Source organism: Micromys minutus (assembly GCF_963924665.1).
Source record: "Micromys minutus genome assembly, chromosome: 7".
Lineage (NCBI taxonomy): Eukaryota > Metazoa > Chordata > Mammalia > Rodentia > Muridae > Micromys > Micromys minutus.
The window spans coordinates 7,623,323-7,695,411 of NC_137976.1; the positions used below are offsets into that span (position 1 = coordinate 7,623,323).

At 37.4% G+C, this 72,089-nt stretch overlaps 4 protein-coding genes and 1 pseudogene across 5 annotated transcripts; 2 read left to right on the top strand and 3 right to left on the bottom strand.

Moving 5' to 3' along the window:
* Positions 1-15,542: 15,542 nt before the first annotated feature.
* KRTAP15-1 (keratin associated protein 15-1) lies at positions 15,543-15,995 on the bottom strand (the record flags this gene model as incomplete). The annotated part of the gene is made up of 1 exon (XM_080919677.1): positions 15,543-15,995. The coding sequence occupies one exon, from the start codon at positions 15,993-15,995 to the stop codon at positions 15,543-15,545; it is 453 nt and encodes a 150-aa protein (XP_080775803.1).
* Positions 15,996-18,894: 2,899 nt separating this feature from the next.
* Positions 18,895-19,398, top strand: LOC308422759 (keratin-associated protein 14; the record flags this gene model as incomplete). The annotated part of the gene is made up of 1 exon (XM_080919424.1): positions 18,895-19,398. The coding sequence occupies one exon, from the start codon at positions 18,895-18,897 to the stop codon at positions 19,396-19,398; it is 504 nt and encodes a 167-aa protein (XP_080775550.1).
* A 5,052-nt stretch (positions 19,399-24,450) lies between these two features.
* On the bottom strand, positions 24,451-44,754 carry LOC308422591 (keratin-associated protein 13-1-like; annotated as a pseudogene). The gene is made up of 2 exons: positions 44,605-44,754; positions 24,451-24,958 (listed from the first exon to the last, which is right to left on the bottom strand). The product of its transcript is annotated as a keratin-associated protein 13-1-like (transcript).
* Positions 44,755-54,127: 9,373 nt separating this feature from the next.
* LOC308422592 (uncharacterized protein) lies at positions 54,128-70,045 on the bottom strand (the record flags this gene model as incomplete). The annotated part of the gene is made up of 3 exons (XM_080919220.1): positions 54,128-54,593; positions 64,532-64,589; positions 69,451-70,045. 3 exons carry the CDS (start codon positions 70,043-70,045, stop codon positions 54,128-54,130), a joined length of 1,119 nt encoding a protein of 372 aa, XP_080775346.1.
* Positions 57,861-58,448, top strand: LOC308422212 (keratin-associated protein 13-1-like; the record flags this gene model as incomplete). The annotated part of the gene is made up of 1 exon (XM_080918707.1): positions 57,861-58,448. One exon carries the CDS (start codon positions 57,861-57,863, stop codon positions 58,446-58,448), a length of 588 nt encoding a protein of 195 aa, XP_080774833.1.
* Positions 70,046-72,089: the final 2,044 nt, after the last annotated feature.

The window sequence follows — 72,089 nt, forward strand, 5'->3', positions numbered from 1 at the left end:
CAGCCAGCAGGGACACTCTGTTAGAATTCTCTTGAGGAATGCAATCTTTTCTTGTTTTTTTTTCACTCTGTTTATACTTTGCTACCGATTCTAAGCTTTATTAAAATGAACTAGGTAGGGAAAGTTAATGCAATATTAGAGGGAGATCATAGAAAAGAGAGAGAGAGATGGAGGGAGGGAGGAAGAAAGGGAAAGAGAGAGAGAGAGAGAGAGAGAGAGAGAGAGAGAGAGAGAGAGAGAGAGAGAGAGAGAGAGAGATTAAACATGAGAGGGCAAAAAAAATGCACAGCCTGGTTAGTCTATGTCATCATGGGCTGTTACTAGAATATTAGAAGAGTAGACATATCTTGTGAAAATGTTCAAACAGTGCAGCTGATTGATAATGACAAAATGAGTGTTGATGCCATCATTTTGGAAGCAAACACAAAGATTATATGGAAGGAAGAAGACTTCCTCTTTAGTTGTCAAGTTTGCCTGTGCACAGGCATTCAACAGGAAAAAAGAAGCAGAAAGACAGATCCTATTGAATAAGAGTGCAAATCACATCAACCATTTCACAAGAAGTTCATGGGACAATGAAATTTGGGGAAATTGTCCACTTGAGAGTGAACAAGGAGCAGTAAGAATGAAAAAAAAAAAAAATAGTTGGACTTGATTTTTAGGATGGCAGAAATGACTTTGAACCTAGACTTTCAGTGCAATGCAGGAGATGGTGGTCAATGTTCATGAATAAAGCTTTATTAGTTTTACAATAAACTAATAAAGTATCTACAAACAGTATCTACAAAACTGACAGGGGAGAAAGTGGAAGGAAAATGGTTGACTGTTAGGATGGCGGCCACATATTTACAGAAGCACTCTGGTTCTGTGAGGTTACTTTCCATCATTCATACAGCATACACGAGTTTGATGCTGAACCATTTTTATTTGTTATAAGGAAATGGCTGTTACTGTGAGTTTTTTCTTTCTGTCTTTCTTTCTTTTTTTTTTTTTTTTTTTTTTTTTTTTTTTGTAATTTTCACCTTTATGGCTTCCCCTTACACATTGCTTTTTGAACAAGGGGTAAGATATTCTGGGTTTGTCTATTCTACATCCAATTTTGAAGAGGTCTGGTAAGGTCAGGGATGCTGCAGATTTTTTTTTCTTAAAGAATAATACAGTTTGGTGGCATAGAAGTTGGTTTCCCAACTTACTGAGTTAAAATTAGAGATATTTCCCCTGGAGACTATGATTGAGAAATAGTTTTAGTATAACTGAAAAATGGAGAGAAATGTGATATGATTGTCTTTCAACAGCCTGATTCACAAGATACATTGTGTCATTTTTTGATAATCATCTTCAGTATCTCCAGCCAAGTGCATTTCTGCTGATAAGGCAGATGTGTGGCAGTCACTAGCTTAATTACTTTTATGAAACCAACTGCAGGTGTGTTTGCAAATTTTAAAGACAACATTGTATTGTTAAGCTTCCATTTTCCATTGTAAGTGTTTTGAATGATTTAACCAAGAAGGCTTTGGTTTTCCATATTATACAATCTTGACTTTGATTAGGACATATTAATTACTCTTTAGGGTTTTAGTAGCCAAAGGCACTATGCTGTATACCATGAGAATGATGACATCATGTAAAACTATGATCTTTGTTGTAAAGGAAAACCTGAAAATGAATGATTTCTGAAAGCCTGCAGAACTGCCCTTAAGAAACAAGTGATATTTTTAGCTCTACTGAAGCAAAATGAAACATCACAGCTGCCATGGCCTTCTATCTAAATCCAAACTTCCAAAATAGTCTCTCTCTGTCTCTCTCTCTCTCTCTCTCTCTCTCTCTCTCTCTCTCTCTCTCTCTCTCTCTCTCTCTCTCTCTCTCTCCTCCTTCCTCTCCATTTTCCCTCCCCCATCTCTCTCCCTCCCCCTCTTCCTCACTCTCCCCCTCCCCAGCCTCTTCCTCCCCCTCTCCCTCCACCTTCTTCCCCCTCCCCTTTCCCCTCCCTCCTCCCCCTTCCCTTCCCCCTCTCTCTTGATATATGTGTGTATATGCAAATATGAGAGTTTGAATGTATACATTTGTATATATGCATATTATGAGTCGGAATAGGAACACAATAAGAATTCCAACAACCTGACAATTCAAAAGCTAAGTCTGCTCTCTTCTCTGGGCTAATAATCTCAACTAGTCAAGCCTAGACCTTAGGAAATGAACATCGCGTTATTATTTTCCTACCTAGTTACTGGAAGGCTGGCGCTCGGGACTAGGTGAACCTAGCCTGGTGCCTGGCACAGTAAGTCTGCTCTGGATCACGTGTGCATCTAGAAGTTTCCTCTGCAGTGAAAGCTCCCTTCTATTCCTTAATTTATTCATTCCTTTATGAATTCAGGAAACAATCTGGAGGACAGATTTGAGCCATTTGCATGCTCACACTGACTTAGAGCAGTGAACAAAGCAGACTCTGAGGTCGATTTCTTTCATTCCCACAGTCTCTGGATTTCCTGTGCTACGTGGGGGTCAGACTGCTTGCTTGTTTACCAAATCACAGAGCAAATCTTACCCTGACTCTTCGTTTTGAATCCCAATGGTATCGATTTTCACAAGGGTTTATTTGTATTTCAATTAAAATTTGTTAGAGTATAGGGTAAAATGTCAGGTTGAAGTGCCGGAGATAAGAAGGGACCAGAGATACTGTATGGCTTTCCTAAGGTCAAAACTGTTACCGAAGTCAGGCACTCTGAGAACAAAAATCAGCACTGAGGAGCACCTTTGGCTTCTATTGATCTGCTGTGGAGACTGGAGAAACCACGGGGTTGTAAGGTTTCCTGCCTCTTTCATGACCCCGTGCTCTGTGTTCCTGACATAGTGATTGTCCAAATTATGTGGACTGACAGACTGACTGACATGCAAATTCTTTTTCCCTCTCTTACTTTATGGTTCTCTGTACATATCACCATTTCCTTAATTAGACTCATAGGGGCTTAAGGGCAAGAGCTGAGGGCTTTCAGTTATGTTGCCTTCACTCAGCAATACTTTTAGGGGTCTTAAAAAAGTTGAGTGGCAGTTAACTTAAATTATAGTGATATAATCGTATTAGGATATTTTTGACGACCTGCCTTTTAGACATGTCCTCCTCTTCATCTCACACATAGTACATATTTTACACACATAGTACATACATATTTTAGGCTAACAGCATATTATAAAATTCCTATTAAAGGATAATGTACATTTTTAAATATTAAAGTTATTTCTTTCTGATGCGTGTGCTGGATTTCCTCTCTACCAATTCCCATTAAACCCCAATAAATACAAATGTTCACATCCTGCTTCTGTTCTCAATGTAAGTAAGTTTAGTAAATTAATTTCCACATTATTTGTAGCTACCTCACTCATTGAGAGGACATGCTGGGTCAAAGTAGGGGACAATGTATTCTCCCTCAGACAAAGGAAAATTCCTCAAAACCAAACGTGCTGATGTTTGACCTGAAAGCTACACTTCTGGGAACTTCCTTCAAACCTTGTGTACAAGTTCATCTCTCTCCTTCAGCTTCCTTCTGAGAGATATTTATTACTCTCTTGTCAATGCCTTTTGAAGTTGCTACCAATTCCTCAATGGCTGCCAAGATCCTTTCCGCCAGGTAGTTGACTAGAGTGTGATTCATGTGTCCTCTCCCATCCATGACAGAGATAATATATCAGACCTTAAGCACCAGCAATAGTGAGTCTGACCTGCCGACCAAGAACCCCCGTGTTCCCACCTGAGTTCCAGCTGGGAATGTTTCATCATGTCTTTCAGAGGTACTGGCTGGACTAACTTCTTACTTAATAATCATCTCAGATCAACTGATAAATTTGAGAAGATTCCAGTAAATGTCCTGGTACATGAATAGGAAATTTATGACTAAATGTACCAACTCATAGTTTTCCATTACAAAAGACATCATCCAATGTTTGGGGGAAAATTGTAAATTCATGCCTTTTACAAGAAAATCAAAATTAAATATTCCATGAGCCACAAAGCATTCCAAGAAAGGAAATAGTAATGCTGACATTATTGTTAAAATAACTTGAATGTGAATACCTTTTTGAGTAATAGCCTTCTTAGATTACTATGTAAACAGATATGTGGGTTATTTGACACAATACTGAGTCAAACTTGCATTAATAGCTTCTTCTGAATTACACTGAATTTTGTCAAGTAGAAATTCTGATTTTATTGTTAATTATCTTTTAGGACAAAGTTTGCAGTTTCATTTGATAAAGTATCCAGAAATCTAATCTTTCTCATATGCCTATCAAGGGACCACATCACTGACTCGAGTTTCATTAAAAACTATGATATACTCATATTAGATTTTTTTTTTAAACGTAATGGAAACTGTCAGGCAAAAAATAAAAAAAAAATTAAAAGACATGGAATTAGTTAACTTGATAAATCTTATTAAACCATGTTTTCAAAATGTGTGATGACTCATACTGTTAAGATAGGAGGGCATGGCAGGAGATGTATATGAGTCTCTGAAAATATATAAGAGATATTGAAATATTAGTTTTTGAGAGCTCGAGGAGAGAGGAAGACAAGGGAGATGGGGAGAAAACGTCCGGGAGAGATTAAGAGGTAAAATGTGTTTTTCAATATGAGACAAGATCACACAGATTTGAAATCAATGCTTAGATCCTCAGCTGGATGCCTGTATCATAGATGAAGGGGACAGTCACTGTACTGGCTGATTTTGTGTCAACTTGACATAAGCAGGAGGTGTCACAGAGAAAGGTGCCTCAGTTGAGGAAATGCCTCCATGAATGAGATTCAGCTGTAAGGCATTTTCTCAACTAGTGATCAAGTAGAGAGGGCCCAGCCCATTGTGGGTGGTGCCATCCCTGGACTGGTAGACCTGGGTTCTATAAGAAAGCAAGCTGAGCAAGCCAGGGGAAGCAAGCCAGTAAGTAACATCCCTCCATGGCCTCTGCATCAGCGCCTGCTTCTTGACCTGCTTGAATTCTGGTCCTGAATTTCTGTGGTGATGAACAGCAATGTGGAAATTGTAAGCTGAATAAACCCTTTCCTTCCCAACTTGCTTCTTGGTCATGTTTTGTACAGAATAGAAACTGTGACTAAGACAAATTGGTAGCAGCATGGTGGAGTATTTCTGTCACAATCTGACCATGGTTTGGGGAGGACTATAGAAGGACTTTGGAACTTTGAGCTAGAAGAGCCATTTCAATGTTAATAGCTCTGTGGGATGTTCTGTAGGAGCTTGGAAAATAATGTTGAGAAGAGTGCAAAAGATGGAGGTCTTCCTTGTGAAATGTCAGAGGGAAGATTAAAGACTCATATCAGGGCTGTTGCTGTTTGGGTTATGAAGACTGTGATTTTGGTTAGGTGGAGCTGAAGAATAAGCTGTGATTAACAAGATATTAAAGCAAAATCTTTGCATTACTGGGACTATTGATGCTGGTCAGCTGGAGCTAAGAAATTAGTGGTGATTTAGAAGAGGCCAGCATCACTGAGATGAAATCTTCTGTGAAGTGTTTCATGAGAACACAAAGAGGCTGTGTTCCAGAGATAACCAATGTTGTACCTCATTCTGTGGCTGAACTTGGTAATGTGTAAGAGTCACCCAGGTGGTACTGGTTTTGAAGAAATGAAGGGGTCATGAAGAGCAGCTAAGGCTTAGCGCTGTGAGAGGCCATAGAAGGCCATTGGTGAAGGTGCAGCCTCAGTTGCGATTAATGCCCCAGGACTGAAGGGGTCATGCAGGATTTGAGGCTTGGCAACATAAAGAGAGGCTATTGGTGAAGCTTCATTGCAGCAGAAGACAACAGGTTTTTGAAAATGCCAGTACCACGAGATGATCATCAAGAACAGCATCAGCAGTAGAAAACAGGCAGCTGGAGCCTAGAAGACAAGGTGTGTGCTACAAAAGGCAGAGCTGGAAAAGTGACCCAAGCCCTTGGAGGGATTTGTAAGTGGATCCCAGACATTGGATGGTTATAGTTTGATTTTGCTCTTGATTGATATTTTTCCTTTGTGAAGAAAGAAGTGGAGTCCACCGTTAAGATAATTTGAATTATAAAAAAGACTGATTTTTAAAAGAGATTAAATAATTTAAAGGAATCGAAATTTTAATATGTAAGAAATTGTTAAGACTGTTGGACTCTTAAGGTTATTTAGACCTTGGAGATGAATAAGAAAGTAAGGGTTGAGGCTTAATAGTGATGTGTTTGTATGTCAGGTTGACAAGGGGTCAATTATACTAGCTGGTTTTGTGTCAACTTGACACAAGCTGGAATTATCACAGAGCAAGGAGTCTCCCTTGAGGAAATGCCTCCATGAGATGCAGCTGTAAGGCATTTTCTCAACTAGTGATCAAGGGGCGGGGGGCAGCCCATTGTGGGCGGTGCCATTCCTGGGCTGTTGGACCTGGGTTCTATAGGAAAGCAGGCTGAGCAAGCCATGGGAAGCAAGCCAGTAAGTGACATCCCTCCATGGCCTCTGCATCAGCCCCTGCTTCCTGACCTACTTGGGTTCCAGTCCTGACTTTCTTTGGTCATGAACAGCAATGTGGAAGTGTAAGCTGAACAAACCCTTTCCTCCCCAACTTGCTTCTTGGTCCTGATGCTTGTGCAAGAAAAGAAACCCTGACTGAGACCATCAACTAGTGGAGCCAGTAGATGTGCATTTGCATAGACTCTAGAGCACACAGGGACTGGGATGTAAGGAAATGCCTGGCCTGCGTTAAGTGGCCATTTTTAAGCTTATAACTCTTGGGAGTTCCTTTACTGAAGAGCTAAGAGACTTAACTGTTTCCAAAAATGCTTAAACAAAGGTGAGAATTCACTATCCTATATTATTTTATTGAATTTCAAAGAAAATGAAAGTAGGTGGCAAATCACTAGAATGAGGGAAGATAAATGATTTTCCAAAAAAAGAATGTATGGAGACCCTGAAAAATATTCTTGAGTCAGCATTTTATAGCATTTTATATTCCACAGAGGCTAGAAAACTCCTAGACTCCCACTAAGTACATATCCCCTTCTTACCTAGGGTTTCTGGTCTAGAACACGTACTCTGGAGGTGACTATAAGTCAAATTTAAAAGAACCCACATTAGTAATACTTATTACATAACATAGTTGTATTTGTAACAAAACATTCACAAACATAACCTAAATATTTACTCAGTACAATTTACAATGTTGGATATTTATGATTTGTGGGATGGTGGGAAAACTGAATAAATTAAAATTTGCCCTTATATGAATCTTTTTTTAAATTAGAAAATGCTTCCAATAGGTTGGAAAAAAATTTGGGTTAATTAATGAGAGCTCTATAGCAGTTGGCTATTGTGTCTTCAACCACCAACCAAAGAGTACACATGGATGGGTCCATACATCCTGCTACATATGTAGCGGAGGACTGTCCTATGTGGCATCGGTGGGAGGGGAGGTACTTGGTTCTGTGGAGGTTTGATGCCCCAGAGAAAGGGGATGCTAGGGTGGTGAGGTGAGAGTTAGTGGGTAGGTGTTTACCCTCTTAAAGTCAAATGGGAGGAAGATGTGATGGGGTATTCATTGGGAGGGATTGGAAAGAGGGATTCCATCCGAAATGTAAACAAAATGATTAATACGTTTAAAAAAAAAGAAATTCATATTACTATTTCAATGTGCATAATATTCTAAAAACATGTAAAATAAAAATCAAAAATATTTTTAATCTTTAGATTGTCCACCTTTGTGTGGTTTTCTATAGCTTTGTAAAATCCAGTTCTACAGTTCAATATTGAAATGGTCATTTCTTACTTAGCAGATAGGAGAATGTCATGCCCAAATGGGTTTAGTGAGGATGCGCTATGTCTCACGCATACACCTGTGGCATTAACAGTGTTAACTTCATAATGTTTTCACATGTGTTTCATATGTGTCCTCCCATCTGTATGGGTATGTGGTGTATGAATTGTGTGCTGTGTGTGTCCCAGTGAGTATTGTCTTGTACATTCTCAGAGGACAGGGAAAATGGGGGCTTGGCCACACTCTTTAAGACAGGGTCTTTTCCAGAACCTTGTGCTTGGATGGCTGCTGGCAAATTTCCATTGTCCCCCTTTCCCCACTCAACAGGGCTGTGGATACAGAAAAGCTCATGGCACTTCCCGCTTGCTCAGTAAGCACTCTGACCTTGGGCCAACTCTCCAGATCCTGGTTCACCTCCTTGTACTATTGTCTGTTCATCCATTTGTGCCTCACTGGATTCAGACAATATTCATAAAGTTTATCATGTGTGTCGCTGTGTTAAGTTCAGCATACACTCTTCTTTTAACCGCTGTAGCTAGAGTAGCCCTTAGTGTCACAGAAACTAATAACAAGAAGTAGTTTAGTCAAGCATTTTTGAAGATGTAATTTTTAATACCTTCTTGGTTCCAGATGCTTAGACTTTATAAGTAAGATCTGGAACAAAGAACCAGTCAACTAAAAAGTTTATAACGCATTTCTGTAAAAATGTGGTTTCAGTTTTGAAAATGATCTGAAGTTAACATATAAATGATTCAAAATTTCACAAATTTCATTTTAACCCATGGGAAGAGCTCTAAATGTTAGTATCTTATTTTGCCTTGGTGAACAAAGCCCAGAAATGTAATTTGGTATGAATGATAAAACATTCTTCAAATAGTTTTTTTTTATCAATTTATGAATAAAAATCATAGAAACTGTGAATAAGGAGTATACCTGGTTCTGGAATAAAATATTACTCTCCTCTGATAAGACTGTTACTCCAGTGTTCATGGCCTTCTCTCTCCAACAAGAAGTAGCTCACAGGAAATATGATCTGGATGCCATAGGCTGGAACCACAGCATTTTGACAGTTAAGTGTTTGACAGAGGACCTGGCTTCAGTTCCCAGTACCCAAATAGTGGTTCAAAACTCTATAACTTCACACTTAGGGACTCTAACTTCATCTGACCATCTTCTGATCTCTGTCTGCACATGTCTGTACACACAGAGAAACATGCATACACATACATAAAAATAAATCTTTTTAAAAACATCCAAAGAAAGGAAAATCTGTAAATAATACTAAGTAAATTATTGTACTTTTATTGAAAGACTGAGCTGCTGCCTGCCTGGTGGCTTTACCTCTATGCTCTAGTTCCTCACCCCTTTGGGGAGGAGGGTCAGAAGATAATCTGAAGGCAACAGAAAGAGAAACTGGGATAGAAACCAAGCCACAATATCCCTCAACATATAATCTATCTTGCCTAAAAGATGTGTTGGAACAATTCTGGCACAAAATTTGTAGGCGTGTCTAATCCATCTCCTGAATGACCAGGAGGTAGAACTTGGGTAGCCCAGAGTCATAGATTAGAACCAAACACAACTAGAAAATAAAATCAATGAAATAGTTTGCTATCCTCATAGGTTAGTGTTTGTCCAGTTATCTTCAGAAAGGCTTCCCCTGGCAGAAAAATGTGATCAGGTTCAGAGACCCACAGCCAGACATTATGAAGATTGAGTCCAAACTGATCTACAACTTGCCCCACCCATTGAGGCTCAGAAAACCTTCTGGAGTATGGCAAAATTGAAGGAGTCAGAGGGGATGGAAGACATCAGGTCAGAGAGGATGGAGGACACCAGTAGTAAATGATCCACTGAATGAGCTAATAAATGGACAACATAAACCTTGTTTGTCTCCATTTAAGAACCTGGTCAGGTGTTTCAAAAAAACCATAAAGGGCCACCTGCAGGAATAGACTATAAGCCACAGAAACTAGGCCATAAGACACCAGCTCTAGAGACAGACTAAAAATTCCAGAAGATCATAAAACCCCCTCTTAAAGAACAGCCTGGGGATAATCAAAAACATGAAGAAATCTCTCAGGCCAGGCCATCTCTGCTGGGCAGCCCTGTCCCATCCTATAGTTAAATGTTCATGACATAGGAATGCAGACCAATGACCACCTGTGACCCCCTAGCACCCAACAATGAAATTCTAGATCACCTAATTTCTCTAGAGAGTTCCCCTGGCTCCCCCTGGCTCCCTATAAGATGCTTTACCTGCTCTTTGGACTCCTTTTCTCCAGAATGGCACTTACCCAGCCTCCATATGAGAAGTTGTGTCTGGTCATATTGTATTTTGTTTTGTTGTGTCTCATTGTTTTCTCGTGGGGGCCGGCTCTTTTCTGAAAAGGAAATTAGGGAGGAGCATATCTAGGAAAGAAGGGAGATGGGGGATGGGAGGCTGGGAGGAGTGGAGGATGGGAAACTGTTATCCAGATGTATTGTATGAGTGAAAAACCTATTTTCAATAAAATAATAAATTAATTAATAAAAAAGAAAAAAAATAACACCATGATACTTCATCAGTCCAGGACAATTTCTGAAGAAACTTTAACAATCTTTAAAACACACACACACACACACACACACACACACACACACACACACACTCTAATAAATTTTTAGCTAGAATTACTACAAATGACATGCAGCACTAAAAATTTTATCGTAATACAATCCTGACTGAAAAAAATCAATTAAAATTTTATTAAAAATTACCCACTATATCCCCACCTCAGTAAATGCTACATTTGGGTCAGAAATTGCTACTTGAAAGCTTCTAATAATCTTCTTATCACACAGTGTTGTATTAAATTACTTATAGAACACAGAAATGGAATTTATAGTTCCAGAGTAAGTTCCCTTTCTTATGTATGCTGTGAGGTGATATCATCACAAAACCCCATCAAATGTTGTTTCACACAGTGAACATTCATCTTGTCTTTCATTTGATTTTTCTCCATCTACAATTATTCTTTAGATCCTAAATCGAGTTTTACCAGTTTTGAAGAAATTTCTTCCAGTCTGATTGCTTTTCCTATGATATATCAATATTTATGATTAGTTCAAGTTCTCCATTTGTATATAACATGTTTAATCTATTGATTATCTATCTATTTGTCTATGTAGCTATCTATCATCCATCTATCTACCTATCTGTAGATCTAGATATTTGATATCAGGAATGAGCTCACATAGCTGCAAAAATCTGAGAAGTACATTAATCCTCTCTCTTGAAATGCAGAAGAGCATGTGGCACAATTTCAGTCTAAGCAGAGTCTAAAAGGGCGAACAACAGGGGCTACTAAATTACTATGCACAGTACAAGACTGAAGAAGACAACGCAACTGATCGGGCAAGTAGGCAGGAACAAAAGAGAATCAGATTTATCCTCCTTCCACCGTTTTAATGTTTTTATACCCCAAAATACTGTAAATTCTTCAGCTCATTATCTTTGAGTCTACAGACACATGTGGTGATCTCATGCAGAGGAACCACATATTTAACCACATATGTGGGCATTGCCTATCCAGACAAGTGGACATATGAAACTACTGCCATCATTCTAGTAAAAATTATAGTTAATTTGTGTGAACTCTATCAGTGTGTCAGCTGCATCATCTTATTTCCAATTTTAAACTGCACTTTGGCAAGAAGTGAAGATGTTTATCGAAGTGAGCTTCAGTGGACTTTAATGAAATTTAAATATTTTAATCAAATTTGAATATTTTAAAATTCAATAAGTTTTCAATGAGATACTAAAAATCTTACAAGCCCATGGTAACAGGCATCATGCAGAGAAATAAAAATGTAGTTCATGGTCAGCTCTGTCCTTGTCAATCCTATTCTCAAAACACTTCAATTTTTGGTTGTGCACAGTACAGCAGGTGAGGCAGACATGATACAGGAAGATCGTGTAAGATCCCGGAGACAATAAACAGTCTGTGAACTGGTACCTACTTTCACATAGTTTTGATTCTTAAACATACAACAAGAACACTACAATAAGTAGAGTGATATTATATTAAATTTATAATATTCTATCCACATACTCAATGGGGCTTGAGTTCAGTGTGCACAGCTAAACACAAACTCCAAAAGTTCATTTCTAGGGCATAGATTTAAAGCAGTGGTACTTCAAGTATAGAAAATATTTTCTAGGGCAGTGTTTCTCACCCTCCTGAATGCCATGGCCCTCTAATACAGTTCTTCATATTGCGGTGACCCCAAACCTTAAAATTATTTTGTTGCTACTTCACAACTCTAATTTTTCTAGCGTTATAAATCATAATGTAAATAAATATATGTGTTTTCTGATAGTTTTAGGCAACCCCTGTGAAAGGCCATTCCACTGCAAAGGTGCTGTGACCTGCAGGTTAAGAACCTCTGGTCTAGAGTGAATATTTAGCAAAATCCAGGACATTTTTCTTGTCACAACTGGACTTGCTACTGACATTTAAATAAAGAAGCCATTTGACATCCGTACATCAGACACAGAACACATGAATTCTAGTGGAGAGTATTCAACACAAATAGGCAAATTTGCTCTAGGGGCAACCAGGTCTAGGGGTAAGAATTGAGCATGTGAATACATAGTGGCATCAGATCAACTCCAGCAAGTATAGCTTAGTGATTAAGAAGATATAAAAATTATAACTAATAAATCAAAAATACACATTTCTACATATGACCAAAATTATTATAGGTTTACTAATTCAACTTTTTTTGTTTTGTTTTGTTTTCTTTTTTTCTTGGACCTCACACTGTCCGTGAGTTGTTTCTGGGGCAGTGCGAGCCTCTGGGGTTAGCATCCCACTATCAGTGACTGTATATTATGTCTGTTCTTTTGTGACTGGGTTATCTCACTCAGAATGATATTCTCTAGATGCAGCCATTTTCTTAAGAATTTGGTTAAGTCATTGTTTCTGGTGGCTGAGTAGTATTCCATTGTGTAAATGTACCACAATTTTTGTATCCATTCATCTACTGAAGGACATCTGGGTGCTTTCCAGCTTCTGGATATTATAAATAGAACTGCTATGAACATTGTGGTGCATGTATCTTTGTTGTATATTAAAGTGTCTCTGGGGTTTATGCCCAGAAGTGGAATAGCTGGGTCTTCAGGTAGTATTATGTCCAATTTTCTGAGGTATCGCCAGACTGATTTCCAGAGTGGTTGTATCAGTTTACAACCCCACCAACATTAGTTATAATTTCATTTCTATTTATTTGTTTCTTCTTTGCAATATTCATTCATTAAAGGATATTATATCATGGTTAAAAAAAAAGAAAAGAAATAAAAAAAAAAAACAAGTTGATTTCATCTTGGTTACATTTTCATTTTTTGTTTTGTTTTGTTTTTTGTTTCTTGTTTTTAAACAAAATGTTTTTTTTTTCAAAGTGGTCAGGTTAGGCCTGAGGAGATATACTACATGTATGAAAATCAGACTTTGTATCTACATAATCCCACTTTTAGAGAAAGGTAGTCAACGAAGACCCAACCTTAGAAGTAGTTGGCCAGCACAAAACAGACTCCAAAATATTTTCAAAATGTTTTTTCTAGCTTTGTTTTATTTGTTGTTGTTTTATTTATTTTTTAGTTGTTTGTGGCTGTCTTTTTTTTTTTTTTTTTTTTTTTAGAAATAGAAGTTCAGTTGGATGGGTAGGGAGGCTGGCAGAGTTTTCTGAGGAGATGGGGTGGGTTAAAGAATGTGATCCAAATGTATTACATGAAAAACAAATTTAAAGTCAATAAACAAAATTCAAGGTAGTCATAAAAAAAAAAAAAACAATTGGAGAACTGGACTTTTTGTGGCCACATGCAGATTCTAGATTAAAGCATCAGAACTACCCCCTTCAAGCCCTGTGTTAGAAATAGAGTCTGAAGATCTCTTTCCCTTCTGTGGGCCACTGTTTTTGTCCTGTTGGTGGTATCCTTTGTTTCAAGAGGTCCTGTTTATTAATTGTTGATCTTAGTGCCTGATACGTTGGTGTTCTATTCACAAGTTGTCTCCTATGCTTATGAGCTCAAGACTATTTCCATTTCACTTCTCTAAGATTTAGTGTATCTGGTTTTATGTTGAGGTCTTTGATCAACTTGGGTTTGAATTTTGATGTATGTGTCTTAACAAATAAAAGCTAGTGATATAAAAAAAGAAGATATAAAAATATTTCTTAATATTTTAGTTTGAGAATCAATCTTTCTGTTGTATTACTGAGGGTTTCATAGAACTCGGAACCTTCACACCAAAGACAAAGTTGAAAGGGATGAGAAAGAAATGAAGCAGCTTCCTGGTTTTACTCTAATGCTTAGTACTAATGAAAGCAAAAGATAACCACTCAGTTCTTCTCAGTCCTCTGTCATATTTAGTTACATATCCAGAACTTCATCCAGTGAGTTCTAGTGAATTAACTTGTCACTAGCAATAAGACAAACCTGTTTTGTGTTAGATATAATGTCTCCTTAGCTGGTTAAATAAGTTTTTTTTTTCCTCTAAAAATCTATGTGTGGTGGTATATGTTTGTAGTCTTAGCTACTCATGAGGTTAAGGCAGAACAAATTCCAAATTGGAAGACAGTCTGGGCAATTTTTCAAGGCCTTATTAAAAATCAAATAATTTGAAAACTCAGCAGTTATCTTAGTGATACACCAATTGCTTAGCATGTGCAAGGGACTGGGTTCAAGGTCTAGTGCTTCTTCCTCGTGGAAAGGCTTTCTTTGATCTAAACTTCCTTCCCTATGTCCTTCACTGAGCTTACACATACCTCTTCAGAAGCCTTGACATTTCCCTCACTCCTATTTTGTAATGACAAATCCCTTTCTTGTCTATCCCTCTGTGGCAGCTGCTCTCCCATGGACTCAAAGTGGTGTGACACATCAGTAGAATTCTTTTGATTTAAATGAAGTAATTAACTAACTAACTGACTGACAGACTGACTAACACTTTCTGTTTGAAGGATGAGATTTTCTGTTTCTTTGTAAAAAGCTTCTTAGTGTTTCTTCTGAATTTTATGTTTTTCTCCCCATTATTGACTTGTCATGCGATGTTAAACTAGAATTGTATTGGAATGAGCCTCTTGGAAGCTGAGAATTCACACTTTGGTTCATCACAGTATTTGGTATACAACAAGAACCCAATATTTCTTTTCCATTGAATGCCCCACCAAAAGCAAAATGTCTAAAGTAGTTACATGAACAAATGAGTCTGTGAAGGAAATAAAAATCTCTCAAGATATGAAAGATGACATGAGATATGACATTTATATAAATTTTCTCCCAAAGCATCTGCTTTTCTGCCAAACAAAATACTGGGGGAAACAGAGAAGACAAAATCTGAAAACAGTTAAAGCATCAAATGCATTAAATAAACATGTCATCAATTTAAAAAAATGCTAGAATGCCAAAATTTATGCTACAGACATAAATTTATTTAGAATAAACTTGAGGAACAAATTTTCAGGAAATAAGAGAAGAAATTTAGAAAGATACATGGTACCAGAAATGACCCACACATTTACATAATAGTTACAATGTCAGTTCTCTTTTGTAGTAGAGTTGAAAGGTCAAAAGTAAGTTAAAGCTAAAAGAAAAAATAATTTGCTTCCAGGTATATCATGATGCTGAGTCCTAGAGAGACAGTTGCTCATTGACCAATCCTAGATGTTGGAGAAACCATTTGAGTTCCATAAGGTAGAAAAACCTTCATGAGATAACCAAGATGTTCAGAAATTTGACCCACAAAAGCTGGAGCTGAAGCCTGGCTGGTAATAAGATGACTGGATGCTCTTAGAAGAGAAGAACCCTGGGCGGTAGAAGTTGGATCCAAAGCCCTGAGAGCGAATGCCGGAACCTCCAAACCCATAAGATCCACAACCTGAATTGCCATATCCAAACGATCCAGAAAAGCCTCCCTGGCACGGGCTGGAGAAGTATTGCTTGGGACGGAAACAGGATGTCTGGAAGGATGCAGTCCCCACAAAGGGCAGGTGGCCCTCAAGTGGCTCATTGAAGTTCTCCTGCTGTCCATTGTAAAAAGAGGAGCCCAGCTGGAAGTTCTTTGGAGAATAGACTACATTGCCGGTGGGGTAGAAAGAGTTGTAGGTAGAGACTGGCTGCCTCAAAAAACCTCCAAAAGACTGTGAGGTGAAGTTTCCAGAGTTGCAGGTGTAAGACATGTTGTCTGAAGTTCTGGTTCTAGTTGAGTTGCAGTGATGAATCTTCGAGTGTATGAATACCACTGGCTAACCTGGGTCCTTATATACCAGAAAGATGGGTGTAGTAGCCTGTGTCCATTTTAATGAGAATGCCTAATTAGGCTCCAGTAAAAATGAAGTACTTTAACCTTCAAAGGACTTTTTATGAATGTGCACTTCTAAATGAAGGAATTTCATTAGTTTTCAAAGCAATTATTCATGAAGTAAAAATGCAATTTCTCAATATCTACAGTAGGTCGAATGAAAGCCACCGTAATTGAATCTTTAAGATAGATGCTTTATTTATTCCAGACTTTAAACTATGATCAAGTGGGGGGATGCAGCAATAATCCTGCCTGCTTCAACGTTCGAAAAAGTTTGTATTCTGGAAAGAAAACTATGACGCTCCAAGTTTAGATGCTTGAGTGAGAACAAAAATAAATCCCCATTTTATCTGTTTCTCTTCTAATGTTGGAGGGGTCATGAATGAAACAGTGCAATGCTATCCTTGGGAGAAAAGAATCCAAGTGAGATGTCATTTGTAGCACAATTTGTGGATTCATGTTTGTGCACAGGCTGAGAAGACCAATGTCTGCATGGGTGTTTAGAACGTTAGACTGTAAAGTATTTACACCATAGAATCCCTTCATTGCCTTGCCTTTTCTTTCTTTTGTCTTCTCCTCTTTTCCTATTCCTTCCTTCTAGATAACAAATTCAGAGCCCCATATGTGTTCTACTGCCCTGAGATGTATTGCCAGACCTTTTTATTTTAATCAGAATCTAGAGTCCCCACACCTTCATTGCTTTATGAAGGAAATTGGTGGTAAGTTTAACAAGCTTCATTATCAAAATAAAATATCTGTCTTCATAAAAGGCATCTCTTTTCCTGCTGGTGTGATTGGTGTCCCTGGCAACAAAGTAGCAAGTTCTGAACATTATCCAATTGTCATACAGCCTTTAGTTTCTCCTTATTTGGTTTCTATTACACAAGGTTTAAACATAATTAAGGAATGTGAAGAATATCTGTCCCATGTAGATGTCACAACATGATTATGATTTAAAAGACCTCATGGTTACCGATGACCCTTACATGCTGACATATTGGTAGGGAAAGGTATCAAACGGGATGAGAATGTGAAGACATTATTTTGGAGTTAGTTGCTAATGCTGTATGTCTCTCCATTCGCTTCCATATTCTCCCTAGAAAACTAAGTGCTCTTATGTTTTGTACTCTTCCACAAGGAGCAGCACAGCTCACTGTAGAAATGGTTCATCGGTACAGACAATTGCCTAAGTAACTTGTGGGAATGGAAAAATGTATGTCACTGATATCAGCACAAATTCTACACTGGAAATGAGCTGAGACTAACTGTATGAAAAGCTATGATTACTTGGTCTAAATTTTAAGGACAAATAAAAAAAATAAGCTGTTCTTTTAGGGTTCTGGGAATACTGAATCAGATTTCTGTAGCTAGAATTCCAATCTTACTAAAAAAAATAAATAAAAATGAGCCAAAAGTAGGGACATTTGCTAACATCTCTCCCAAACTGTAGACTTTATGAGTCTGAAGATATTAATTTAACAAAGGAAAGAAAGAAAATGATGCTCTATCTCTCTGTCTCAAAAAGAAATCTAATGTTCAGAAGTAGAGGGAAATGTTGTTCTTTATAATGAAATAAATCAAACAGCATTGAAGCCTCCCCAAGTCAGCCCTCTGCAGTTTCTCCTCCACCACCTCCGGGCATCAGTCTTCATTAGACTCTTAGCCTAGGTGGAAGACAAGCTGTGGAAATCAAGGATATATGGCCCTCACTTTGGACATTTCACAATATTTGTCAGAAGCATCTGAAAACAATTTAAGTCAAAGTGATATATGCTGCTTTCGGCCAAAGGAAGCACCTTCCAGTGATGGTTCCTTTGGTCTGACACCTCAAGGCAATTACTTTATAAGGTTTTATATTTCTTTTAGAATAACGACCCTTACCAGGTTATGGAGAGTCATTTTAGTGAGAAACAGTGACCCTGATTAGAGATAGATTAGAGAGAGTGATCCTGACTAGAGATAGATATCTTTGATATCATTTCCTCAAGCTTTGTTCCTTTTCATGCGTGCTTATCATCTTAGATGAATTAATTTTGTCATGCGAACTAGCACAAAGCACAAAGCATTTAGCTTACTGCACTACCCCTACCCCATCCTCAGATACACCCCCCCTCCACCACACACACAGAAATCAAGATGGTTATTTCATATCTGGCTTCCATTCTTAGGCAGGTACATGAGAAATAAACATTTCTCCATATTTTAGTAAAACCATTTTACTTTAGTCCATTTATTTCAAAGTCCTTAGACATCTTGAACATCATGTTTTGACGACACTGTCCATCTCAGAAGCTTGCCGTTCTGAGGCAGTACTCAATGTGTGCTTTTGTTTAAAAGGAATGACTTGCGTGGATCAGCGACCAACTTTGCTAGCCAGATGGCAACAATTTTTGGACAGATTGTGCAACGGGTATCAATTATTTTTAATTAAGCTAGCTTCCCTCAGCCCAGACAGGCTACCTCTAAAGCAGTTTTCTGAGTGATGTGCAGGGTGACCTTTTGCTGCGGGAAGATGAATAATAGCTTTGAAGACTGAACACTATTACCTGAATTCCAGGACCGCAGACATCACTGCTCTATCCAGTTCCACGAAAAGCAAGTATGCATGACTATGAGGGCATTTTCAATTCAATTAAAGCCGCAGGTAAATTGTGTTCATGCGCCATAGGGATGACGCACCTGAGGACAGGGGTATATAAGTGCTCTCTGTCTAAGAAGGGTTATTCAACCTGGAACATTCTCCTCCTCCCATCCTCAAAGTCCTATCTCCTCTCAACATGACCTGCAACAGCTGCTCTGGAACCTTCTCCCAGTCCTTTGGGGGACAACTGCAGTACCCTACCTCTTCATGTGGCTCCTCTTTCCCTAACAATGTCTTCTACAGCACTGACCTCCAAACTCCCATCACCCACCAGCTGGGCTCCTCTCTTCAGAGTGGGTGCCAGGAAACCTTCTGTGAGCCCACCAGCTGCCATACATCCTATGTGGTCTCCAGACCCTGCCAGAGACCTATCTTCAGCCAGAGGATTTCAGGGTCTTGCAGCCCCTGCCAGTCAACTTTCTCGGGATCACTGGGATTTGGTTCCAGGGGTTTCCAATCTTTTGGTTGTGGCTACCCAACCAAAGGCTTTGGATACAATGGTTTCCAATCAGTGGGATGTGGTACTCGTAATTTCTCATCTCTAAATTGTGGATCCAGCTTTTTCCGCCCAACCTGCTTCTCTTCCAAAAGCTGCCACTCTGTTTCTTACCAGCCAACCTGTGGGACTGGCTTCTTCTGATCTGTATTGGGGTAATTAGAAATGTATAAGGTACCTACTATCTACTGGGCTAAGAGGCACACTGTCTTTGGAGTTTCTATGTTAGTCAAGGAATTTGACTTCTACTCATGAGTTTCTGTAATTGGAAAATGTATTTAATTGGTGAAAGATGCTGAAATGTTTTCTTATATACTATAGGCATGCAAAAATCAAACATAATTCTTTCATATCTCTTAACAATTGCTTAGACTTCCAGTCTTGATCTTCAAAAAGAGAAAGGTTGTAAGTTTAAATAAAAATATTGTACTGGACTTTTATATGTCTTGTGACTATCGTTATTATTACTCTGATTTTCCTGTCTTCAGAACTACTTCAGAATATCTCCCTGGTCTTTGCTGTATCATGAACTTAACATTTCAGTTGTATGGATTAAAGTCCACTTTTTGAATTTGAAGCTTTTTTCAACTTGTCTGTTTTCTCCATCTGTTAATGCTTCACACCGTGAAATAAAGAGGGAACCTTAATAGCATAACAAACTCAGAGCTGCGATTTTCCAAACCATGAGATATTATGTCAGAAGAGAGGTAAAATAGATGTGAAATTATAGGTAGGTAAGAAGCTACATGATCATGGGTTAGGTGGAAATGGGGTCCAGTCCCCCATCTTCACTGTCAGATAAACAAAACTTTTAAATGAGATCCAGAACATATCCAACAGTTTTTGACAAGTATTGCTGACATTGTTCATATGTTACTTGTATGTCCTAATGTCTTGTGTCTCTTGGGTTTTATGAAAAACATTTGGTTTATATAAATATACATACACATACATTATACATACACATACATATACATTACACACACATACCTATACAAATATACATCATATACATCATATCCATCATACTCATCATATACACAATATGTACATAATATACATCATATACCTATACATACACACACATATACATATACATATATATATATATATATATATATATATATATATATATATATATACTGTATTTAAATGCAATGTAAATGTTCTTTTGTTTTAGGATTTTCCCTGGTGTGGATATCATATTTGAATAATGGACAGTGTCACAAAGGCTTATCAAAGGTGGAGATGATCTATGACCAGGGACACCACCTGATATTTTTATTCCAGTTTTGTCTCAGCATCCAGTTTTATTTGTTAATGGTCTCACAATTCTCCTTTTACTTATTATAATCAGTATAAGTTCCTCAGCATACGCAGAGACTGCTCTAGGGAACTATCACTTGACTTTTTCCGTGATAGTTCCCTAGTGTGGTTCAGGCTTTAAATAAAGCGAAATATTTTTGTTAAATCTAAAACAGCAGAAGTCTTCCATTAAAAAATAAATCTTTTCTCCAAAGAGACATTTTTAGTCAAAAAGAGCACATAGAAATATCACCATGAAGTAAGTTACTGTTTTTTAAATAATATGGTGGACAATCTGCACTGATTTTTTTTTTCTTCTTTTCATGCCCTACATGCACACTGAGTCTCTTTTTCTTTCTCCAACTGTGAATGTAATGGGCACACCCACGTCCAATATGATACAGCAATACCCAGTATCTACCAGTAGGTGGGAGTAGTGGGAAAGTTAGGTGTACAGGAATTTTGAGCATGAGTTCATGCTGCCTCTGAACACATGAAAAATAATCTATATTCTCTGGCTACTGTGGTAGGAGAATGCTGTGCATTGTTTAAACCCACAGCTACTTGTTATTTTGGAACAGCTGTAGAACTTTAAATTTTGTAAAGCAATTCTTTTCTAAAAACAATTAATTAAACATAGTGTCATTTTTAATGTAAAGAGGAGTTATTCATTGAATCTATATTACCATAAAAGGTTGATTTTAAGCATATACTGGATATAATAATTGCAAGACATTCTCATAATTGTTGATGTCATCTCTGGTTGCATCAAAACTAAGTGTGCAGTTGGAGACACATAGTGTTGTTGAGCCTTAGTGATTAACGGAAGGAGCTGATTTCATATATATGAAATTATGTAATATATATATATATAATTATAATAAAAATTGAAAGAATAAAATTAAATATGAAGATAGATTTGATTAGAATATACACAAAACCTGTACAAGCACAGACTGGAAGAAATACAGGCATGGAGAGAAGAGGTGGACCCAAAGTCTCAACCCTAACCATAGAATGATTGTCAAATTGTCAGCTGTTGGAAAAGCGAAGGTCAGGGTTTTGGTTGTTTGTTTGTTTGATTTACTGATTAGTTTTATTCTTGTTGTTGTTGCTGTTTGTATTGTTTTTTTTAAGAGTGTAGAGAGACGCATGGCTTCAGGTGCATATGTAGCAGAGGATAGTATTCTCTGGCACCAAAGGGAGGAAAGGCCTTTGGTTCTGCAAAGGCTCCTTTTCCCAGTGTAGGGGAATGCCAAGGCACTGAGGTGAGAAAGGGTATTTGGGAGAGGGAACACCTTCATAGAAGCAAGGGGAGGGTGAGGAGGGATGGGATTGGGAGGAAAGGGGATAAAATCTGAAATGTAAATACCAAACTGAGAATATCCAAATTTTTTTTTTTAAAAAAGACTGTAGCCTCCTGACCATCCAGTAAAAGAAAGATTGTAGCCCCCTGACCATACTTCAGTGATAAGTGATAAGACCACAGAATTAGGGAGCACAATTACTCTTGAAAAAAAAATTAAGGACAGTACTTGAGTGGATAGGTAAGAGGGCTTAATTTGAGAAAAGCTGGTAGGGGCGATGATAAAAGAAAAAGTTATTGGTAACTCCAGACACTAAAAGAACTATTTCGACAATGGTTGTTCAATATTAGGAGACAAAAATATACTTATGTGTGAACTTTATACATATTTTTTCATTTGTTTTAAATAATTTCCCTAGTAGAAAAATAGAATTTTATACATATACTTTAACAAACAAACAAACATCTTAAGGCAACAGCAGAAAGAAATCAATCCATTGATAGACAACAGTACTACTAAGGGTGAAAAAGAGAGGAGGGAGGAAGGGGGAGATGGAAGTGGGAGAGAAAGAACAACAAAAACAACAGCAAAAATTCTCTCTTGAAACACTGTTCTTAAATTTAAACAAGTATTTATTTCAATCTTTTATTGTATTTCATCTATATACAGCTAATAAACTAGATGCAACAGATTAAATTTCCTCCTAAGATACAGTTACCATAGCAGCAGAAATACCAATCAACCCTTGGTTATAATACCAGTTGTGTTTTTGAAAACAAACAAAAACAGTTCCAGAAAAAACAAGTAACTGATATTTTTTTATGAATTTAAATTATAATAAGGCTCACTCTAAAACTATGGCAAGCTTCAAACCCTTTTTTGAGTCTCCTTTTCCTCTTGTCTAAAGAGAACAATAATCTATCTCTGTTGGGTGTGTGAATGTTAAGAAAATAATCCTATGTCTCATATCACCTAGCTTCATAGAGCATGTTGTCAAGATGATGCCAAACAAAACACTGGCACACATTTCATGTGGTAGGCTCACAGCCCTTCTGTAAACACCCTTTCCTAATGTTTCTTTTGGTATACACAACACACAACATATGTGGGTATCTCAAAAGTTGCATTAACGGTAACAAAAGGAGCCTAGTGCCATTCTTTCCCTATACAGGGATGAAAATCCAGAAAACTACAAAATACCAACTCATTAAAGAGGCAATATGATGAGGAAATGTTGTTTCTTGTTAGACTGACCCTGAGGTGGACAACTGTGAAAGTCTCTCCATGTGTTTCTGAAAGTCCCTAGGATAATGCATTCTATTGGCTGTTGATAAAGTCCAATTCAACTAAATTTCATTGCTAGATCTCTATCTATCTATCTATCTATCTATCTATCTATCTATCTATCCATCCATCCATTCATCCACCCATCCACCCATCCATCTATCCATCCACCAACCGACCCACCCACCCATCCATTCATCCATCTATCCATCTATTCATCCCTCTATTTATCTATCTACCTATCTATCTATCTATATATATATATATATATATATATATATATATATATATATATATATCCATCTATCCATTTATCTATCTATAAAACCTCCCATAGTCCATAATACCTGATTTTCACAAACATATGCCAAATTAACAGTCCCAAAAATATGACTTATGCTCTAGTTTCAGAATCAGACTAAACACATTCAGTAAAAATACTCAATATTTCTTAAACATACTGTTTATAGGTTCATGGATGTTGAATTTGGGGGAAACATCAGAGAGTTGACAACATGTCCTGTACCCTGATCATTGTGATTTCCCTCATGCATGTTTGTTGGTAATGTAAAGAAATAATGCTGTAACATGAAAGGTTGGAATTACAGAATGTGTGCTACCAATTTTTTCCGGAGAGTTACTTGAAGCTTATATTTCTTGTGTAAACATAATTCTGCATTCAGATACTAATAGATTTAGATAATTTTTGTTTATGTGTAGATTCCACTTCTAAATTTGATAATATCTTACTCTTGATACATAAAGATTTAGTGATCATCCCAATTGCCTTGTTTCCCTGGATCAGCAGAAATTCCTGTTATTCAGTTCCAACAATTCTCATTGCTAGTCAGCCATGTCTTCTGGTTGGAAACATGGCATTGCCATAGTTTCTTATTCCAAATAAGGATCACATGTAAATATAGAAATAGATTTTCAAACACAATTCAAAAGGTAGTTTGATGTGTAGTGAATGCTCCAAAGTATAAATAGAATTCTATAAACAAATTAACAATAAAGCAATTGATACATTGAGGTTTCAGAATGCATGCATTTATTAGATTAAAATTTTGATTTTCAACTGCTCTTGGAAGAAAACCAAACTACATATATCATTTTTCCATAGGAAAGGGAAAAAGAAATAATTGGAGGTTACCCACAAATTTCAGAATCTTACAGCAATTGAGAATGACAGATGCTGTTAATTGAAGAAATAACAGAAAGCAAGAGGGGATAAACAAGAAACAATGGCTGCTGGGCATACAGCCTTTTACTTATATATTGAATGAAGGAAGAGAGAGGCTCAGCTGTTGAATCCATAGAGAATATTACCACAGGTTGTTTCATAATATGGTTGGCAGATATTAGCAGCCTGGTGGGTTGGGTAGCAGAATCTGTACCCATAACTCAGTAAAGGGAAGCCAGAGACGCCATAATTCAGAAATTCAAAGCCACTGGATCCACAACCAACGATGTTGCATCTTCTAAATCCATAATCCAGGGAGCAGCTGCTGCTGGACCCAACACCCAGAGAGCCAGCATATGTCCCCTGGCAGGGACTGCAGGGTGTGGAGCTTCTGGGGTAGTGGCAGGGCACCAGGCAGGGGCTGGACACCACATAGGACCTCTGGCAGCTCTGGGGCTCAATGCAAGTCTCCTGGCAGTTGGTGGGCTCAATGCAGGTCTCCTGGCAGCCACTATGCAGAGTGGAGCTCAGCTGGCAGGTGCTGGGAGAGCAAGTGGTAGTGGTGTAGACCACATTGCTTGAGCAAGAAGAACAACAGGAGGACCCTGAGCTGGGCAGGCAGCACCTAATGGAGGTAGACAAGTTGTCAGAGTGGCTGGTACAGCTCATGTTGAGAGGAGATGTGAGCTCTAGTGGACGTAATTCAGAAGATGCTGAGTTTGAATGTCAGCTGTGGAGACCTGAGCTTATATACTCTCAAGAGGAGGTGTGGTGCCCAAGAGTGTCAACCTTGTCCTATTTGTGAATTGTCCTTTAGAAATGTGCAACTAGAAAAGAATGGGAATCTCACAAACTTCTCTGTAATTACAGTTGCCTTTGAATATCTCTCTGTGCAGTATATTTATGGCTGTTGTAAGTTCATTGTCACAAAGAGCAAGGAGCTACTCCTATGTCAGAAATGCCAGAATTATTTTACACTCAATATTATTTCATAATTTCCAGGAAAATCCTTTTTCCTCCTGACATACTTTGTGTGAGTTTTGTCATAGGATGTTATGAGGAAAACATTTTTCTTTGCCAGGTAAGGGGTGCAAGTATCTTGCAGTTATTGCTGTTGTTGCTGTTGTTAATGAGTTGGAAGCATTAACTTTGGACTTGATGTGGAAACCTACTGAAGGTTAACCCTAATGACACCTCACCAACCTTTCTAATTTTTAAATTATCCTCTGTGAATTACTTAACATCACCTAACAGATACTTTAAGATTAAAAAAAAGAGAGAAGGAAAAACTGAGTACTATTGAATCTTGCACGAGTCCACGATATATATATATATATATATATATATATATATACACACACACACACACACATATATATATATATATATATATATATATAGAGAGAGAGAGAGAGAGAGAGAGAGAGAGAGAGAGAGAGACTATGATTGGATTATTGTAGTGTGGCAGTGTGGCAGCAAGAGACAGAACTGGGATAGCCTGACAAATATTACTTTAGGACCATAATCTGGCAAATATTCCCTCTCTCAGATCTCAGGTGTACATGGCTTTAACTGACTCATTTGGGATATCCTTCATAATAAACAAAGAAGTATATAGAGGTATCTCTGTCAGTTCTGTAAGTTGCTCTAATAAAGTAACCAAAACTGAAGAGGAGATTTTGAGAAGCTAGATTACACCCTAGTAGAAGTGTGGGTGGCATCTAACCTTAGGGAGGCAGTCTTGTAGGACTGGGATGAGATGTAAACACCATGTCCATGTAGCATAAGAAATATTGTAGGTTAATGACTCCTGGCTGCTGCAGAAATAAGTTTTATTTGATGGGTTCAAGAAACACTATCACATCTAGCGTCAGCAGACTCCTATGGTTGTAGTATGAGAAGGAGGTGTGTGTAAGGGGCAGCAAAAGAGTTAGCTTCTGTGAGACACACAAAGCAGAACAATTGTCTCCGGGTGAGTGTCCTCCCCACCAGAAGGATCAGTCAAGGGTCTCTACCCTGCCTACTATTACTATGACATGTCATGACTTACAGCCCCCATGAGATAGCTTACAGTGGTTTGCTGCCCTTTGGTTCAAGGAGCTGCCATTCCAGATTCTATGGATCTTGATGCCACTGATGAGCAGGCTGAGAACTGGAGGTTTCAGATCTCTGGATTATGGAGTTTCTGGCTACCCTTTCCTGTGTTAAATGTCCTATGCTGCCCAACATATTTGGGGTTTTATACCAAAAACCCTCTTGATACAGTCAACTTAAGCTATGGCCTCTGATGGCACTAGTTCTTATAGTCTTACAGTCTTGAAATCAAAGTCTTTATACCCTTATCTAGTATTTCCATAATTATCTTTACTCCTAACAATCTCTTATTCATCTTCCATTTCTGGCAGGCACTGAAATAAGTGAGTAAGCAAGTTGTACTTATTTTCTGTAGGATGGATGTATGCCTGTGTTGTTTCCAATGAATGGCCAGCTTTAAAAATTCCATTGCAACCTGACACTACAATATACTTCCACTATGAATATTTCGCTCACAGTTTTTTTTCATTTGTGAATTTGAGAGACTAATTAAATATAAGTATGATTGTTTAAGTGGACTGGGAAATATATACATTGCATTGGATTCTATGCCTCATTCAGAGTAGGCAATTCCTCAAAGACTGTTCTTTGTAACTGTAGACTATGCTCAAAGGCAGTGAGTATTGCTCAAGTTGGAGGACATTAATTTCTTCTGATTCAGAGAAAATAACTAATTAGGACAAAAACACATGGTATAAAGGCAATAAAATGTATATAATTTTTGAGATGTTTATTTGCAGGAAAAATGTAATATATTATCTAAATGTAGGTTTTCAACCTTGAGCAAATATGCCATACTTTTGCAAATTAGATCATCTTTGGCTAGTATTTCTGAGTTCCATAGTTAGGACATTATTCTTTCACATCTTTTCCACATGGAAAGGAAATCACAATGATTTTAGCTGGGAACACCAAAGGTAAGGAAGTTATGGGAACCTTCTAATACTTCTCCTAGACTCTGCATCCATCAGCCTGGGAGCAATGCTTCCTAAAAATCTTGAAGATATTTTATGACCTGAGAATAGTTAAATTAGCCTATGATCTTAGAAAGCAGGTATTACTATGAGAATAAATAAAAACAAGTTATAAAGAAACATCTTAAAGTTGCTTTTACAAGTCACCACTGGTATGCAGTGTTCTAGGGATTTACAAGAACATTTTGGAGAGACTCTTGGAATTGAACACCTCGGTATCTGATGATACCAACGGAAAAGCATCTCATCAATTTTTGCCTTGTACTGGATGAAATTGTGTAATTTCCTGAATTCTTGTACCCATGTAATAGAAGAAGAACAAGTGGTACTATTTGTTTTCCTAGCGTGTCCTTTGAGATAATTATGTACATGGCCAAAGAAGTATTGGGCAAACCCTAGAAAAGATATTATTCATAAATAGTATGTGACCTACAATGTTGTGTTTGTGCCATCTATGGCAGCATGCTCTGTGGAATAAAGTAATATGAGACAAAGAATTTTCATTTAGGTTCAAGAGAACAAAAGATCATGGACAGTTCTGACAAAAGAAAAAAAAAGGTCTCAAAAGAACTTTAAGGCTGGTCAAATTATGTGTACTGAAGCCTAGCAAAGTCTGAATTTTTAAAGATGTCTTGATTCTTTCCTGAATGATTGTTTTTCCAAAATATACATTTAATACTGTGATCAAGGAATGTTTTATATTCTTACCATAAAAATGGATTCATATGAGTAGATTGAGTCAGTTGTATCTGTCTCATTAACCTCATGGATCTCCTTACTAGTAGTAATGTTCATAAGGCACATGCCCAAGAGTAGTGTAGCTGGGTTATATTAACATCTATTTCTAGCTTTGTAAGGCATCTTTGGATTGATTTCCACAGTGGTGCACCAGTTTTAAAACCTACCAATAGTAGTATTGTACCTTTGTACCAAAATCATGTCAGCATTATTGTTATTTTTCAAAATATTAGCATTTCTGACTAATGTGAGAAGAAATATCAAAGTAATTCTAGTTTGCAATTCCCTCATGACTAAAAGTATTGAAAAGTTTTAAATATTTAAATGTTAAATATTTTTCACAACCATACACCTTCTACTGAGACCCTCCACTCAGCACCATTCACCATCTATTTTCTCTTTTAGTTTTTGTGTCTTTGGTGGTGTTTTGTGTTTGCTTTTTGTAGTTCTTTGCATATTATCAACACTAACTGTCTGTCAGATGTACAGTTAATAAAGACTTTTAGTCTAGGCTGTCTCTTTAATCAAATGTGGGTTCTTTGATCAATGAAGCTTTGTGTTTAGTCTTATGAGGTCTGATTAGTAAAACATTGGTCTTAATGATTGTATTACTGGTGTTCTATTGAGATAGTCTTAAGTCCTAAATTGAAGTACAGCTCCTAATTTCTCCTTTAACAGACTCAAGGGATCAAGTCTTATGCCAGAGTGCCTGATTCATTTAGAGTTGTGTTTTTTGAGCAGAATGAGAGATAAGATTCTAGTTTCTTTCTGCTACATTTAACTTTTCTACTTTTACTATTATCATTCTTGAAGACCATTGCTTTTCTCAAATGTGTATTTCTTATATCTTTGTAAAAAAACAAATCAAATGACTATATGATAGAGGTCTTATGTCTCTGTCTTCAACTTATTTCAATGATCAATATTTTAATATTCTAAAATTATATAATTAGTACTTTATTTATATTCATACTGTCGTATTTTTGCACTGTTGTGGAACTTGGAAAAGAGGATGTGACACTTCCATCAATATTTTGTTCAAGATTGTTTGGTTTATCTAGAGTCTTTTGTGTTTCCATTGAAACTTTAGGATTTATTTTTGTTTCTATAAAGAATTGCTTTGGAATTTTGATGTGTATATTTTTCTGTATCAAAAGTATAGATTTCATTTTTAGGATGACCATTTTCACAATAGGGGTCCTATGAACTAACAAACAAGGGAGGTCTTTCTATATTCAGATATTGTCTTTAATTTCTCTCCTCGGTGTTATAGAGTTTCATTGCATAAAATTTTCACATTCTTTGTTTCCAAAAAGTTTTTTAATGGTAAATAAGATCATGTCAGGATTTCTTTCTTGATATGTTCATAAACCTATAAATGAATAATTGACAAAAACATCTAGGAAAGGCTCTGGCAAATAAGCGAGTTTCCTGGAGAGAGCCCATTGTTTTTCCAGGCTGTGATGGCCACACTCAGGAGAAGCACAGCTTCAGAGACTTGTCTAAAGAATGTGTCTGATATGCCTTTTCTGACACTAGTAGATAGCCTAATGATTCCTGGGCATCAGGCCACCATTTTGGGCAAATTTACTGTTGATCAACATGAAGATGAACTTTCATGAACTATTGCTGTTTAGTTGAATTAATGATTTTATAGAAATCAAATATTTTTCAAAAGATAGTTTAAGAAATTGTTTTTAGTTCTTTCTCCAGAAAGATGTAATAAAGTTAGAATCAAGAATAGAATGTGCCATTTCCTCATAGAAGAGTAAGTAAAGGCGGTGTAATAAGGGATTATTTTTATAAGGAGGTTTTACAAAGTGCACTACAAAAATATGCTTGGGACAGGTTGTGATCAAGGAAATACATTCATTCTAGATCAGGTTCAAGGATGAACCTACAGGTGTTCATTATGATAAAGCAAGGCATGTAAGACTGTTGCTTTGAACTTAAAGAGAGCTTATAGAATGAAGCACTGCTTTTTTAATTTACCACCAACATCCTTCTGTAACTCTCTCTCTCTCTCTCTCTCTCTCTCTCTCTCTCTCTCTCTCTCTCACACACACACACACACACACACACACACACACATACACACACACATACACACACATTATATGTACAATGTCTATATATATGAGTTTGTCTATATGTATGTGCATACGTAAAAATATAGGTATAGGTGTATGTACATATGCATGTGTTCTAGGGCAAGTGATTGAGCACTGCTTGCTTTTTAATGAAATTGCCAGAAGTCTGTAGCTGTTGGTCTCAGAACAGTAATAGATATCATGTCAGAAGCCATTAGCTTCTGAGAAAAGATAACTAAGACCAAAGACTTTTGAAAAATCAGATATAAACCAACCACTGTGGAAGCTACACAAATACACACACACACACACACACACACACACACACACACACACACAGAGTTTCCATATAACAAGGGGACAAATCTCTTCGTGGACAACACATGCAAGTCCCATGCCAGAAATATCTTAACTTTCTCAGAGTTGTTGGTGACTGAGGCCCCTTGGAGCCCAAACATTCAGGTAAATCGGCATTGTTCTTGGTTGACCTTAAGAACTTGATGAGAGTATATTGCTGATGATAGGACTTGGTTGATTCAAACAACATGGTTACAGAGTAGCAGAAGAAAAAAACTTGGTGAATTTTGTCTGTCACTGTCCCCCAGAAGTTCTTTAGGCTCAGTCCTTACCTGGCAGCAGCCTGTGAGTACTAAGGTTTCTGCAAAAACTATACCAGAAAGGCCAGTTTAAGCTGCGTCTCAGTAGCTTAAGATGTTAGAAAAAGAATTTCCGTGCTAAACACAGATGAGAATCATGTCAGATGCACTGGATTTAAAATTACTTTCCTTCTTTCATCTCTCAGGAATTTATCAGCTTAACTCCATGGCCCAACGCCTGGCACTTCTGAGCCAACTTCTGCTCCTGTCATAGGTTCGCTGTTATTAAATCTTTCTTTTCCTTGTTCTTTTTTCTTTTGTCTTCATTTCTTCTCTTTTCTTATTGTCTTTTAGTTACCAGAGGAGAAACAAGTGGATAACGCTGACCAACAAATATGGGATGGATGTTTGATGTTTGAATTTTTTTTTTTAAAGAATGTTGACCATAGTGTTAATTTTCAATGGGTTCCATATAAAGCCCAAAGTGATGCTACCATTTCTTTAACAAAAGCTTATCAATTAGCTCTTATCCCACACCATGTAAAGAAAAATACTTCCTCATAACAGCCTGTGACCAAACCCACACAAAAAATGTATATCAGGAGGAGAAAGAGGTATCTTCCTGGGACATGATGAAATGACCTTCAGTGTTCAACACTCATGTCACTTGTGACACAGCTGTAGGTAATCGTCTTTTGCTATAACCACAAAATTACAACAGCTATAAATATAACATGCAGAAAACCATTCAAGAGCAACTGTAATCACACAGAAATTTGTGTGTTGCACATTTGTATAGACCATAAATAGGACAATGATGACCCTGTTATGCACCACACCTGCTGCTGAGCATATATAAACTCAGTTCTCCACAGATGACATTCAAACTGAGCATCTTCCCAGTTACATCCTGCTGAGCTCACATCTCCTCTCAATATGACCTGTAACTGCTGCTCTAGAAATGCCTCTTCCTCCCTTAGATGCTGCTGCCCTCCTCGGGATCCAGCTGCGGCTCTTCCTGCCCCAACAACCTGGTCTACAGCACTACCAGCTGCTTCTCCCAGCACCTGCGAGCTAAGCTCCTCTCTGCACAGTGGCTGCCAGGAGACTTGCATTGAGCCCACCAACTGCCAGAGGTCCGGTGTGGTAGCCTGCCAGATGCCTGGTGTGGTAGCCTGCCAGATGCCCTGCTACAACCCCAGGAGCTCCACACCCTGCAGTCCCTGCCAGGGGATATCTGCTGGCTCTCTGGGCTTTGGGTCCAGCAGCTACCATTCCCTAGGCTATGGATCTAGAATCTGCTTCCCAGGGAGCTTTGGATCCAGTGGCGTCAGATCTCTGAATTATGAAGTTCTTGAGTTCCCTTCTCTGGGTTGTACAAACACACTGTGCTACCCAATCTACTTGCTTTTCAATGCCTACGAACCTTCAATTTGTGTTCCGACATGTGCACCACGTCTCTCTGGAATCAGCTGTTAACTGCCTGCATTCTACAATATTGATGTTGGCGTTTCTATATTCTATTGCTACTGTTTTCTTGCTTTTCACTTACAACTACCCTTTTGTTCTTCTAATATGAACTTCTCAACTTCTGGTAGAACCTGGGATGAGGGTAAAATCACGAATTCTGCATTGCTGACAGTAATGCCGGCATATGTATGTGCTCTTTGGTTGTTATTCAATAGCAGATGACAACTGAAATTTTTTCCTAATAAACTTGTGCAACCTGACACCTCGGTGTACTGTTCACATTATTACTGTTATTAATCATGTGTGCTTTTGCCGATTTCATGACAGATGTACTATGATAGATTTTAAGGACAAATAGTGAAATTATGTAGCATATATTTTGGAGGATTCCTGTTTGGAATTTTTAATTCTATAAAGACTATCATTTGCCTCTGCACAATAGGCACAATGAAGATGCAAACTGTGTGAGATTTAGCGCATCCATGCCTACTCACCAACATAACAACGTAACTGAGATGGAAAGAAAACCTATTATTAAAAATACAAGGTGAGGTTTGTAGACAGAAATTAAACAGCCTAAAACAAGTGTGAAAAATTTTCAGCCAAGGTAAACTGATCCTTAGCTAGTTAAGCTGGTCTCTGTGCCCCACTCTTGAGGAAGATCTGTCTCTGCATCTTACCTCCACGCTTGCGCTTGGGTTTGAATAAACACGGTGATTGGATTCAGGCTATGCTGGTGACCCCCTGGTGCATCAGAAATATTGCAGTTTTACCTCATTCATTATAATTTGGCTTTAAAAGAATCCCCATCTAACTCTTGAGTGCAGTTCATTCAGTATAAGGTATTAGAAAGCATGCATTACAGGTTCTATGGGATGGTAAGATAAAGAAAAACTTAAATGAAAAAAAAAAACTTCTAGTAGAAAGGTAATGGTTTATAAAAAATAAATAAAATACAAAATGTCAGGTACTTTCTGGGGCATTTAAGAAGACATACAGACATGTGTACCTCAGTTTCTGATTCCCAGGTAAAACCACTTTTTTCATGGGATTCTGTCTTTCATGGATAAAGTCATACAATTTTCTGGCTTCTCATAATAGTGCAAGGCAGGAATGGCAGTGGATCTCTTCTATCTGCCTAGGCTGAGTTTTTGAGATAGCCAAGAATATATTGATCAGATTTCAGGGAAGATGCTGTTTAGAGAAAGAAGTTGAATCCGTCATAAATAGTGTGTGATGGAGTCATGTCTGAGATCATCTGCGACAGCATGTGCTAATGGTGAGATAATGTGAGACTAAGAATTTTCATGTAACATTTAGACATGGGACTGATAGAGGCTAATATTGACAAATTTTAGACAGGAGGGAGGGGAGAATCAAAAATGGCTTTAAAAACTTGCCAGGGTTTGTAAATCAGTGGCCAGCAGAACCTGAATTTCTAAAGCAATGTCAGTTGTTTTTCCTTTCTCATCATCATCATCATCATCATCATCATCATCATCATCATCATCATCATCATCATCAGTCATCACCATCATTAATTAACTTTACATCTTGATTGAAGCTTTCCTCCTCTTCCTCTTTTCAGTCCCTTGTTCTCACCTTCCTTCCCCTTCATCCTCCCTTCTCTCTTTCTCGTCAGAAAAGGAGAGGATTCTGATGCATATCCACCCTCCTTCCTATATCAACTTGTAGTAGGACAAGGCACATAGCATCTTCTCCTATAGAGGCTCTACAAACCAGACCAGTTAGAGGAAAGGGATCCAAAGTCAGTCATGAGAGACAGGTCCTGATCCTGCTGGTAGGAGTCCCACAAGAAAACCAAGCTATGCAACACTTACATATGTACAGAGGGCCTAAGTCAGTACCATGCATGATCCTTGTTGGATGGTTCAGTCTCTGTGGGACCCTGTGGGGACAGGTTAGTCGATTCTGTAGGTTTTCTTGTGGTGTCCTTGACTCCTTGGGCTCCAAAAATCCTCCCTCTCCATAATGCACAGGATTCCTCCAAGCTCAGCCTTACATTTGGCTGTGGTTCCCTGCATGCCTTTCCATCAGTTGCTGGGTAAAGCCTCTCAGACGATAGTTATGCTGGGCTCCTGTCTGCAAGTATAAAAGAATAACAGTACCAGAGTTGGCCTCTCTCCTGGCTTGGGTCTCTAGCTGAACTGCTCATTGGCTGGCCATTTTTTCAATTTCTGCTCCATCTTTACTCCTACACATCTTACAGATTGAAGATTTTTATGGCTGGGATGACCTTCCTGTTTCCAGGAGGTGGGTGTTTCAGGTTCCATAACCCCAATTGCTAGGAGTGTTATCTAGCGTCATCCTCATAGACTCCAGGTGTTTCAGTTGTCCTCGGCTTCTAGCTTATCCCAGAGATGCCCACCATCGGTGAATCTGGTTCTCTGTCCCACAACTCTCTTCCTCTGTCCTCCCTTGCTTCCTCTCTCCTGTACCCTACCCTCCCTACGCTTATTTCACCCTGTCGCCCTCCCCTACACCCACCCCAGATATCTATTCTATTTCCCCTTCTCAATGAAATCAATGAGTTACCCACTTGGGCCCTCTTTGTTACTATAGCATTCTTACCTGTACTTTATGGCTAATATCCACTTATATGTGAGAATATACCATGTTTGTCTTTCTGGGTCTGGGCTAACTCACTCAGGATGATCTTTTCATTCATTTGCCTTCAAATGTCATGCTGTCCTTGTTTTTAATCGCTGAGTTATATTCCACTGTGTAAATGTACCACACTTTATTTATCCCTTCTTTGGTTGAGAGACATCTAGGTTGTTTCCAGTTTCTGACCATTACAAATAAAGCTGCTTTGAATGTAGTGGAGCATGTGTCCCTGTGTCACATTGGGGCATCTTTTGGGTATATGCCCAGGAGTGGTATATCTAGATCTTGAGGTAGAACAATTCCTGATTTTCTGAAAAAGACCTGAAACTGATTTTCAAAGTGGTTGTCCAGGTTTGCACTCCCACCAACACTGGAGAAGTGTTCTCCTTGATCCACATCCTGGCCAGTATGCACTGTTGTTTGACTTTTTAAAAACTTAGCCATAATGATGTGTATAAAGGGGAATCTTAGAGCAATTTCAATTTGTATTTCTCAAAATATTTCTAACAGATAACAATATTGAAATGTAGACAGGATTTTTAGATATTTCTATTATTGAATCACTTCATACCACAGACAGATTTAATGTGTTGCCTTTATCCCATTACTCTTATGTAAAGAATCCATAATAAAAATATAATTATGGACATGAAGATTTATATATGACTTGAGATAATTTATTTCAAAACCATTTTCTTAGCAGTCATCTATTATTATGCAGAATGATTGAATGACAAGAAAGCATTTGATGACATCTTACCACAAAATTCCTAGTAAATTTGCATGCCATGACATATCTTCTTCATTTAAATTATTATGGTCTCATCAGTCAGATTTGCTCATCAGTATGATCAAAATCATGTGTTCTTTTCAATAAAATTAAAGATGGAGAGGAAAATGAATGTGCTGTGTCTTAATATAAATTTGATTATTATTCTGATATGTTATTATATTTGGTGTATTGATTATACTAATGTGATAAATATTCACGACAATTTTATTTCCAACCATATTTCTCTAGTTTAGAAAACATCAATTTTAAACATTGTAAAAATATGTACGTATTCTAAGTCATGTTCACAGAAATGTATCTTAGCTTGTCAGTCCCTGCCTGCATCCCTATATGCTGCATGCTTGTACTTATCCCTTCTTATTTGTATTTTAGTTAAAATTAGAATCGTTTTCTAAAACAAAGTATATGTGTGCCCTGTATTTCAGTGAGCTGTACATTCTATGCCAAATTCTGATTTTTTCCCTAAAACCCTCTATTGATTTTTTTTGTCCTATTATGACATTGTTCTGTTCTGAGGATCTTCTACAATCCTTCATTGGTCATTCTCCTTCTGTCTGAATAACCCAAACCTGTCTGATTTGTGTTGATGAGATGTCAAAGAAGTTTGGCCTATTCAATATTCTTGTACATTTCATTAAATCTTTGTGGAAAACACTTGATATTGACCATACCAATGACCAAATCTGAGTGCTCTGACAAAAATAATAATAAATATCATTATTAATATTTAAATTAAGAAGTCATGTCTTAGCACTCAGCTTTACTATTAATTCCTGCTAAGATATCGTCCAATATTCTCCTGTTAGTTTTTTATTTGGTATAATAACAGATATTATTTAATATATGAAGAAAATTAGTTTAAGTTAAGTGTCTTTTTTCCTAAATATACAATGTATTTTTAGTTTTACTGTTTACTGTATTAAGAAAGAGTCAATATAGTAGTAGAAATACTAAACACTCCTTGGTTACACGAGCAGTTATATGTTTATAATGGTTCAGGAAAAAAACAAAAACAAACAGGGAACTGAAGTTCATTAAGAATCCATATGTTTCCATAGTCTGACCTAGGCACCAACAAGTAAGGAGATCTTGTCTTTTAAATCCTCTTTAAGAAAATAAATTATTTTATAAATTCTGGAAAAAAAATATACAAGTTATTTGATCACAGTTATCTCCATTCCTCCTATAAGCTGTTCTCCTATATAAACATATCCCACTCTCTGTCCATACTTGTCTTCTTCAATTTAGTAACTCATTGACTCAAGTGATGCTGCCTATACATGTCTGTGAAGAGGTATCCACTGCTACACGTTTAGTTAGCCATGTGCTATATACCTTAAGAAAAATGACCTTTCCTCTCCTATAAACTGTGTATAGCTCCTTAACTAAGGGTTGTTTTTGAATCTTGGAGGAGTTTGCTACTTAGATGTGCTGTCTAGGTGAGCTAGCTGTCTATCTAGGTGTGTAATAGGCTTGTCCTATTGCTGCTTCTATTATCATGTTAATTTTTATCCACAAAACTGCTTACATAAGTGTCTGCATGTAAGACACTGAGAGACCCTGCTCCCAGTTGATTCTGATTGGTAAATAAAGATATCAGCAGCCAGTACCTGGGCAGGGTAGATAGGAATCTGACTTTTAAGATTCCTGGGCTTGGGACCAAGAGAGAGAAGCAAAGAGGAGATCTATCATGCCTAGGGAAGAAGGAGAAGAGAGATACCATGCCTGAGAATCATGAAGGACAGGGAGGCCTAGCCAGCCTGGGAAGGGGCTAAGAAAACATGGCCCCATTGGGCAGCCAATTAGGTTCAGGGTAGTCAAGGTAGAATTTAGAATTTAGTAAATATTAACTCAGGATTTTCATCAGAAGGCGGATTAACAATGTGGAGGTTAGGAAGTGGCTCAGTTGTTCTCCTGTTGAAGGCATATCATAATATAAAGGTTGTCTGTGTATGTATCTTTCATTCAGAAAAGTAAATCATTAGGGTGCATACCAGGAGCATACTTCCAGGATTTATACATAGACAATATTGCTACACAGGTGTGCTATCTCTCTAGGTATGCTACCTACATTTGCTATCTAGGTATGCTATCTAGGATTGTGTGCTATCAAGGTGTGCTATCTAAGTATGCTAAGTTGATTTGATATGTAGACATGCTGTCTAGACGTATTATCTAACTTGGTGAGCTACCTATCCACGTGGGCTATCTATGTAAATGTTCTAAGTAGGTGTTCTATCTAACCAGGAGTGCTATTTATCCGTGTGTGCTATCTGTCCAGGTGTGCTATCTATTTAAATGCGCTATCTATCCAGGGTTCCATTTCGTAGCTGAACATTTCACATTCACTTATTCTCTAAACTCATGACAGGTCTTGCGTTTTCTTCTTTTACCACCATATTCTACACAAAGAAACCTCTCTGAAGAGGTCTCAGATATATACTAATCTACCAGTAGAGATAGGAATATAAAGAATGGGAGGAATACCCATTTCCTAAACAATAGTAGTATGCTTACCACTGAGACCCACCAATACCACCAGTTATAGGATTTTGGCCAGGTTGTCAGTATCAGCCATTTTTTTCCTGTGGATAGGCCTACCTAAACTCCGTTGATAGATGTTCTATTTGCAATAGCTGTGAAATGGAAACAATCTTAATATCTACAATTTAATAAATAATAAAGATATAGTGCTTAAATACATTGGCCTTTTATTTGGAACGAAATGTGGTAAATAGATGGAGCTGTAAAGGGCCTACTGAGTGATGTAATCCAGAAAGGCCAATGTCTTGTGTTCTTGCCCACATGTGACTCTTACTGTTGAATCTTTATACTCATTTGTTAGATTTAGGGTACCTATGGAATTCTGAAAATGAAAAAGGCACCAATGATGGGAAAAGGGACAACCTGTCCCACTTGAGTACTCATAATAAAGCATAGGTGGCAAGAGGAAGAGGGATAAAGAGGAAAGAAGGTGACTATTGGGGGGAGGGCAGTTTAAATGGGGAGACAAATAGGAGGAAGCCTATAAAAGGGTAGATCAAGAAATAGGTAATTCTAGGGGTGATTAAAACAACCATATGGAAACCTATTTACTATTGGATTACACAGAGCATCATGTACATCCCAGAGGCCCTGTGTTGTCAAAGCAAATGTCCTGTGCCAAGTGTAAGATGACTCTTCTTAAGTTGTTGGTAAGAGATGTTCTAAAGACACTGAAGGACAATCTAAGCTACTGCCGTTGCTCTTGGTTACACTTCAAATTTAATACAATCATTAATCTTCTCTACTCTTTAATAGTCTGTAATCTCTCTTTTACAGGGTCTATGATAAATAAATTGCACCCAAGTTTTTAACTCTGCTGTGGAACTTAGAGTAAGCCTCACAAAGAAAATCATTAAACATTTCTTAGATATTCCACTCTTATCAGTATAGATGATGAGCCACAGAAGAATCTGAAGGTTATCATCACTTCCTGTATCCAGTGTTTCCTGCCTACAGTCTGTGACTCTTCTTGCATGTGGTGGGAGATAAAGAGTAGAGATAATCCCTCAACTGTGAGAAATCAAAATACTACCATTGAAATCACCAGAACATGAGTGTCTTCAGAAATGTTTAAGGACCACCTTTACAATGTCTGAAAATTACATTCAAATAATAGATTCAAACTATCTTTTGTTTATATAAAGATTTCACCATGTAAGAACTATGTTATTCTACTTTTTTGCATGTTTAATTTATATACTAATCACTATGTTGTCTGAGCCAGTATACAAGGGCTCGAGTCTCGGTCAGCTCTGATTCCACTGAGTTCAACCTGCAGATTCAAAGGGAAATGATCTAATGTATCAAGCGAATATTCCTAGTAAGAAATATAAACAAATATAGAAATATATATATTTCCACATTCAGTGCCATGTAATAATATGGAAATTTAATTGAAGTTTTCATATCTATAACCGAGAAACCCATAAAAGTAGTAAAGTGAGAAATATATAGAAGTGTCAGACTACAGAAATTGATTCAATAAAAATTTTATTTTTAACAACTCTTGGAAGAAAACAAAATTCTTCACATACCTCTCAATCATATAGACAGTAAGAAAAATTTAAGGTAGCAAAGTTACAAGGATCTGCTTAAAGTTGAACGTGAAGAAGCTGTTAATAGAAGAATGTAAAGATTGTTCTTGGGAGCAATGATAAGAACAGTAGCTACAGGGTACAGAGACTGACCTGCTTTGTGTGAGAATATATCCAACTTTACAGTCAAATCCACAGAGACCTGATCTGTTTGCCTTTACCATAAAGGTTGATGGATTCTAGCTGCCAAGTGGATTGGACAATAGAATCGGGTTCCATATGTCACAGTAGAAAAGTCAAAGACTTCACAGTTCAGAGGTCTGAGGCCTCCTGAGAAGCAGCTTCAAGATCCATTGCTTAGGGAGTAGTAGCTGTCAGGCCAAAAGCCCAGAGAACCATCATATTTACCAGCATATGTCCCAGCATATGTCCCCTGGGACTGTGAGGTGTGGAGTTCCTGGGGTAGTAGCAGAATATCTGTCAGGGGCTGGACACCACACAGATTTCTGGCAGCTCTGAGGCTCAATGAAGGTCTCCTGGAAGCCACTGAGCAGAGAGGTGCCCAGCTGGCAGGCTCAGGGAGAACATCTGGTAGTGGTGTAGAGCAGGTTGTTGGGATAGCAAGAGCCATGGGAACCTGAGGAGTGTGGGCAGTGCCTAAGGGAGGGAGAGAAGTTTCCAGAAACATGGTGAGGAATATGGACTCAGTTGACTGTCATTGAGGAAAACCCTGAGTTTAAATGTCACTTTGTGGATAGGTGGATTTATATACTTTCAGTGACAGGAATGGTAACCAACAGGTTCATTTTTCCTATATTTGTGTGCTTCCTCCTTTAAAAATATACAGCTCAATAATTTCTCTGTAATTACAGTTGCATTTGAATAGGTTTCTGTACATTGTATTTATGTGTGTCACAATTTCCTTGTTATAGCAAAAAGCAATGAGCCACTAATGTCAGAATTGCCATGACTGCTTTACACTAACATTTACTCTGTCACATTTGAGAGCATCCCTCCTTTTTCTTGTGACTTAATTTCTATGTGTTTTGTCATAGAACATTATGAGGAATATATACTTGTTCTTCATTGTGGAGAAGGAAAGTAGTGTTCTTTTCCTGCTATTAATGAACAGAAGTACTATTTAGGGTTTTATTTAAAACTTACTGAAGATTATACAAACTTGCCTTCATTGTAATTTTCATAGTTATTCTATGTAGACTTACCTATGCATTTCACCCTCTAGTAGCAAGAGAATAATCTAAGGTAAAAATAATCATCAAAATAATAAGGGATTGATCAAGGCAACCATTAAATTCTGTGAGGGCAAAGGGCAGAAACAAGATAGTTTCACACTGGCTGTCATTTTGGACCATTATAAAAATGTAAGGCTCAGTAATCCATAAAGAAAGGAAGATTGAAAACTGTTAGAGCCAAAGGTGTTGGATGACTCTCAGGAAAGAGTATTTTCAGAATCAACAGGTCTGATGCATGTGTGAGTTCAAAGAGAATATGGAACCCATGCGACCTACACAGGTCCAAGCCAGATAGGGTTTCAGCACTGAGAGAAAGAAGTAGACATAGGCTCCCAACCCTAACCAAGAAGATGTTTACAATTGACATCTGCAGGCAAAGAGAAAATTATCTTTCTCCAATGACATGTTACTCCTTATATTAGCCACACTCCAGGACAGGCAGGATTCATGTGCAGGACTAGTGGGCTAATACAAAGCTAATTCCATGCTTGTCTATGGGCTTTTGTTTGCATTTTGTAGTTCTTTAGTCTTAGTAGAGTTTTATTGTTGTTGGTTTTATTTGTTATTTTTGGAGAACTTGGGGAAATGTAAGCAAGTATATTGTATAGAAATGTTAATTGAAAAGGACTAATAAGTAAAATACAGAAAAATTGTAAATCACAGAAAATATGAGAACATGAAACTCATGTTAGTGCCAGAGTATCTGTCATGTGACCTGAGCAGGTAATGAGGGTAATGCTCATCTTTGCTTAGCAATATGAAGAATTCACATCCAAGTCCTTGGATAAGACCTTAGAGGAAAACCTACTACTTGTAGTCTTCTGAATGGACACTGTATTAAGACTACAACTTAATCACTATACACACACCGGTGGATGTATCACTCAACCTCATCAGAGAAGCTATTGTTTGCAAAACTGGTGAATAATACAAAGGTCAATAGCCAGTCAGAGTACAGAAAATAAAGTCTGCAGAACCTTCATCTTTAAATGAGGCATCTTTGCCATGACCCCTGTCCTGAGGCTCAAGGGTCATGGTGGAATCCGATGTAGAATGACAAGAGCCACAGGTAGTCGAACTACAAGAAACTGGGATGTTTTACAGACACAACAGGCAAATTTTAACTCAGAAGGATTGTGATAACATAGATATGGCTCACAAAAGCTCAAGTCAGACCAAATCACCGCGTGGAGGGGACAGGTAGAGAGGACTCTTGCCCCTCTATTACCCCTCTCTGAGGAGCTATTGACAACTGATAGTTGCTGGGAAAGAGCATGTCAGTTTTTGTAGGTGGTTAGCCCCGAAGAGGTCAATTACTCTCCACTGAAAGCCCTCACGTCTAAGAACCCATGAACAGCACAGACTGAACTTGACAGGTTAATAAAATGCAAAGTGATAAAACACAGAGTGTGTAGAGAGTGGGACCTGGAGAAGTTTGGAGGTTGAATATAATCAAAACGCATTTCAAAGAACTAATAAAAAATGAGAGAAAGGTTTCTTCCTAAGGTGTCATTAAATACGTTTTCTATTAATCTATCATTTAGTATAACAGTTAATAAAATATACTGAAATAAGTTAGATTTTTCCCTTTTAGCTCTTTGCCTAAATCTGAGTGCATTTTTACTTTATATATTTGAGTGTTTCATAAGAGGCTAATGAGATAGGTACAATAGGTTAATCCACTCTACGAAGCAATTTTAAGAATAGCAGAAACAGTAAAGACTCCTTGATTACACTAGGTGCTGTATGTTTTAGATTATATGGCTCAGGAAATAACAAGAAATATAAATTTCTTTAAAAATTTAGCTTCTGTAATTATTTGATCTATAATTATGGCAAAGTTTTAAATACTCCGTGAAGCTCCTTTCTGACTAAAATGATCAAAATACCCCATCTCATATATTCTACCATTAATGAATATTGTTATGTCTCATATTACCTTGTTCAATGTAGCATGCTGCCTCAGATGATCTATGTCCAGGCTACAACACATAAAATTTTTATTTTAGTGAGCCCAATACTTTGGACAAACTACCTTTGCTTGTGCATATGCATATATATGTATGCATATATATTTGATATATATGCACACATATATGTCCCTGTTATTTCTCCCTCGTAAGCTTATGGGAATACAGTGTATTACATGCCATCAGCCACTAAAATCTGAAGCTATCTTCTATGGGTAAGACCCTGAGATCCACAATTTCATGAGTGACTCTAAAAGTTCATAAAAATCCCTGGAATTTAGAATTTCAACCGTAACATGGAATTGCAACTTCATCATATACTTCCAGGTCTTTGTTTTAAAACCAGATATTTTTCTCTTTAATTTTCTTTTATGTATCGTCTACTACAGGCAATACCAGATTTCTAATATAGTTGCCAAATAATGTATAGCTGAGTTCCTGAGTTGTACAGTGCTCTGAGACTCAGACTAAGACTAAGGACCAAGGTTCTTCCGTACTTCTTCTGTACATTGGAGATGAAGCACATGGATAAGACCCTCACCTGGGGAAGAAGGGAAGTTCACATGCCTCTAAGCCATAAAATGCTGGGCTTTAAAATAGTTCAAGGTTCACTTCCTCCATTGGTAAATATCTACACTCAAATACTAATCTTAGATCATTTTTTTAATCTATTTAGAGGCTTTACCTTATGAATTACATATCTGATTCTTGATGTTTAGTTCTTAGCAGCATCCTAATTACTCTGGTTCTCTGGTTCAGCAAAAAATTCTTTAGGTTTCAGCATAAAGCATCTCTTAGAACTGATTAGACCAGTATGCGGATGCATATGGCAATCTTTGTAGAATTGAAAACACCAATAACTAATGTGACAAAGGCAAAATTGTATGTTCTCAAATCTATCTGTATAATCATTTGGATCTTTAATTGCATCTCTAAAAAATGAAATGTTATAAAAAATAATACAGTTAACAATATGTGGAGCTGTCAGAATTCACACAATTATTAGAATAAAGTTTACATTTTAAACTGCGCTTAGATGAAAAGCAAAGAGTACATATATGTACCATAGACCAAAGAATAAGGCCTAACTTGTGGTTAACCAAAATATCAAAATCTGGAAGAAGTTGAAAATGAATGTGTCTGTCAACAGAAAGATGAAAAATACCAGTGTGCTAACAGCAGTTGCACCCACAAAGACATTGCCATAGACAATGTAAGAATAAAGGTAATTACCATTTGAATCATAAAGGCCAAACCCAAATGTCTATCTATAACAAGAAGGTTGACAGGAACTAGCATTCCTGCAGGTTGGGTGGCAGATACTGGAATCACAACTCGGGAAAAGAAAGCCATTGGCTAAAAAATTAAGAGATCTAAAGCTACTGGATCCATGCCCCCAGAGTAGCTTCAAGATCCACAGCCCAGGGTATAGAGGTTGCTGGACCCAAGACGCAGAGCCCCAGAATATGTCCTCTCAAAGGGATTGCAAAGTGCAGAGCTCCTGGAATGGTAGCAGGGTATCTGGCAAGGGCTAGACAGATTTTCGGACCTCTGACAGTTGGTGGGCTCCATGCAAGTATACTAACAGGCACTGCACAGGGGGTGGGGAGTGCTGAAATTGCAGCTGATAGTGCTCACTGTAGACCAGGTTGCTGGGGTTGGAAGAGCCACATGAGGAACCAAGGAAGGTCAGAGCACCTAAGGGAGTGGGAGAAGTTTCCAGAGCAGCAGGTCATGTTGAATATATGAGCTCAACTAGATATAAGTAGGAGATTCTGTGGAAGTTTTCACAATGTGAAAAGATGGGCTTAAAGCCTCTCAACAAAAGGTGTGGTACCAAATAGGCTCAGCCCTGCTCATTCTTTTGCCCTGTCTTTTACTACAAGAGAGTGCTGGATTCTCTCTGTACTTACAACTGCACTCAAGTCTTTCTTTTTCCCTAGAGTTTATTTAGGGATGTAATTTCCTTAATACAAAAAAAGCTATCCAACATATCAGAAATGTCATAACTGTTTTTCACCAAAGCTTATCACTACTATCCAAAAATTATATTTATTTTTTTGGGGGGAGAGATTATGAGTGATATGCTTTATGCTTGCCTTTCATGGTATAAAGTGAAAATAATAATTTTTCTTGTTTAAGAATGTGAAGCCTTACTTGGGGTTTTGTATGTAGTGTACATGAAATGACCCTAGTTGGCTACATTTTTCCTAATTTTCCATACCTTGTATGAAGGTTACACAGAATTAGCATGCAATTTTGCCTCTAATAGCAGATATACATCAAGAAAAACTGAATTAAGGTTGAACTTGGGTAAAGAGGCAAAGCAAGGTTATGTCTATGTTTGACGCATCAAGGTGCAGTATTGGGATAATGAAGAAGTGATAAACCCAAAAGGGATGACAGGAAAATGATCATACCAGTTTTTACATATGAAATGATGGTGGTGTGCATTCTCACAATGACTGTGAATGACCCAGATATGATTTTCAAAGAAGTCTCGCTTTTCCTGAGCTTCCCTAGATTATCTCTGTACGTGGAGAAGATACAGCAATTCCCAGAAGAGCCTGGTGACCAGCCTTAACACAGAGGTTTGCTGAGTAACTTGAAGCTACCCCCTGTATTTGACCAATCTCCTGTCAAAGATTTTGGAGAAGGAAAATAAATGTGAACAAAGTTTGAGTAGAGTAAATCATGCTTGTATTTTTTAGAAATAAAATCTGGTTTTGCTGGACAACAAATGATTCATATTTCCTCTTGAGTATGTGATGTAGGGTTGATGAAGGAAATCATGTTACTTGGTCAGTTCTTATTTATGCTTATTTCTTCTGTGCTAATGAATCCTTGGTGGCACCTATGTCTACTTAATGTTTACTCAGTATACCTGTAGCCCATTCTATGTGTACTATAAACTACTCAGATTTAAAAATAAGTATTATTTTAGAAAAGTATTATTTTTTCCTGAAATAAAATAACTTAGTAATACAAATTATAACTTAGAAAAAAATATTTTTTCCTTCTTTAGAAGATGATCACTCATTCTCAACAGATGAAAGGATGTGTTGACTCATTGCATACAGCAATGCATAAAGGAAAACTGAAGAACACACAAGCATCATTCCTTGCCAGTAGCAGAAGAAAGAACCACTGGGGGTGAAATGTAACCAAACATATGCCATAAAATGTTTCAGAAATATAATTAGCTCTGGTAATTTGATGTCTTCATCTGATGCAGACACACTAAATAAAGCTTTATAAACCCATAATGCTTTTGTCAAATTGATAATAAATTTCACAACTTTGATAAAGCATGATATTGTCGTAAATAGTATCATATAAGGCGAGAACATGAGCATGGTTGACAGTGTTTATCATAAATTTGAGGGAGAGCACAGCCAGAGACATCTTGAGAGTCCATAGTATACTGAAAATGTCCAGCAGCCTTGGCTATGAAAGGAAAGAGAGACAAGGATAGCGGGAGAACAGAGAGAGATAGCTATGGGAGAGAAGCAAGGGAGAGGGGACCAAAGGGGCTATCACTGATATAGCAGGGTTGTAAGAGAATGAGAAGCTGGGGAAAAGGAAGTCCATGTGCTACAGAGGTTTAGGGTATGAGTCAGTGAGAAAATCCAGTTTGCCAGAAAGACTCTGAAATATCCATCCGGTACTTGTGGGGTTGAGGGAGCCTGGAGGACACATGTACTTGGTAAGCCAGTAGTCATTACACATAGCCATGTTCCCCTTTCTGCTGGTGATAAACACATGGCTTCCATAGTAAAAGGGGAACTGGCTTCCTGATAAATGCTGGCTTTTGTTGAACTGCTGGAAATTGAACCTAAAAATTATAAATTGGGAATTCTTTAAAGAATTTTGGACTGTGATGGGTACAGGAGTATCATTCCCAAACAAGTTGCATTATTCCAGCATTCAGAGTAGAAATACATAAATGCAAATATAGACATGTAAACTATCATGGTAATGTACATTTTTTATTAGCTTGTCAATCACCGTCTTCACCACACCGTGTGATATTATTTTTGAGCCCTCATTTCATTGAATTTAAATTATAATTATAATAATTACAAGCTAGCGTTTTTAGTGGGATTTTTTTACCTCTAGAAATTGCTGTCAGATATTTTTCAACATTAGGGTAAATTATTAAAATAAATGAAAAACTGCTTATCAAATCTATACACCAACACACCTTTCCATTTGATAACAGTAAGTAATCACTTTTAAAGCAGGCTTCTCATACTAGTTTTCATTCTGATAAAGCACAGACTGCTATATGTTGGGAGGGCTATGAATGAACTTAGCAGACATTATTCACATAGAAGCTATGCATATTGCTTAAAATTCAACTTCAAGGTTTTAAAAATAAGTGGTATGACTGAATTAATTTTATTGTCAAACTCATATGACATGCTCAAGATAATATATCTCTTTTAATCCTCTGATGTCTACTAACAATGGCTCTATTTTCAATGCAGCATAAGCAAGATTAGAAATTTATTTATCCTATAGTTTCTCCTTCTAGCTTTTCCCCAAAAAGGGTTATGAGGATACATAGAGAATGCTACCCATTTCTTCTCCTTCTCTCTATACATAGATTCAGTAGTGCTCCATTTTTCTTGTCTAATTTTTTTACTTTGCTACTAGAGGTGATACAGCATGCTCTGTAGTCCACAAGAAGAATATTGGAAAATGAGAAATAAATGAGTATAGCCTTTAGTAGATTTCTCAGGAAACACACCTCAACTTCAATAGAGAAGTCACAACATTGCTCTCATAACATAATACAGTAAACCAACAATGTCAAGAGGAAGAGGAGGAACCTTCCTGGACATGGTGAAATAAATGTTAGGGTAAAAACACAGGAGTATCTCAGAACTATTTCTATGTATAACTTACAACACACATAAATATACTGTCCAGAAAATTATTCAAGTGAAACTATAATTACCGGGAGATTTCTGGGTTCCACATCTGTAAACCAGGAAGCACACAAATATAACCAAGATGAAAAGGTGAGTCACCACACCTATTTATGAAAGCATGTGATTGTCCTATCCATAGAGTGCCTTAAAACTCTGAATATTTTCAGTTAAAAGCAACTGAGTTCAGATCTCAACATGGCCTGTAACTGCTTCTCTGTAAACTTCTCTCCTTCTCTTAGGTAGTGCCTTCCCACCTCAGATTTATCCTGAGGTTCTTTCTATCCCAGTAACCAGGTCTACACCACTACCAACTGCTTTCCCCAGCACCTGTTAGTTGGGCTCCTTTATGCACTGGCTACCAGGAGACTTGCGCTGAACCTTCCAGCAGTCAGAGGTCCTACATGGTATCCATATGCCCAGCCCCTATCTCAGCAGCTCCCATATCAGGATTTCCTGTCATCCAACCCATGCTGATCTCCGGCCTTTGATATCAACAGCTGTTACCTGCTGGGCTATGCATCCAGACACACCTGCTCAGCACATTAAGTGGCTGAATTATGAATTATAAAGTCTCTACCTTCCTTTCTCCGTACTATAGATATGAATTCTCATAGCCAGTCCACCTGGCTCTTAGTATCTCCTATTATTCATGTTAGAGACCATGATTTGGTACCGGATCTTGTGGAACTGACTGTTAGGTTTCTGTATTCTCTGCTTATCAAAGTCTTGTCCTGTAGCTTTTGTTTTCTTGCTGTACCTCTGTCTCCATCCTCTCATTAATGGGTCCTTTCACCTTTAGGTTATATTAATGCCTAATTCCCAGTTATGGCTTGTTGGCTGTATTTTTTAAATACACATATGCTATTTGGTTTTCACCCAAAAGCATTTGAAAATTGGTTGTTTAATCCAATAAACTGGTGCAAGTTGACACCTCAATACATTGTCCCCACTATTATTATGTTGGTTTTAGTTTCTGGATTTACATATTTAGGATATATTTCCTTAATTGTATTTTGGGACCAAAGTAACATGTTTTGTTGTTATTGAATATGTTTCTTTATGTAGGAGTCCTTAATAATAGGAAGATTGTCATTTCTATTGCAAATTAGCCTCAAAACCAATGATGATTCCTGAGATTTAAAATTATGATTTTTGGCTGATCCAGGAAAACACAATAATAAAGATTTTACATTAAAATCTCAGTATCAATGATAAGGTATAAAATTGATTGACTTCCATATAAATAAAGAAAAAGATATTTAAGTCTAGTGTGTGAAAGGAAGGTCTCAGACAACAGAAGAGCTTGGAAACTTCCTTGATGATGTTATCACCCTCATGTTCTGTGGTGTGGGCACCATCCTGAGCTTCTGAAGCATCCATAAGAAGAATCACACCAATCTCAGGTGAGAGCCAGGTGGTTTGAGATCAGTGATGACCTCCTAAAGCTCCTCCAAGGATCAGCTTCAATCAAGTCAGACGTGATGTGGTTTTTCTTGTAGCTTTTATTCCTTTGTCTTAAGTAGAGTGAAAAGGCCAAGCTGAAGTCAGAGATGAAGGTGTTGTTTATTTGTAATAGAACTAGAGACACCACCCAGTGCACTGGCGCACTGGCCATAAGTTCATCAACTTGGACAGTAGTAAGTTATGTTTCCATGAAAAAGGTCAGAACTAACCAGACAGTTTGCCAGTTAGGGACAGTAGAAGTTGTGAATTCAGAGTAGTAGTTGTAGCTGACACAGGCTAGTGGAGCACAGACCATAGACTCTAAAGCAAAGATCAGAAACAGTGGAGTCAAGAATAGAAATAAGTTGTTCAGATTTGAAGAAACTGAGTATCAGAGTAGAGATGAATTACAGTAGAAGATCTAGTTCTGGGCAGTCAACCCAAAGTCAGTGAAGGAGAGGGCCTGCCAACAAGGTGCTGAAGCTCCAAAAATGAGCATACATAGACTAGCAGCTGGACCCTTCCTTATATATTACCCTGCACTTTACCCCCATAGATCAAGGACCTTATCATAACACCTGATACACTTAAACTTCCAGAGGATAGAGTAAGTCATATATTTCAACTCATAGGTACAGGCATGCACTTTCTGGATAAGATTTCTCTAGTGTAAGATGTATTGATAAGTATTAAAAGAGAAAAGGTACACCATGCCATGCTACCTCCTGCTACTCTCTGGCTCTAGCAGAGATGTCTCCGCATTCATTGCTAGCCCCATGACAGGTTGCTACCACACCAGCCCCATGCAGAGACCACCTATCTCATGGATTTCTTGCTGCGAACTCTGCTCACATTTCCAGCATCCTCCCCTGTGGTTATAATCATCATTCACAGTAACATAGCAAAATCAAAACTCTAGAAACTTATACTTTATTAAACAGATTGTATCAGTAAATTTTCACCCCATAAAATGTTTACACAATAAACTAAGAGTCAATTGATATTGATCTAAGCTGCCCACTTAGATAAGACAAGTTGTCCTGTAATAATCCATCCCTTAAAAGATATTCAAAGATACCTGTGGCTATTTTAAAGCCACACAGGTCCGGGTCATCCTTCTCTTCCTCCATCTTGGTTTATTCTCCCAGAAAAATAATATAACTGCAAAAATCAAAATCACACCCAATTTGAAAATTAAAACAATCCAAAACATATATATATATATATATATATATATATATATATATATATGTGTGTGTGTGTGTGTGTGTGTGTGTGTGTGTGTGTACATAATAGATATATATAGAGATATATATATATAATCTATTATGCTCTCTGCCTGAAGCTACAGACTTCTCTTCCTTCTATCTTAATGCTGAGCTGTTTACTACTACAGTAAAAATAAGTCAACAGTAGACAAATGAAAAATTATGGAATTCAAACATTTTCTTTTGGAAAGGACAACTTTAGTTGAGTGAAGGAGCAGCCTATTAATTGTGAAAGAATCATTGTTAGCTATCCATAATTTCATTATGTTTTAGACAATACAAATAACTTAAAAAACTAAACATCAATAAAACAATCAATTGAAACTGAGCTGTGGAAGTAAGAGTACTCAATACAGTAGGAGAGGCGGAGAAGAGGAAAAAGAAATGCTAAAGAAATGCTTGAAAAATTTTTTAAAAATCGTATTTTTAAAATTTACCTCAAAAATATACATATAATATGTGTGTGACACATATATTTTATGTATTTATATGCATTAAATGGATATAGATGATAGAGCTATAGCTACAGATATAAGTACATCACAAAGCCCCAGTACTAGGCATAAAAATAAGAAACCCCTTTTTGAGTTGTTGTTCAGGAGCATTCAAGAGACTCCCAAAACAATATTGATATTGTCTTTGTCCTTGGTGCCTTTCCAAAAGGTATGTTTTATTTCCAAAGACGTGATAGACTTTGGACCCAGAACTTAGGTATTTTGAATTGGATTTTATTTGAAAGCTTACTCTGTGATTACTGGCTTTCAGAATACCAGGGGCAGGTATGTAAGTTGCGAAGGGAGGGAGAATTCATTAGTCACACATAGCTGGACACCTATAAACTACAATGACTAGCATGACAAGATGTCACTAAAAGGTGCCATAGTGGCATCCAAATCTTGGTGACAACCAACAGGAGACTAAAAGGACCTAAGACCCAGTTCAAGGAAGGAAAACCCTGATATTTGTGAGGTTGTGGCTCTTAGAGGAGAACCTTCTCTTGCCATTTACTAATCCAACATGATCCCAAACTTCATTCTAAAAACCTAGAGTAACCTCCCATTAACTGTATCTCTCATTCCTCCTGAAAGAAGCTTCTCATTGCAGCACAGAGACACCATTACAGAAACCACAGTAAGTCAGAACTCAGAGGATAACTGATTGTTGGGTGACCAGGTTAATGGGCACTTCTCAAGTACATCTCTGGCTACTAAGGCTCAAGGAATAACATAAATTAAAGAGATTGCAAGAGACAGAAGAGTAGATATCTACTCTTAGATTCTGTTTCCTTGAAAACTCAGGAAGGCTACACACATGATACCTCAAAAATGATGTTGCCTAAATAGGACCTGAAAAATGACACTTATAGACATGCTATTATGAAAGGGACAAATCTTATGGGTGCCAATTCGAGACTGAGAACTACAGGCAAATAAGGAATACTGAGAGACAAAGAAAGAGTCTTCCCTGAACAGTAAGATTTCTAATTGGCTATCCAATACCAAGTAGTGAGACCTCAGATGATATACACACAAGCAATACTAAATATACTAGACAGATTATATGTATATATGTATGCATTTCTGTATATGTAACAATAATGAAGTAAAAATGTCATGGCTTTGAGTACAAGTTAGGTGTTGGAACATGAAAGGAATTAAAGACAAAAAGGAAAAAATATATATATAATTACATTTTAACTAAAATTACATATGTTAAATCTCATAAAAGAAACACAAATGTCTAGCAAACACTTTCCAAAACATGTCCAATGTGAGTTGAGGTGATGGTTCAGTAGTTAAGAATACTTGCTGCTCTTGAAGAGGATCCAAGTTTACTTTCAAAGATCCCACTTGGCAGCAAACAATTACTTGCAGTTAAAGTTTCAGGTTATTTAATAGCCTCTTCTGTCATCTCCAGGTACTAGACACTCAAGTAAACCACATGCATACATATAGGCAAACTTTTGTACATATACATAGCTCAATAAATCATATACCTTATTTTTGAAGGTCAAATTTTTAATTGAAATGTAACTACTTTCATTCAATGGGCTAGAAGAATTTGTATTTTCAAAAACCCTCTTGGAGTCCCTGGAATGTTCCATTCCAGTTTTTCCTTATAAAAACACTAAAATATATACTTTTCAAAAACCATATTTGTAATTTTTAAATCTTCTCAACCTTTAATTCTCATGATGCCTGTGATGTTTTCCTTCTCAGACTGCACCCAGGTGTGTATAGCCTTCAAGTCATCTTTGAGACCTAGAGTGACAAGAAATATAAACTCAAATTTGCCTAGATACAGGACTCTTCTGTTAAATGAAGTTGACTCTAGGAGAAGCATTAAGTTGTCCCAGCTGCTTATGAGTACAACTCACTTGATTCTCCATACACATGCTTAGAGGTGAGATGGAGGAATAACACCCAAAACTGGAGAAGCAGGGTACCAGCATTAACACAGCACAACCAACTGTCCTGAGAGCTGCTTAAAAGTCATGTTGTTTCTTGAAAATCTACACTCAAATTCTAGAGAGAGATAAATGTTTGCTTGTGTGTGAAGTTTACCATATGGATTATATTATATCATATACTTGGTACTTGCACTTCCAGTTCTCATGTTGATGACTTTAATTTGCTGGGTATGGAGGAATTCATATCCTCTGAACTCAAGCCATTCTCACTGTATTTTGGATCCTGTTTGCAGATGTCAATGAATGCCTTCCTAGAATTCCTACTCCCACTAACACAGCCCCATGTACAAGACAATGAGCATTTATCCAGTCAAATTACCCTTCTGATTATTACTAAAAACTTACAAAGACTTAACGTAAAAAGCAATAAGTAAAACGGTAAGAATTTGAGTAATACATTGAGGTGTCAGATTGAACAAAACAAATTTATTTGAGTAAAATTTTCAGTTTTAGATACTCTTAGACGAAAGACAAATATATCTTTGAGAGTACACACAGAAAAGCATATTTTTCAGTTATCTTTAATCTGAGAATCTGGCAAAAGTTGAGGATAAAGGAAGTAGCTGATGGACAGTTGACAAGTCACTGGTAAAGAATAAGAAGAAAACAACAGCCAAAGGACACAGAGACTGTGACTTTGGTATTGTAGGACTACAAAGATGAAACAGGTGCATTGAAAAATACCAGGTCCACTGCTTCAATGTGTGAGGTTGAAATGGAGTAAAAGCCAAGTACACTGGGTAGGAGAATCTAGACCCACAACTCAGAAACAGAAAGACACAAAGATCCATAATGCAGAAATCTTAAGCCACTGGATCTGAAGCTCCCTGATTAACATCTTCTAGACAATATCAGGTTATTCCCTAATCTCACACTCTGCCAGAATTTGGAGGAGAAAGAAGCTATAAGTGGAAGGATGGTAAGAAATCATAAGGGGTTAAGCAGGAAAACAATAGTTTCAGAGCATAGACTGATTTAGGAGAGTAAAGACTTAACAGTTAGTTCCATAGATGCTTGATTCACAGATTGGTTTATAACATGGTGGGCAGTAACTAGAAACCAAATAGGCTGGGTAGTAAAATCTGGACCCATAACTCAGGGAAGGGAAGCCATAGACTCCACAATTCAGGGATCTGAAGCCATTGGATCCACAGCCCAAGGAGTAGCAGCTTCTAGATCCATAGCCCAGGGAACTGCAGCTCCTGGATCCAAAGCCCAGAGAGCTTTGAGAGGGACTGCAGGATGTGTAGCTCCTGGGGTAGTAGCAGGGCTTCTGGCAGGGGCTGGACACCACACAGGACCTCTGGCACCTGGTTGGCTCAATGCAGGTCTCCTGGCAGCCACTGTGCAGAGAGGAGCTCAGCTGGCAGGTGCTGGGAGAGCAGGTGGTTGTGGTGTAGACCAGGTTGCTGGGGTAGGAAGAGCCGCGGCAGAATCCTGAGGAGGGCAGGCAGCTCCTAAGAGAGCGGGAGGAGAAGTTTCCAGAGCAGCAGTTGTAGGCCATGTTGAAGAGTAGATATGAGCTGGACTAGATGTACCTGAGAAGGTTGAATTCTGAGTTTGAATGTCACCCTGTGGAGAGCTGGGTTTATATACTCTCAGAAGCAGGTGTGGTGCCCAACAAGGCTGTCCTGACATATTTCCTGACTTACAAATGTGAAACTCTGTAATCTCTGTAATTGCATTGCATTTGCATAGTTTTCTGCACATCATGTTTATGGGTGTTGTCGCTTTATTAAATAAAAGATGATGATTTATTTCTACGCTAGAGATGCCATGACTGTTTTACAGTAATTACTACTGTATCATGTCACGAAAAAAAAATCCCTCCTTTTCCTTTTTCTCTTGACATACATTTTATGTGTTTTGTCATAGGATGTTATGAGGAAAATAAAGTTTTCTTCACCATGTGTGGTATGACAGTAATTTTCTGTCCTCCTTGTTAATGAATTGGGGTCATTACTCTGTGTATTCTGTTACCTACTGAAGATGGAACTTACTTGTCTGAATCTTTCTCATTTTCCAATATTCTGTGTGGTTTATATAACATTACCTATGTGGTTTAACTGCAAGGTCAGGGAAACAGTGCAAGCCAAGAGAAGTTAAATGATATTAAACCCAGGAAGAAAGATAAGAAGACCATTGAAGTTTTTATGATCACAAGTGATAGAACTATGACGTTGCATCACAACCATGTGATTCTATCTCTCTCTTACCTCTTATCCTGAGTCCTCTAAAATGGGGTAGAGTCTAGTTAATAAAACAATGTGCAAACACATCAAATTATGCTTATATGTCTTAAGAATAAAACCTGCTGTTAGACAAAAGAGAAATCATATGGATGTTTCATTCTTGGCATTGTCAAGTAGTGTTGATAAATATTTTTTTCAGTCGTATATGTACTTTAGATTTTTGTTTACATTTTAAGAGAGAGCTAAAGAAAAAAGAGAGAGAACACTAAGTTGAATAAAATGGAAGGATCTGCAAGTAACTGGGAACAAGAAATATGATCAAAATATGTTACATCAAAAATTATGTTATTTAATGAATCAAAACAAACAAAAAAGTCAGAGTTTCATTTAGGACTTTATACGTAACCTATAACCAAATAATGTCTACTAAGACAAAGTTTTCTCCTCTCCTCATATAACCATGTACACTTTAAAGGAATAAAATTAAAATTTAGATGCTTTTACAATCTTCACTTAGTCCTAGCAAATGAATGTGTTGATGTTTGAATTCTGTGCATAGCAATGCAATTGTTTTAAATAGCGCTTACCCATATTAATAATACTTTTTAAAAACATCTTTAGCTGAAGAGGAAATGAAACAACAATCTAAATAACATAACAGTCAATTGGCATAAAAATATCACCCAGGCTAAGGTAAACTTCATTTCATAATAGACACAGCAACTTTTTTTAAAAAACTCGTACAATTTGATTTCAGAATCTGGTCCTAAGAATCCTGATAAAGCTTTCTAAATCTTTATGACTATTATCACAGTGATAATAAAGAACAAGCATCTTAATAACAGACTGAGAATAGTACAAGGAAGTTCATTTGCAACTGTAATATTTATATTACCTGATATTATCCAGGCAAATGAAAAAATTTCAACTATTATCATGGACAAGAGTAAATGTGAAAAACTTGGGTTACCCAAGTGTTGTTGGAAGCCATGGTTACCCATAGCTTGTCGATCACCATTTTCACAACTGGGTTGTCTATCACTATTAATACATCCTGACTTCACTGGCTTTTAACAGGTAACTTGAATATTTATATAATACTACTACTGTAGGTTAGTTTTCAGGTGTTTCTGTAGAAAACATTGCATTACCGCGAATGGTCATGATTTTAAATAAATAATAGTCTATTCCTCAAATTGGTAGACCAGCACATCCTCTCATCTGCTAACAGTAATCATTTTTAAACCAGTCCGTTGTACTATCTTTACTCTTAAAGTATGCTTGGTTATGTGAGGACATTAAAGATGCACTTAGTAGATATTATTTAGATGTGGCCTGCACAGAAATAGCAAGGCTCTGAGCTTTTACAAATAAGTAACCAATTAAAATTATTTTTTTCTTTCTCAACCCTGTTTCACATGTTGAAAACAAAATAATGTGTCTAAATCTGATATCTACCAAAACCATTTTAATTTTCGAACTGTATAAGCTTAGATTTGTTGAGACTTTTGAATTTGTTTTTCTTCTACAGACTCTCTCCTAAGAAAGCTACAAAATGAAAAGTTCCCAAGACCTACATAGCCTCTTTATTTTTCCTTAGGGACTATAATCTGTACCCTGTGATATGGTTTACTATCAGCATCTCCTAGAAATGCTTTACCTAACCATAGTCACTTCCTAGGATCAGTTTTTGCAAAACAAGCTTCAACAGAACTCACAGGACAGAGGACAAGAGTCAACTGAGCCTCTTTTTTTCTGAAGAGTTAAATTGGCTTGTCCATGCTGGTACCAAACAAATGGGAGTTGAGTATCACCTCGAGCCATGCCAGGCTCATACGACATGAAAAGGTTTCCTTTTATCATTTCTGTGACTCCATTCATAAGGGCCTAAAATGCCCATTGCTTCTGCCCCTGCTTCAAGGCTGTTCATGCAGCCAACACAGCTTTAACCACTGTGCTTTCTCTCTCCTTTTGGGTTCAATTTCATTCAGTTTAGTTTGCTCCATCCTATCTAGTGCAGACAAAGTACACGGGAAATGCTATGAAACCAAAATGAATTATAATGGAAAATGAGAAATGATACCAAGAGTTAACATTTCAAAGGGAACCCAAAGTGATGCTTGCAATTCATTACCTAAAAGACAAGCAATTTCTTGACATCTCTTCATATGGACTTAATGTGTACTCTTCAGAGTATTTAAAGAAACATACAGAAATCAGGCATATGAAAAAGCAGAGATTTGTTTCCTGAACACCATGAATAAGTATCAGTGTTAAATATTCATAGCATCCATGATTGGCTCAGTGTCATCACTATAAGAAAATTGCAAAACCCATAAATACAGTATACAGAAAACTACTCATGGACAAACTGTACATGTGTAAACCAGGAAGCACCCAGATGCATCAAGGATGACCCTATTGGCTACCACACCTACTACTGAAAGTATATAAACCCAGTTCTCCACTGGGTGACATTCAAACTCAGAATCCTCTCAGTTATATCCAGCATAACTTGTATCTCCTCTCAACATGGCCTACAGCTGCTGCTCTGGAAACTTCTCCTCCCGCTCCCTTAGGAGCTGCCTTCCCTCCTCAGGATCCTGCCATGGCTCTTCCTACCCCAGCAACCTGGTCTACACAACAACCACCTGCTCTCCCAGCACCTGCCAGCTGAGTTCCTCTCTGCACAGTGGCTGCCAGGAGACCTGCATTGAGCCCACCAGCTGTTCTCCCAGCACCTGTCAGCTGAGCTCCTCTCTGAACAATGTCTGCCAGGAGACCTGCATTGAGCCCCAGAGCTGCCAGAGGTCCTGTGTGGTGTCCAGCCCCTGCCAGAAGCCCTGCTACTATCCCAGGAGCTACACATCCTGCAGTCCCTGTCAGGGGACATATTCTGGCTCTCTGGGCTTTGGGTCCAGCAGCTGCAGTTCCCTGGGCTATGGATCTAGAAGCTGCTACTCATTGGGCTGTGGATCCAATGGCTTCAGATCCCTGAATTGTGGAGTCTATGGCTTCCCTTCCCTGGGTTATGGGTCCAGAATCTACTACCCAGTGTATGTGGATTCTACAAGATTTCAGCCTTCTTGTTATAGATCAGTCTGTGGTACTGGCTTCTGAAAGTTAAATGGTTAAGTCTCTGTATTCTTACATTATAAAAATCAAATTCTTCTTGTCCTGTAGACACGTTTACTCTTCATCATCTATCATTTTGATTTTGTGTTTCCACTGACAAATTTTCTTCTTCTACTTCTGTTAGGATCTTAGATTGATGTGTAATCCCTATTATGCCTCAAATATTATGCTTCTGAAATACATATTAGTCATTTTGTGTTCATTTAAACCTATTTGAACACTGAAATTTTAATCCAATAAATAGGTGCAATGTAAAGCTTCAATGACTTGTTGATGGCATTATTGTTTTATGTTTGCATTTATGGGGTTGGGGGATGAAATTAAATACCAATACCTTCATCCAACTTAATTTTGAGAGCAAATAACTTCGTTTTGGCATGTTCCTGTTTGTGACTTAATGAGTAATTGGAAGATTGTTAATTTGAATTGCAAATAAAGACCACAAAAGTGAGAGCTACCTAAGACTGAAGAACATGAACAATTTTTATCCTCCAGATTATGATATAATCTTTTGGGTTACAGATATTTTCTGAGAAATCAATTTAATTCTAGTTTGAAAATCTAAATTTTCATTCAAATTTATATATCAAATTCAACCAGCCAATTAACTTTGAAATATCTTGAGATAGAAACTTGTTTTATCAAAAAAAGGTTGCATCTTTAACACCCAGAGCTTAGGCACAATCCCTGACCATTTTCTCAAAACATATGAAGGGAAAATGACAATTATCATAGGTGGTAATTACTGGACCCAGGAATTGGGACAACTTCCTGATGCTTTTCCAATTTAGCTTCAAGCATCCTTGGAAAAAGTGCTAAACATTTTTTTTTTTTTACTTGTCTTACTCTGATTGTCAAAAGTCAAAGATTCAAATCTAGTTTGTTTGACAAAAGGTCCAGGAAAAGAAAGATGACCTAAAGCAATAGTGTATGGTCTATTAGTAGATCAAATTGGTCCAGAAGAGAGTCATGGTCTCATAGGAAGGACCAGAGCTGATCAGGGCAGAAGCACCTAGGCTTCAGTTTCAGGACTACATAAGTCATGGACATAAGGAAGGGGTCAGAGATGAGCCTCAGCAGCAATTCTATAACATAGAGTACAATCTATGGAGTGAAGATAGTATTATCTCAGACTTCAAGAGTTCCAAGGCTGGAGTGGGGAGAGGTGAGAAGTAAGGATTAGATCATGTTCTCTCAATGTAGGACATTCAGGTCTGAAACCAAGCATGGCTGTCTGTGGACCTCACCTACACAACACATCACTGTGATGGGGTTGCTTTTTGTTAGTAAACGTGGTGTATTTATCTAGTGAAATTAGGTACAAATGTGTAGGTTTTTGTGAGTTAGAATTTTCATTCCTTCTGATGATTTGAATTATGATTCCTTTAATGAATGTGGTAATCTTCAAGTCTTCCAAAAAGTTTTGGTTTAAAGTTGATTTTGTCAGATTCAAGGTTATTTACAACTGCTTTGTTCCTCAGTCTATATCTTTGAATTACTGGTTTCCATTCTTTTATCCTAAGATGGTGTCTATTGATAATGGCAACATCCATTCCCTAGAGAAAGATAAATGGTTGGGTTTTGGTTTTTAACCCAGTTTGTTAGTTAGTACATTTCCATTTGAAAACTCTTGTTCATTGAGTTATACCTCAAAGTTTTGTATTTTTATCATTCCGTTATTTTTAGGGGCGGTCTCTTTATAATGACAATTTACTGATTTTCTACTATGCATTAATTGCCCATGTCTTTTTGTTCATATTTCTCCTCAGTTCAAATGAATCTTTTTGGTATGCTCTGCAGAGCTGCAAACTTAGTGATCATAAATTGTGTTATTCTGTTTCTATTGTAGGCAATTCATACTTTTCTTTTAATTTGATAGATAGTTTTTCTGAGTATAATAGTATAAGTTGGCAGTTCTATTCTTTTAGAGCTATAAAATGAATTATATCTTTCTAAGAACTCATGAACTTAAAGGCTTCTATCCAGCAATCATGCGTCATTCTAAGGTGCCTTCATTTGTCTCTTACATATTTCAATATAGTGTCAGTATTCTGTGTTTTGAATATCTTACCTATCTCCTAAGGTTTCTCGGAACATCCTATATAAGTGATATTCTATAGCTTTCTTGTGCATGATTAGGTATCACTATACAGTTTTGAATGGGTTTTTCTTAGTATTCTTCTATCAACACAATTTGAATGTATTTTCTCCCATCTTGTTCCAAAGCTTTTCCATGCTACATCTATATCCCTTTACAAATTGCATCATTGAAGATTACCCAGTGTTCTGATTCTTATTGCTTTTCACTAAGCCTGGATATTATATTTCCCATGCGATTTGTTCTTTTAATGAGACTTCCCACTGAGGTTTTAATGAAACTTACTGTTTTTTTTTTTTTTTTTTAAATTTCTAACATCATTTCAGCTTAGGTTTTCTTTATCAAGTCCATTTCTTTATGAATTTTGTTTTTATATTTTGAATTGGATTACTAATTTTACTCAGCTATTTGCTTTTGTTCTTTTGGAGTATATCTCTGTCTTGTTCAGTTGTTTAAACATATGTAAAATCACTACTATGAATACTTTTTATGAATTTTTCTGGGCCTTTTTTTTATTATGACAGCGGAAAAATTGTGTTGCTTTGGCTTCTGCACTGGGACTTGAGCATCCAGCACATTTTGCTGAATATATTTATCTTTTTTTTCTATTTAAACTTACTTTTTATTATCATTTTTTCCAGTTACCCAGCATGCCACAATCTGATTGCTGACCTGGATGAAACAGTGAAATAAATGATTTACAAAGAGATGTTTACATTCATCTGATTTGTACTTAATGTGCCACAGTGTACCAACACCTCCCCAGGGAGACACCCCCGGGGACTGCGGGGGGGGGGGCGTCCTCATGCCATGGTCTGTCCCTGTGCTATAGACAGGGAGTGCTTCAGCATCAACTGGCTAGGGCTAGTTGGGAGTGTGTGCTCAGAACAGCTTCAAGTCACTGACTGACGTTGTCTCTATTGCACAGGGATTAATAAAATGACCTTTCAAAAGACTTGAGTTGTTCCGTTTTCTTTTCATTTTGTAGCAATGACAAAACACACCACAAGGCACATGTTTGAAGTCAGCCAAAGTGTACTGAAGACCACCACTCTTCCTGCCGGTCACCCTTTTCTTTCCCTTTGTCTACCTTGAGCCAGCATCCAGTATTTCCCATTGAACTGTGTTCACTCAGGAAGCACTCTGCATTATTTTTCCCATTCTCTGAACAACATAAAGCAAACCCCTCCCCCTCCAGATATTTGATATACTGTTAGGTAAATTTTCTAATTTCACATACATTTGTTTTTATATTTATCTTTTAAAGAGAATTTACTTTTCATGTAAAAGTGTACTAGTGTCTGCACTGGCTGAAGAAATAAAGAAAATTTGGAATAACTTTTAAGTATTTCATTTAATCACAGTGCAGTAAATTAGCTAATTTTCAATAATCATAGAAACCAGAGAAAGTATACAAAGTTATATAAAGTTTATACCACATTATTAAAATGTAACTCTGATACTGAAGAAATGAATAGGAAAGAGAATCCAGAGTCACATCAAAATGAAAATACAGCATGCCAACATCTTTGAGATAAAACAAAGTATGAATAAGTTTTATAGAAGTAAGTTTCTACATCAGAATCCAAAGCAACTTATAATTAATAACTTAAGAATTTACTCTACTGAAAACTAAACCTAAATGCAGTTCATTAAAATATAACATTAGAAATATATGTGTAGTGCCAAGGACAGGTTTCACGGAAAACAATGCACAACAGGATAGTTCCCTGATAAAATAAACAAGATGGACAAGTCATTAGCTTCTCTCAGGAAAATGAGAAGGAGGGGAGACACAAATAAATATAATTTAAAAAGAAAAAGAAGACATTACATCAAATACCTGTGAGATCTGGAAACAAACTGAGGACAAAAATGCTGAACTCTGCTTTATTTCACTGCGTTGGAAAGACTAAAGAAAGTTGCAGGATTCATAGGTACACATAACATGTCAAAATTAAAGCAAGAAGAAATAAAAGATTTGTAAAATTCTATAACCAGAAATGTCACTGAAGCCTTAATAAAAAGTCCTCAAACTAAGAAAGACACAAATCTAAATAAATTCATTGTAAATTTTTATTAGAAATTAAAAGAACTATCAGCACTAATATTACTCAAATGTATGATGAAATGGAAAAGGATTGAACATTATAAAATCCTTTTTACAAACCCAGTTTTACACTGACATCAAAATCAGAAAAATTCATAGTAAGTAGATAGAATTACAGACCAATTTAGCTGATGAAAATACTCTCAATAAAATACTAGAAAGGCAAATTCAATATTAAATCAAAAAGACAATGACCAAGTTGGCTTCATTTCAAAATACAGGCCTGGTTCAACAGACCTAAATCAATAAACATTATCTGTCACACGATTAGACACAAAATCAGAAATAATATATCTGTCACACGATTAGACACAAAATCAGAAATAATATATTCAGATTAATAGATACAGAAATTGCTTTTGGAATTTAAATTTCCTTTATGATACACACTGTAAAGAAATCATGGATGGGGGGGGATATAATTTGACATAGTAAAGCCTGCATATGAAAAGTCTGTAACCAACATGGTTAATGGAGAGAGATCGAGAGCATTTGTACTGAGGTCAGAAGAGAGTAGCCTGGCCACTCTCTTTGTTCCCATTCGATATAGTCTCTTAAAGTCCTAGAGTGGAAAGAAACGGAAAGCAAATGTAAGGATACAAATAGGAAAACACAAAGCTAATCTGCCTGTGTTCTGATAATATGATTCTACACACAAGAAGCCTTGAGATTCTATTGAAAATACCCTTAGAGCTGATAAATACTTTCACACAAGTGGCTAAATAATAATTAACACACAAAAAATCATAGCCTTATCAATTACAAAACACACTAAAAATATCAAGGGATCAATCTCATTCACAGCCACAGGAACATACCTAATAATCAGCATAAACAAAGGAATGAATGAGACTTCTATGACGAAAATCTTAATACCATAAAAAACATAAATTAAAAAAGAATCTAAAACATGAAAAAAGTTCTATACTCATGGATCAAAGGAAACGAACCATCTTGTGAAAATAGCCATTCTACCAAAGGTAATCTATACATTCAATTGAATGTAATGAAATATTAGCAAGACTTCTAGGCCTATTATTTATAGACATAGACAAATCAATATAGAATGTATGCAGGAATGCAAATGAGAAAAGACAAAACAATTTGGAACAAGAACCAAAACATGAAAATACCCTATGCCAAATTATACCATTAAGCCATAATGCCACACATTAAAAAGGTGCAGAGGTCAATGAAAAGCAATAGAGTATTTAAGTATTAATGTAAACAAATACAGATATCTGGGTTTTCAGTGGGGATGACATTAGACAAAATGCCCAACAGTGGGGAGATGAAACCTGAGGGGAACACCTCCAGTATATAGACAGGGCCCCCAGTGAAGAGATGAGACCACCTTCAAAATTTTAACCTAGGATTATTCCTGTCTAAAGGCAATGCAGGTACAAAAGTGGAGCACAGAATGAAGGAAAGGCCATTCATTGAACTGACCAACTTGGTATCCACCCCTTGCCCAGGCACTAAACCCTGACACTATTACTAATATCTAGCCTGGCTGCTCGCTGAGAGGCTCTACAAACAGCTGACTGAGACAGATGGCGATACTCACAGCCAACCTTTGGACTGAGGTCTAGGACCCCTATGAAAAAGTTAGGGGAAGGATTGAAGGAGCTGAAGGAGATTGCAACCACAGAGCAGAAAATCAGTTTTAACTAATCCAGACCCCCTTGGAGCTCCCAGAGATTAATCTACCAAACAATGAGCATACATTGGCTGGTTCAGGGCCCAGAGCACATATGTAGCAGAGGACTGACTTGTCTGGCCTCATTTGGAGAGGATGTGCCTTAATCTGTAGAGGACTGAGGCCCCAGAAAAGTGGGATGCCAGAGGGTTGGGTAACACCTTCTCAAAGGCAAAGGAGAGAGGGAACGGGCTGAAGAACTGTGGGAGAAGGCAATGTCTGAAACACAAGTAAGTAAAATAATTCATTTAAAATATAAATTAAAAGCAACAGAATCATACATGAGAGCATGTCTGCATCTTCAACAAGCAGTGCTTGAAATCTTAGATTTCAACATACAGAAAAATTCAAATAGACTCTTGTGACTCACCCTGCCCAAAATTCAACTCTGAATGAGTCAGGAAATTCAACATAAGCCATTTTACTGTGAAACTCCTAGAGGATACAGTAGAGAGTGTGTTTTAACTTAAATGCACAAGTCTGGACTTTCAGAATAACCTCTATCTATAGTGGAAATCAGTTCAACAATCAGTACATGGAACCTCACTACATTTAAAAGTTCTGTAAAGCATAGAACATCATTTATTGTGTGAAGAGGTAGCTTAAAAAATGGAAGGAGCATATTTGGCAGCTATGCATGTGGCAGAAGATTAATGTCTAGAATATATTAAGAACTTAAATAAACCTAAACATCAAGCAAACAGCCAACCAATCCAAAATAGGCTATAGAAAACAGTAATTTCCCAAACTAGAAATGGACATGTCTAGTTAACCCTGAAAAAATGTTCAATATACTTAATAATCATTGGAATACAGCTTAAAATAATTTTAAGATTACCCCATTCAGAATTGGTAAGATCAAAAATACAAATGTCAATGAATATACCCCAGGGATCTGATGAAGAGAAACCATTATACACTGATACTGCTAACACATAATGCTAATACAACCCTTCTGGGAATTGGTACAGAGATTTTTTTAGAACTGGCAATAGAAGAACCATGGTATTTAGCTACACCATTTGTGTTTGAGGTACAATTCAAGATATACTATTCTACAACAGAGTTGCTTCTATATCCATGTTCCTTGTTTCTCCGTTCACAATTGGAAGAAAAAGGACTTACTCGTTTACCAAAAGATGGGAGAGAATATGGGGCTTACACACTAAGATATTCCTCAACTGTAAATAGAATCATCATGTATACATGTAAGTAGAAGGAACCGGGAGGAAATCATAGTGAGTAAAATCACTCAGCCACAGAACTACAATCAGTGTATATTGTCTCTCTGACCAACACCTGCTTTGAAATCAGTTCTTTCTATATTTAGTTTGGAGTACATACAGAAGCTGAGATACTAGTAAGGGGCCACTCAGGATGAATACCTTAAGTTGTCATGGATAATATAGGTAGAGCAAGGGTAGAAAGTTCAAAAATAGAGCAGTGTGGGGGATGGGTAACTGTTCAGAATACTTAACCAAAATGAAAGGTACGAGAGAATGCTATGCAAAAAACCTAGGCTCTTCCAACCCTAGAAAACAATTCAACTTGAGGGCATAGTCAAACACATATGTATTCCTATGTGTTCTTCATAAGGGTAAAAATAAAATAGCTGCTATAAAAGATGGCCACATACATTAGCAGAAGCAAGGCTATGTTCACGTAGGAGTCTGAATAACATTTTACTTTTTCAATTATTTTAACTCATGACAATAAAATACATTTTATTTATATCCCTAGGGAGAGAAAAAAAAAAGACAAAGACAAAAACAATCACAAAATATCCAAACAGTGAAACATACCCAGTATGAAATCCCATGCCATTAGCAGAAGAAATATACCACTGAGGAAAAAAATGCAGCCAGCTTCATGTCAGGGTTGCCAAGTGTTTCAAACACAGATTTAATTTTAGCAATTTGATTTCCCAATGTAATCCAAAGGATCCTAATAAAGCTCTCCAAAGCTTTACTAGTGCTGTCACAGTGACAATAAAAGCCACAGGTCCTAATGATGTCATGGTAAATAAAATAAAGTGCGAGTCCTGTGAACAAATACACTTGCAGTTACGATAGCCATGGTAGGCTAGGTGGAGTGATTTCTAATCAAGTTGAAATATTCCAGCAAAATGGAAAATAGAATGTAAAACTATATACATGTTCCAAATAATACTGACAATCTTGGTTTTCCCAAGACAGCATATTATTGACTTCACCCCTATCTGTGGCATCATTACATTTTTGTCTTTGTATTTAACTTATAATTATAGTTGTATTACAAATCGAAATATTTTTAAAGAGGCTTCTTTTTGTTGATGAACAGCACATTTCACGACAAATTCTTAGTCTTTTTCACACTTCCTATATGTTTTCTAAATCTTGTGACGATACTGGTCTAGGTGCCCTATGGCCTCATCACTGGTCTACTCTCCTTCAGTATAATTAACGAAAACTAAGTAAATAACTGACTAGCTAAAACTAGGATATAATTTGCAGTACTGAAGATATGTCAGAGAAGTGTGACAAATGAACCATTCCTGTTGATTTGGTTCTGTGTTATTGGAAAGAAGAACTATTATTTATCCCATCGATTTTTCAGAACAATGAAGGTTTCTAGTAATTTCTTTCTAAAATGGAATCAAATAATTTCTATCAATATATTATATGTTATAATGGTTAAAGGTATTTGAGAAGCAAAATTGATTACTGCCCTTTAAGTTTTATTCCTATACTCGATTTTTAAATTATTTTGTGCAATATATTTTGATCATGTTCATTCCCCTGTCCTAAATCCTCCAAAATCTTACTCACTTCTGTCCCAACTCAACTTCACATTCATTCTCAGTATCTCTCCCAAAATCAAAACACAATAAATAGAAATTAAAACAACACCAATAAATTCAATAAGATAGATGCAATAAATTATATCAGTTTGTGTGAAGTGATTTCCAGAAGAGCCAAAGACTTCCATTCAACACTAAATTCTCTCTCTTTCTTCTCTCTCACTCTCTTTCTATTCTCTCTTTGCCTGTCTCTGTCCCTTTGTCTGTCTGTCTCTCTCCTCTCTTTCTCTTCTATCTCTGTCTGTCTCTGTCTCTTTCTCTCCCCATACCCCTCTGGGTGGGTGTGCGTGTGTGTGTGTGTGGGGGGGGTGTTTGTGTGTGTATGTAATTGTAATTTTCAGGTCAACAAAAAACAAGGACCTAATGTTTTTTTGGATTCATTTTTACCTGGATTTAATCTAAAGTTTGGCAAATTTCATACCTATTTTGTATTTTATTAGTCTCCTGTCTGAAAGGGGAAATAAAACTTTTTTTTAACCCTTTAATAGTTAAATAGAATTCTTTGTCTAATACTACCATTCTATGTAACAAGCTATCATAGGTGATCACACACAGGCCATGGTATACCATGTTATTGGGGATTTAAACAGCTTCTATGATGAATAGCTCACCTCCAATAGTCTCAATACATCTTTGTCACTTACCTGTTTATCTCAAATTTTACATGGAAAGATTTTTTTGTCATTTCTCTCTTTAACACTTATGAGAATGCAGTAAATCATGACCTTCAACTGTCTTCGTCAGGGTTTCTATTCCTGCACAAACATCAAGAAGCAATCTGGGGAAGAAATTCAGCTTACAATTCCACATTGCTCTTGATCACCAAAGGAAGTCAGGACTAGAACTCAAGCAGGCCAGGATGCAGGAACTGATACAGAGGCCATGAAAGGATGTTACTTACTAGCTTGCTTCCCCAGCCTTGCTCAGCCTGCTTTCTTATAGAACCCAGGTCTACCAGCCCAGAAATGGCAATACCCACAATGGACTGGGCCCACCCCCCTTGATCACTAGTTGAGAAAAAGCCTTACAGCTGGATCTCATGGAGGCTTTTCCTCAACTGAGGATCCTTTCTCTGTGATAACTCCAGCTTGTGTCAAGTTGATACAAAACCAGCCGGTACAGCAACTAATCAAAGATAGAAGGTGAGGGGAAAATGTCTTTCCCTGTACAGATACAGGAATATACAAAGCAAGAGTTTTTACAAATTCCTTGGAAGTCTCTGTAATATGGGATTCTAGTATTTTATTATAAAACCACCTATGTGCATCTTTTGATTGATTTTTTTTCTTTTTCCTCCCTTAATTTCAGGTAGTACTTGTAATCTTAATACTTCTTTAAGATATTCTATCACATAAATTGTGCCTAAAAGTTTAAGTTTAAATCATTTGGGATGCAGAGGAAAACTAGTGAGTAAAACCACTTAATAGAAACCTTCTTTGTCCCTTGAGTAAAGTTGAAGATGGTTTCTGTAAGGTTTCCAGGAGCACCTGAAAGATGATTCCAGCCTTTCTCTCTATAGACATCTGTGGATGAGGAGCAGGGGTCATTACCAAACTCAGGTGGCAGGAAGACTACCATTTACTCCAACAAGCACAGGTCTGTCCTGAGAGGTGTTCAAAGCTACTCTCTCCTGACTGAAACTGTACATTCAAATACTAGGTTTAAGCTTTTTACCTGTGTACACATTTCACTCTGTCAGTTATACATCTTACTCTTGCTGCTTGCATTTCTAGTTCCAGTCCTAATTGCTTTCTTTTCTGGCTCATCAGAAATTCATGTTCTTTTATCCCAGGCAATTCACAGTCTAGTTGAGCACTGCTGTTTCCTCACAAATGCTGATCTTCCTAGAATGGACAACTGCCAAGAAAAAAATCAAACTAATGCAAAATTACATCCCCAAATCCAGTTGGACAATCATTCTCAGCTTATATATGAGTCTCCCAAACCCTAGGCACCAAAAATCATCAGCGGAGTAATAACATGAACAATAAATACTTGGAGATATCAGATTTCACAAGTTTATTAGATGGAATTTTCAATTTTCAAGTGAACTTGGATAGAAAGCAAATAGAATGAGCACATATCAACAGTACAGAGAATAAAGCATAATTTCTTGATAACCCACTAATCTCATAATCTGCCAGACTTCGGAGAAGAGGAAAGCTATGAATGGGAGGATGGTGGGTCAGGAAAACAAAAGCTTGAGAGCATAGACCCACATAGGAGAGATAAACGCTTAACAGGTGGTTCCATAGAGGCTGGAGCCACAGACTGGTCTGTAACAAGGCTGGCAGGAACGAGAAGCAAAGTAGATTGGATAGCAATATCTGGACCCATAACTCAGGGATGGGAAGCCATAGACTCCACAATTCAGGGATCTGAAGCCATTGGATCCACACCCCAATGAGTAGCAACTTCTGGATCCATAGCCCAGGGAACTACAGCTCCTAGATCCAAAGCCCAGAGAGCCAGCATATGTCCCCTGACAGGGACTGCAGGATGTGTAGCTCCTGGGGTAGTAGCAGGGCTTCTGGCAGGAGCTGGACACCACACAGGACCTCTGGCAGCTCTGGGGCTCAATGCAGGTCTCCTGGCAGACATTGTTCAGAGAGGAGCTCAGCTGATAGGTGCTGGGAGAACAGCTGGTGGGCTCAATGCAGGTCTCCTGGCAGCCACTGTGCAGAGAGGAGCTCAGCTGGCAGGTGCTGGGAGAGCAGGTGGTTGTTGTGTAGACCAGGTTGCTGGGGTAGGAAGAGCCAGGGCAGGATCCTGAGGAGGGAAGGCAGCTCCTAAGGGAGCGGGAGGAGAAGTTTCCAGAGCAGCAGCTGTAGGCCATGTTGAGAGGAGGTGAGAGCTCGGCTGGATCTAACAAGGAGATTGTAAGTTTGAATGCCACCCAGTGAACAGCTGGGTTTATATACTCTCAGTAGAAGGTGTGGTACCCGACAGTCTCATACTTGGTGCATTTGTGTGCTTCCTGGTTTACAAATGTGTAACTCAGCAACTTCAGTAATTGTAGTTGCATTTGAATAGTTTTCTACACAGTATATTTATGGGTTACACAGTATATTTATGGGTTTTGTAATTTTGTTATAGTTAAGACAATGACTTACTGCTATGTCAGAGATGTTGTGACTATTTTACACTGGTACTTATTCCATTGTGTCTTGCAAAATCCCTCCTTTTCTTCTTAGCGTGCTTGTATGTGTTTTGCCAGAGGATCTTATAAAGTAAATATCTCAGTATTTCTGTGAGATTGAATGATAGTAATATGCATCTCCTTTTGGTAATGATTTTCTTTTGGGTATTCAAGATTAACAATTGAAAACCATTTTCACTTTCCAAAGTTATGCCACATGGATTACACCGTATTACCTGTGGTTTTCCCAAGTAAAGGCAGCATGTTAACAGTAGAAGCTAAGAAAAGTTGAGTAAGGTAGGACCAAAGAAGCGAGAGAGAGCAAGGTGAAGATGAGGGTCATCATCTGGCAGAATGGAAATGTAAGAGTCAATTGTCTAAGCCCTTGTGGAAAGGTATCAAGTAGAAAATGCTCTTGAGAGGAAAAGGAATAAATTTTACATCCAGTAATTGTGATGGGAGGCCTGAGGTCATACTGGCTTCTCATCCGTGTGAATGACTGACAGGCTTGATTCTCACATCCTAAGCCCCAGGGGGATTTACTCACTATGGTTCTTCCTTCTGTGTCCTGAAATTTAGCCACATTTCTTGATGACCCTGTTTGTCATGGTCAGTTCTCAAGCCCAGAGAAGGACAGGGTATGTCTAGTTGACTCCAAGGGCTAAACTTAACATAGGTTCCCCAAGTCTCTTAAGCAATGGGCCTGTATCTTGCATCAGTTAAGGGCATTTTTCTCTTCCTTCTGCGTCCTCAATTTGAGGAAGAATATGGTGAAGAAAAACAATCCAAGGATTCCGGATACAGAACATTCTGCTTACAATGTTTTATAAAGAGAACCTACTATTAGCAGCACAATATCCAAAAGGGTTCTTTCTCATGAGAATGCCAAATGGTGCTGGCAAAACAATTGAATTTCTGTGTTGATTTCTTGAAAATACAAAAACTGTGTGTTTTGTCTCTATATCAAATCATGTCTACTAAGCTTGTCTCTAACCCTCTTTACACTGACTGGACATATGACAGTCTTTTCCTTTTTATTGTTTCATAGCTGATGCCTTTTATCAATACTCAGACATTCTCAACTGAAATCTCCTCAAATATTATCACTGCCTCATTCATCCCTTGTTTTTCTTAGATCCAGTTATAATTATGATGTGCATTGAGTTCCAAGGTCCACCTGCTGACACATTTCTCTTTAATTGTTTGTCATAGCCTTTAGTTTGGAAATGTCCTTGTTCATCACAACTCAGTTCACTGTGCGTAAAACTGTCATTAGGATCCTAATGAAATACAGTCAATCAAGTTAGTTACTTTGTTTTTAAGTTTTTAGTTAAATTCAATTCCACTACTTTTATTTTCCCATCAAGTTTCTCAACTGCATTTTTTGTTCCCAGCTATAATTATTTCTTAAACATAAAATGTTCCTGTTTCATAGAGCTAAATTCTTTACATATCTACAATCCTGTGTCATGCTGAATGATGGGCGTGGGTTTGGGAAAATGCACTGTTAGCAAGTTTCTTCATTTTTAATGTTAGGATATATTTAAACAAATGTGGCTGCTTTTCCCTATGTGACATAATCCTATAGGGTCTGCATTGTTTATTGCAATGTGCTGCTGACTGAAACAGTCTTATATGACACATGGTTGTTTTTTAATGTCTGGTTCTGCCTCACATGTATCTTGACAAACGTTCAAACTTCTGCTAGTCTTGTGTCTAAGGCTTTGTCTATTTCTTCCAT